General features: G+C 41.3%; 1 protein-coding gene and 1 long non-coding RNA gene across 3 annotated transcripts; one reads left to right on the forward strand and one right to left on the reverse strand.

The window, feature by feature from the left end:
* Nucleotides 1-1,507: 1,507 nt before the first annotated feature.
* LOC131420123 (uncharacterized) lies at nt 1,508-12,955 on the reverse strand. Its single transcript, XR_009223466.1, has 5 exons — nt 12,597-12,955; nt 6,339-6,500; nt 5,435-5,557; nt 3,743-3,781; nt 1,508-1,906 (listed from the first exon to the last, which is right to left on the reverse strand). It is a non-coding gene; the product is annotated as an uncharacterized LOC131420123 (long non-coding RNA).
* A 131-nt stretch (nt 12,956-13,086) lies between these two features.
* Nucleotides 13,087-54,557, forward strand: MTAP (methylthioadenosine phosphorylase). 2 transcript variants are annotated; one of them, XM_058565899.1, is made up of 8 exons: nt 13,089-13,213; nt 21,908-21,994; nt 23,519-23,577; nt 27,166-27,333; nt 42,461-42,563; nt 46,556-46,795; nt 50,595-50,717; nt 53,617-54,557. In XM_058565899.1, exons 1-8 carry the CDS (start codon nt 13,181-13,183, stop codon nt 53,653-53,655), a joined length of 852 nt encoding a protein of 283 aa, XP_058421882.1. In that variant the 5' UTR covers nt 13,089-13,180; the 3' UTR covers nt 53,656-54,557. The 2 variants fall into 2 exon arrangements, with proteins under 2 accessions (XP_058421883.1, XP_058421882.1); XM_058565900.1 differs by lacking the exon at nt 27,166-27,333 and having other exon boundaries at nt 13,087-13,213.
* The last annotated feature ends 17,532 nt before the right edge of the window (nt 54,558-72,089 follow it).

Consider the following 72,089-nt stretch of genomic DNA (forward strand, 5'->3'; position numbering starts at 1 on the left):
GGCATTTTAAAACATATCAGTTATCACTTTGCTTCAGAGTGAACAATGTACTTGTGGTTAAAAGTCTGCCTTCCTATCATCAAGGTATTTGAGACTTAGAAGGCTTAACCCCCGATTTAATATTGATTTTACTTCTGCAGTATTTTTAAATAAAGATTTCATGCCCTATATATGCTTTATTTTTTCCCAAAAATCTTGTTCTATATTGCTGACCCATGAAAAGTGCTACCATCTGCTGCACATCATCAATGTATAATTCTTTTTGTGTGTGTGTGTGTGAGGAAGATCAGCTCTGAGCTAATATCCATGCCAATCCTCCTCTTTTTGCTGAGGAAGACCGGCTCTGAGATAACATGTATTGCCAATCCTCCTCCTTTTTTCTTTTTTCCCCAAAGCCCCAGTAGATAGTTGCATGTCATAGCTGCACATCCTTCTAGTTGCTGTATGTGGGACGCAGCCTTAGCATGGCCGGAGAAGCGGTGCATCGGTGCGCGCCCGGGATCCGAACCCGGGCTGCCAGTAGCGGAGCGCACACACTTAACCGCTAAGCCACGGGGCCGGCCCATCAGTGTATAATTCTATATGAACAGTTTGGGATCCTTGAGGAAAGAACTGTGAAAAACCACATGCATTGTTCTAGAAGCAACTGAAGTAAATTACAGTAGAATACACTTGCCACTTGAGAATTGAACTTTAAATTATCACACCCCTCTCTCCTCTTCTTTGTCTCTTTTTCCTTTTCTTTCTCACATGAAGTCAACATGACTCAAGCTTTTGACAATGTTGACTTGTAGATTAAAAAAAAAAAAAAAAGCAAACATTTGCTGCTGCCTGCTGTTCAAGTTCCTTGGCACTTCTGAGCTTTCATTGTCTCTTTTGCTGAAACTAAATACATAATTAATTAATGTGTTTGTCCTTCCATTCATTCATTCATATAGTCGTTCACTCAGTTATTCATTCAATGAATGAATATAACCCATACCTATGAACCATGCTCTATGCAACACAACTGGGACACAAAACTGACCACTGTGACAAGGAAAGAAAAACAAGGAATTTCAAGGCAAGATTATACGAAAATCATTTTAAAATGTCCCTAGAATCCATCAATTCAGTTGTACCAAATCTGTGATGCCTGGGTTTAACAGCAGTCTGAGGAAGTGAGAGAGAGAGAGAATGGAAGGGGTGGACAGGCAAGAAAAGGGAAGGGGAGGTCGAGAGAATGGGCAGGCACAGAGAACAGGATGTAATCCAGGCATGACAGCACAGAGATGACAATTTGTTGTTTCCTCTCTATTTTAAGTCCATTATAAGCATAAAACTTTTTAATAAAGAGCTAGATGAGTTTAACATGAGTATGTTCTTTTTGGAGCAAGATTTGTGGCTTATGTTTTAACTTAATACTGGCAATCCCCCCATTGTCAGATTGTAACTGGATCAAATGTGTGTCCCCTTCTTGGTGAGTTAAATCAAACTGCACCAGAAGTAGTTGTCTCACAAAGCAGAAATTTTATTTGCAGCATGCAGAAACGAATACAGAGACCATAGGGAATAATTTCACAAAGTTATGGCTCCCTGAGCACGGGGAGGTGGGTATCTTTATTTGGGGTAGAGAATGAATATTCAAAGGGGAAGTTTCATTTTCACATGTAGAGGTGGGGATAAGCTTGCACAGGTATGGTTTCAAATCATGCTTTTACAGACATTGCATGATCTAAAAATGGCTGCTTTGCCCCTCCCAGAGGAGAAGAATTTACAATGTTAATGAAGGCAAGTTACTTTAGTACAACTCTCTGCCTATCTGCGCAGGTGTTATTCTTGTGGTTGTGGTCTGGGCCAGTCTGGGCCAGTTCAGAGCTGCTGGCTCCAGGATGGTTGTTGCTTAGAGCTTCTTCCTGCAATATAGCTGAAACCACATAAGGTCAAGACCTCAAAGTCGTTAGAGAAAGGAACATCTGCACCTTTCAACAAGACTAGCAAATTAGGTCAAACACAAAAGGTTAGACTTTTAGACAAGACAAGAGGAGCAGGATAGAGTCCATGGCTGGTAACAAGATGGTCTAGAATAAAATTTTGCATCTGGTACAAGATCTCTGGGGAGGCCTATGAAACTCTCATCAACACCATGCTTCTTTTCTCTTACCTCGGCTCCATTTGGCCAGTAAGAGATATTCTTACAGTTTGATCAGAAGCATACTCTTCACTTCAGCCACTTGGTGCCAATATCACAGAGGTGCCATATCTCCATGAAATACTATCCCTTGGCTTGAACCTTGGCACTTACCTCCCCCTCCCTTCCTCTTTCTCTCCCTCCCCCCTTGACCTAGCTAACTAGAGACTGTCTTTCAGGATCCTCATCATATAGCCCCATAGAAGGTTTTCCTGATTCTTCCCAAGCTACCAAGCTGATTAGGAACTCCCTTCTTCCATTTCCCCTCAGCACTTTATAAATACACTTTCCACTACATTCTGTGAAATGATTGTTTAATTATTAATAAGCTCCTCTACAACCTCAGCCTCCTTCCAGATTACTCTTTCTACCTCTTTGCCTTGACTAAACCTAGTCAACCATTTCCCTCCACAGCTCTCTTGTGGGGAGGTTGATATACCTCCTTATATGCCATGGGACTGTGATGAAGGGGGGCATTCTCCTGGTTCCTCACTGACAATTCCAGATGGTTTGTTTCCATGACCTCTATAAAACTATCATGATTGTGAGGTCTCTGCCATCTTTGTGGCATCTCTGGCCATCCATGTTGGCTTTGATTTGCCAGCCCCTCCAGCAATTGAATCCTGGCTCACTGTCTTCCTCTTATCCCAAGCCCTGTCATAGTCCCAGGAGATGCAGTATGAATGCAGACAACACACACAAAACACACCTTCTATACTATCTGATTATCTGATTCAGTTGTTCACTTCCTGGATCTTGCCACAACCTGGGGTTACTATTCTTCTAAAACATTGAGCTTCAGTATCTCCCTCCAGGACCTTCCTTCCCGCTATCTTTCACACCCCTTCACCCTACCATCACTGCTTTTAGACTTCTTTGAGGCTTCTAGTTCCTTGATCCTCTACTTTCACCCATCATCCAGGTCCTTCTTGGCCTCTTTGTTCCCTACAAGGTTGGATGCCCATGGTTGATAATATGAACTCACCTCCCTAACACCCTCCATTCCTTGAGGTCTTATCTAATTAGTCAGTAGGGGCCTATCACAGAAAACTGTACACCCTTGCAGATTGGTACCATTTCAAATTCATGGTCCCTAATCTGACACGGTCTCACAACCATGCCAAAAATTTGCCATCTATCCTCAAAACCATATGCAACCCCCATCTCCTACTTTGTTGAAAAAATTAGGCCATCAGGAGTGATCTCCTGTAGGTTCACAATATCTGCTCTTAAATTTACCTAGAGCCCCATTCTTATCTCCTTTCTTGCAGACCCATGTCTCTGTCCTCTGATACAGGACTACACTCCCTGCCAGTACTTCGGATCCTATCCTCTGGGATTCTCTGGGATCCTGCCCCATTAGCCAGCCTTCTCCATTAGTATCTTCCATTTTTTCTTCAGTGTGAACTTCTTCCCCTCTTCTTGCAAACATATTCAAAGCTCTTCCATCATTAAATGGAAGGAAAAAGAAAACAACCATTGACTCCCTGTCTTTTTCTTATCATGTCCCAATGTCTCTTCCCTTTTCATCCAAACTTCATGAAGGAGGTATCTGTAGTCTCTTTTTCTCACCTCCAGACTGTTCCTCACGCTCTTCAATCTGGCCAGTTTCTGTTCGTGGTGGAATAATCAATGTGAGTTTTTTGCTTTTATGTTTAATATTCTGGAGTTGAGGGCTCTGTATGTATAAGCAGTGTTTAAAAGCTATTTGGTTTTAAAATTAATATTCAATTTATTAAGGTCACCAAATCGAAAACAAGTCTTTCTTAAGTAGTTATGTTCAACTTACAAAGTTCGTTATTCTATTTCTAAATTGGGTACAATGAGAAATATCATCACTTTTTCATTGATTATTAGATTAACATTTCTATATTGAATAGAATAATTTCCCTCAGTCCTCTTTTGTAATTATATTCAATTAAAAATTTTAAATGTTTTTCAAAAATTTAACACATTTTATTTCATTTTTAAACATTTCAAATTCCTTACAGAACAAATTTACAAAGCCTATAAGCAAAATATGTCCAAGAACTCAAATATTTTTTGAAATACAATTATTTATATGCTTATAAAATTATCTATATTACTCAGAAATATAGCAAATCAAATAAAAATATCTTTTTTTTGCTTTTTTTACCCACAGTTTACCATTGTCAGACCAGAAAGGAAATGCAAGGACTTCGATAACAGTGGAGGCTTTTACACCCAGATATTTCCTAACTCTATGTATCCATCCTGTCCTAAAAATTATTACTTTTGCACCATGAATAGTTGCAAGAACCATTGAACTATCTCAATTTATAACCAGCTAATCACAAAAGCTCATATGGCATTCTTTAAGTTTGTCCAAAACAGAATATAGATAATTGATAATCCTACTTGAGATTATTTCCTAGGAAATCTGATTGTCTGATAAATGTCAAAAATAGTATAGTCACCACTGAAAAGTCAGGGCACTCAACCAATTTAGTGCAACGGCCCCAGGGTGGTGCCAACACAAAAGGCAGTCAACTCTCATGATAGAAAACCAAATATTTATGTAAATCATTCTGTAAATGTTTTATGAAAACTGTGGAGTCTTGCCATTTGAATTGTAAATTACCATATCTAACGTAAAGTGATCAAGGGAACCAGTGATTAGTTTATTGCTTAGATCTGGGCATCTTCAATCTACAAAAACCTTCTTCCTTTTGAAGCCAATGACACGAAGATAGACTCAGGAATACATATGGCACCGGTTTCTTCTGATCATGACTCCTCAAGCCCTACTTGTCCAACTCCCCATCCCTGCATTGTAAATCTACTCTCTCTACATAAATATACTATATAACCTGTGGAAAGTAACTTGACATTCCTTAATCCTAAATTTTCTTCCTTGTAAAATAGGAAGAATAATTCCATTTTTTACATTTGTTTTGGAGATTAAATCAATAATTGTAATCAGCATGTAACTGTAATGTAATTGACATGGTAGATATTATTTCAATAAATGTCCTTTCAGATAGTGAGTTTTCTTTCTAGTTCAAGTTAGAAAGTATAGCTGACTATTTCTGTAGAATTAGGATTTAAAATTGGGGTTTAGAAGGAAAGTATTTATACATCTATTCATCTATTTAATGTGTTTTCAACTTAGGATATGGATCAAGTCAAAACACTGAAAAATGAATGGCCAAAACAATATAAGAAAAAGCTCAAACATACAAGTAGTCAAATAATGCAAATTAACCACAAAATAGATTGTATATTTATAAATATAATACTTACTATTGATGAGTATATAGGAAATTGAAAATTTCATTTTCTTCCCAGGTAGTGCAAGATGATAGAAGCTCTCTATAATTTGACTCAATACAAAATGCTATTCCTTTTGACTCCCTATCTCCACTTCTGGAAAATTATTCATAGGAAAAAATTTATATTTAAACAAATATCTATATAAGACAATTAGAAATGACATGAACAACCAATAAAAAGGAATATCGAGTGACTAAACGACTGTACAAAATATACAGTCTGATATTGTATAAAACTTATAGTCAAATTATCTTTGCCATTTGGCTTAAAATCAAACTTAAAATCAACTTAGATTTTAATTAGAATTACAAGGATAATCTGTGAAATTTTATGCATTTTTATATACTTTACAAAGTTTAAATAAGAAATACAGAGCTTTACCCTAAACTTAACACAAAGATATTAATACTATGTTTGCTTTATTTCATTTCTATATTTAATCTGAAACTTTTCTAAGGTTGTAAGGCACTCACCTAGGGTTACCATAAAATGTATTTTCTCAACTGGGACACTTTTAAGAGGTAAAGTGGGAACATTAACAATAATTAAAATGTCTTAATTGATTTATATCAGGGATATCAGGATTATTTAGGCAAACCAGGTTACCCCATACTTAACCAAGCACAGGCAGTAATTTACAATAGGGGTGATCAGAATTTGCTGGGTCAAGTGTCCATGACCACAATATGATTACATAGGTTAGAGATTTCAGACCAGGTCACAGGACCTGAGAATTATCTGCTTCCTGGGTGATTTCTTCTGTGCTACAGGTAGACCTTCGAGGTCTTTTGACAATTGCTGCATCAACCAGGGACTTCAAGTTTATATCCTTCATAGTGATTTTGTGATTTATACCTCCTGAGTTCTTACTTACTTCTTTCTTTCTCCCTTTCATTGCCTGATTTGGGTAGATTGAGTTCTCCACCTCCACCAACATGGATTCCTTTTAACGCTTCTGACCAGCCACAGCTCTAAAAAGTCATTTTAATATTATCTCATTGGCTTTGGTATTTTCTTCATATTTTTTTTTCTGGCTCTGAAATGATAAATTTTTGTTCATGCTAAGGATAAAGGTCACCAACAACGTCCTAATAATCAAATCCAATCAATCATTTTTATTCCTAATTTTAATGGTCTACAGGGTGGTCAATTATCCGAACTACTCTCTCCAGCTATGTCAGTTTCCTTCATACATATTCTCTCTCTCTCTCTCTCTCTCTCTCTCTCACGCACACACACCTGCTCACCTCCCTAATTTCTTGGCTCATCCCTTTAGACTCAGATCAGATATTACTTTCTCCAGGAAGACCAGGAAATGCGCCCTGTTCTGTGCTTTCACAGCCCTGAGTGGCAGTCTCTAACCTCACCCTTACCACATTTTCATAATATCTGACTTTTCTTTCTGACTCCTCTCACCAGACTGGGAGCTCCGTAAGGGCTGAGAATGTATAAGTCATACATCTTTCTCTCGTCAGCACTTAGCGTAAGGCCCAGCACATAGTGGGAAGAATATGTAGTAATTAAGAGTTCAGACTCTGTAGTTAAGACAGATTTAGGACTGAATCCCAATTACCTTAGTTATATAAGTTTGAAAAGACTTCTTAAACGTGCTGAGCCTCCTATGGTAATAGTGATAATAACACCTACCCGCGTGCTTTCTCAAACATCACATCCACCTAGAGTTTTATTATCTTAGTTTGTTCTCATCTCTGTGAAATTCACAGACCCCTGGGAGAGGTTAACATGTAAGCTGCTATTGGACATTTACAATTTAACAGGAATGATAGGTTTGATTGACATTTTGATGAGGAAGAGAGAGGAAAGACTGGAAGGCCCCGAAAGACAAGGAAGTTTTTGAAGGGAGCAACTAAGCAAAAAAGAGAGGTGAGGATGATACAGTCTCTCTCTGTCCCCTCATCAGTAAAATGGGGATTATAACAGCAGCCAGGTTAAAAGGTGGCTGTAAGGACTAAATGAAGAACATGCGTTTTCGATGCATGTTAGCTATTTTTGTTGTTGCTCTTGAAAATGCTCAGAAGAGAACCATGACCCCATTCCCAATTTATTTTTAAGACTTTATCTCCAGATAACACATGGATTTAGCAAGGAAAGAAAGAAACGCTCTTAGAGTTATTTCTTATATTTAATTTTTCTCCACTGCCCACAAGAGTGCCTTAAGTTCTAAAAGTAGAATGAAGAGCGGAAGCCACTCAAGGGCCCATCTTATGAGTCTCTCATCGTCTTAGTGAGTTTGGGCTGTTGTAACAAAAATACCATAGACCATGTGGCTTAACAACACACATTTATTCCTCACAGTTCTGGAGGCTGGGAAGTCCAAGATCAAGGTCCTGGCTGATTCAGTGTCTGGTGAAGGCCTGCTTCCTGGGTCATAGACAGTGGTCCCTGCATCTTCACGTGGCAGAAGGGGTAAGGGAACTCTGTGGGACTCTTTTGTAACAGCACGAATCCCACTTATGAGGGTTCCACCTTCAGGACCTAATCACCTCCCAAAGGCCCCACCTCCTAATACCATCACACTGGGGACTAGGGTTTCAACATATGAATGTTGGAGGGACACAAAGATTCCGTCCGTAATACTCATCATAGCTCAGATCCTGACATACTGAGCAGAGCAGACTATGTCTCAACTGTAAAATTAAAACAAATCTGAGCATCTATAACTTCATGGTCCCTTTCTATATAGAGGACAGAAAGTGAGACCCATGTCTCTTTAGAGCAAGATTTGAACATCCTCCCTTCACCAAGGGAGGTGTGTAGGGTTAGGGGCTTCATCTTATAGTTTGCTCGTCCTATAACAGAAATAATAAAATCTATTTCATAGGTTGTGAGGGTTCCAGGATTCCAGGAAAGATGGCCATTCTGTCAACTAGAATATGTTCATAATGTGCAGCATTGTTCTAGGGACAGTGGAAAACTGGACAAGATTTTTCTTCAATAAATCCCAATTATATTCAACTTAAGTCATCTTCAGTAGGGTCTCCAGAATGAAAGGATAGATACAATCGGAAGTGAACACTGAAGAAGAAACAAGATGACTTGAAATGAAAGCTATTCCTGGCTATTTCTATGGTCAAATGGACTTAGAATAGAAGGATGGGAGGGAGAAAACTAAAGGAGTGGAACTTGATCGCATTGCAATAAGACAATTAAATAGTCAGGGAATGTCTGACTATTTAAGCACACCACGTTCAAAACAGACGGTCAAAATTGACCCTGCTTATCTCATTTCAAAGCATGTGCTTCTTCCCTCAACCAAAAATACAGATGCCAAGTTATATTTTATTGTTGGACACTCCACTTCTTTTGTATGTGTGTGTGTGTGTGAGGAAGATCAGCCCTGAGCTAACATCCATGCCAATCCTCCTCTTTTTTGCTGAGGAAGACTGGCCCTGGGCTAACATCTGTGCCTATCTTCCTCCACTTTACAGGGGACGCCACCACAGCATGGCCTGACAAGCAGTGTAACCGTGCGCGCCGGGGATCCAAACCCAGGCCGCCAGCAGCAGAGCGTGCACATAACCGCTATGCCACGGGGCCGGCCCCTGGACACTCCACTTTTATTAAAGGTCGTTATAAGGAATTGCCACCTAAAATTTGCTGTAAATATTTTTTGAGGAAGTTAACTTCTAATTCCCTCTATAAAGTACCCTGCAATAAATGTATTGCAAAAATTAGAGTTAAATAATATTTTCTTTGATTATGACACATTACCACGGGTCTTTACTCCAATAATGGGAGATTGGAGCATTTTTCTTATTTTCTTAAAATTTTAGTCTAAGTAATAATTACTTACTGACCTATAAGACAAGTCTAACAAATTTAGGAAGGTCCAATTAATTAGGCTTTCTGTGACAAAATAATTCCAAGTCTTTAGTTATAAAAATGGTAAAGTTAAATGATATTAGGCCTACACTGTATAGTGCCAGAAAAAAGACACATAGCTGTATTTTTAAAAACTAATAAAATAATTTAATTCATTCAGTTATTTACTGTAATCAAGAGAGTTAAAGAACTTAGACTGTAGATAAATCTTTTATTTATTTACCAAATAATATTAATTTTTTTTTTACAGAGGCTGGCCTGGTACATATTTGTATATCTTTCACTCCTTATCCTAATAAACACAAGCCACTGTTCCCTTTTAAGCCCATTTTTTTCGCCTTGTGATAGGGGAAAGAGAAGTTAATTATTTTGAGAACTGCCTCTAGAAAAATTTCTCTGAACACAATTTTGTTAAGGTTCATTGTGTCAATTTGGGATTAATTTTTTTTCTATTGACCACACCGTGTGCAATGATGACATTGAGCTTTTTGAACCTGAATTTACACCAATTCAGACGTCTCTGGGGTCTTTATGCCTGCCTGGGCTTGCCTGGCTAGGAATTTGAAGGGGCAAATATTTTTTAAATTTCTTCTTCTTATTATTATTAATTTTTTATTGTCCTCTTAAGATATTTTGTTGACAGTGTTCTGCTATATCCAGAGTGGCTACTTGCTAATAGAACTTTAAGCTTTTTCCCTTAGCTTCCAATGCTAGACTCTAATCCACTAATAAAGTAGTGGCCAAAATGTCCCTACCCATTGTATCTCCTGTAATACAAGAGTATTGTAACAAGACCTGAGTCACATGGAATTGAGGATCTGCAAGGACACTCTCAGGTTGTTTAGAATTTTTATTTTGGCCCAAATTTCTACAAGGTAGTGGGGAGTTGTGTGAGTTAATTCGGCCATGACAACTTGAGAGCTTTAACATGCCTAGCTGAGGAGGGGTTACCAACCAGCTTGGGTCTATTTTGAAGCATCCATCCCACACTGACACATTTAGGAGCAGAGATGGGACCACTCAGTGGGAAAGCTGAGATGGTTGACTGAGATGATACATTTCACACCTTTGGATGAATATTTGCTCTTGAATATTTGATGATCCTGGAATTATTTGGAGAAGTCTTCAAAATTAGCATGTAATTTAGTCACGTTTAAAGTCATAAATTATTGTAGGTTCTCCCCTACAAGGGAACTGTGGGACACTGAGGATCATTGCTTGAGACCTGATACGGACAGCTATTGGCAACGGGATCTCAGTAGCTTATTGGCTAGGAGCTGGAAGTTAGGGAGGTATGTATGATGGATTATCTGAAAAAAGAAGAAGCCACTGAAATATCCATACAGTTTCATAATTAGAATTGTTGCAAGGTGGCCTGGGTCCTTCTTTAGAATTGCCTGGAGAAAAACAAGGGTACAGGTGAACAGAGGGAATTTATAGAACAGAAGAGAACAGAAGGGGAGGGCAAGATGCTACTTTCACAGAGAGACCCTGGAAGACTCCTGTTGTCTTGTTGAGGAATCCTCATACCAATCAAAAAGGGAGACCACCACTATTAGAAATTTTGTCTTCCTTTTATTCTAGGGCTTGCTAAAGAAAAAAATTATCCAAAACTTGGAAATAAGCCAAAAAGATTACTGTTTGTCTTTTCAAAGACACATTAAAGCATTGTCCAACAAGTCTGCCCAAGGGCCATCGGCTTCTGGAAGGAGAGTGGCAAACAGTGGCCCGTGTCCTCAGCCAAACCAGCTCTCCACCTGTTTCGCATAGCTTCCACCTCAGAATGGTTTTTAGAATCTTAAGTGGTTGGGAAAAAATCTAAAGAAGAATAACATTTTGTCACATGTGAAATTCAAGTTTTAGTGTCCATAAAGCTGTAAAGAAACACAGCTACGCTCCTTCAGTTGATATTGTCTACGTTTCCAAGCTTCACATACTCCTCAATGTCTGCCTCTTAGTAGGCAAGGTTTGCCGACCCCTTACCTAAGGGCTGTAACTTTTATTGTTTCTCATTGATGAGGATTCTGACTCTTGTGTCAGATATCTTGTTTGATAAGTTGCAAATTTTTTTCTATGTTAAAGATGCAAATAGTATCTGTTCATAGAAAAGATAACCCCAAAGGCTACAGTTTACTGCCTTGTAAAACAAAAATCAGTTTGGTATCTAATTTTTTAATCTTATTCTAACATTCTTTTTTCTGCTATTTCAGCTTCTTATATCCTTTGAACGAGCTTTGTCATCCTGCTAGTTCCTTTTCTAATGAGTTAAATACATCTCTGACACGGGCTGACTATATATTTGTTTGAATATTATGTTTTTAACTTTCTGAAATCTTATTTTGACATATACTTCTAAAATGGATTCTTTTATTAAGAGAACCCTGTAGCGGCTGTTATGAGTTCAAATCACTTACAGTTGGCCAGTCCCATGCATCTAAGCATTTGTATGGGTTTTTTTTCATAATGCATAATGATGAAAACTGTGAGAGTCCCCTTGGAGGTGGGTCAATTGGTCTTGAATGCATGCCCCATACAAATTAGTGCCTGATCTCTCAGAAGAGGTTAGAAAATTGCTTAAATTTTATCTAGAAATGCTAATTTCTTCCCAGAAATGGCTTGTGAATTACATCACTCAACAAAACCAAACTAGACTTGGGACAATTTTCCCTTCGCAGACATCACATATTCAAGAGCAAGTGCTTGATCTCTGACCTGCAAGTTAGCAAAGCTTATCTCCAAGTTTTTGTTCTAGGGAAGATTTTTAACTTCTTCGTTCTCCGTTTCACTTCCACAGCCATCCTCCCACCCCCAGAGAAATTTGCAGCATTTCTGTATCTCAGAACATCACTGTCACCCATTCAGTTTAGGAGACCTTAATCCATCAAGCGAGGTTAAATTGGATTATCCCAGTAGAGAAAGGTTGGTGATTTTGAGAGTAAGGGATTATCCTAGTGGAGGGCTGCTGTCCTGTGTGTGTTTGGGACAACGGGCCGGGGCGGCATGGTGGTGAGCAGCCAGTGTTGAATGATGAAGACGTGTCTGGACTCAGAACGTAGGTGTATGGGACTCTGCGGGGGGTGGGAGAGGTTCAAGATAGCCAGGGTGGGAGTTAGGCAGTGTTTCATCCCCTTTACAAGTCTCCCCTCAAATTGAAGATGAGTAAGCCATAGTTTGTAAATCAGAAAGTTTATCCAGCAGCATGTTACTCTGTTTCCTTTTCATCATCCCTGAGTCTCGAGTCAACCCCATTCCTGCTCTGTCCCCCAGGAATTAAGGAAAAGGAGCAAACCTCTGGTCGGGTCACTGCGTTAGGAAGAGCAAACCGCACTCCGCCCCGGGTTAGCAGCCAGAGGAAATCTTTGGAAACAGCCTGTTCCTTCCTCTGGGGGATTCTCCTTTCCGCGAAAACTTCTGGAATGCAGACGGGCCTGATTTTACAGATGAGCCTTGGACGCAGCTAACGCTGGGCAGAGCCAGGAGTGCTGCTCCCCCTGTAGGGTTCTTGTGAAAGTTAAAGGGCTGATTCAAGTGCAAAGCACCGAGTCTGGAACGACAGTGTGCTCAATAAACCGTCTCCATTATCATCATCATCCTGAATCCGTTATAACTGACCATGGTAAAAAGACAACCAAGAACCGGAAAAGTCTGTACAAGGGGCAGGAGGCGGGAACCTCGAATTGAGGAGGGGGGTGGCGGGGGCGATCCCACACAAGCAGCCAATCCAGCTGTCCCCGGGAGGAAGAGGAGGAGCCAGGGCCGCCCCCGGACTCTGCTCGGCTCTGTCCGGCGCTGCGCCCTTGAACCCGCTGCGCTCTCGGCCCCGCGCACCCGCCACCGCAGCCTGCTCCCCGCGCCTGCCCTCCTCGAGCAGACATGGCCTCAGGTGCCATCCCCGCGGCCGTGAAGGTGAGATTGGCGGTGTCGGCGGCTGCGGTCCGCCCTGCCCTGTGCTCTCTCGCTCCCGCCCCAGGGGACTGCGCCTCCGGACCATGCGCCCTGCCTGCGCGCCCCCGCCGCGGCGGGGAGGGTCTGGGGCACGGCATCCGGGCCGGTTCTCCCAGGGGCGGGAAGCAGGGGGCCAGGGAAGGCTTGCAAACTCGGCCTCCCACCTTTCGTCTCAGCTGCCTCCGCACCAGGCAGGGCGTGGGCAAGCCCTTTGGAGTGGGGTGGTAGGGGGTGCTGCGTCCGGCCCCCAACCCATCCCAAGCGCCATTCCTTCCCAGGGAGATGCATCTGTCTGGGGCTAGTGGGTGTGCCAGGTGAGGGGTGCCTGCAGCTGGTGAGACCCTCTCCTTGAGCCCTGCCTGATTCACGCTTCCGCTCTCGCTCTGCTCACTGCCCTGCGGCCCACGTGGGAGAACTGCGTGCTTGCTCTTTTGCAAGCTTCCGGCTTGGTTTTTTCTTCCAAAAGTAGGCCTTCTGTTCTGAAGTTTTCCCCTGCAGCGCAATGCTTTGGGGATTCTGAGATTTCTTTCCAACACCGAAATGGAGTCCAGTACAGGGCCGCTCCCTGTTTGGGGGACTCTGGCTTTAAACTGCTTTGTTTGCAACCTTGAAAGTTAGAGATCAGTTTTCTTGTGCACTCGGACCTCAGAGGTTTCCGTACAAAGGATCATTGTGCGGTGGGAGCTTTGACCAGAGGAGAGCACGAGTTCTGAAGGGTGCAGCGAGCTTCCCTGGGGCTTTAAACACTTCTTTAAGTGATGGTTGGTGCCTCGCGGGAGAGAGTGTGGAATTGCAGTGCATGAGGAAAAATTGGTGATCAATTTTCAGATCTCTTCTAGGCTGTTTATGATTGGCTAAACCCACTTAACTTGTTTGACTTGAGAAATTCTTGGCCAGTTGGATAGGAAGGTCCACCGCTTCTCCAGGTTATCTCTTGTAATTCCCGGCTTTGTGTTCAGTTCTCCCGGGAGAAGGCAATTCTCTTTGGTCAGCGTTTAATCAGCCAGAGGGATTCGTTGATTCGTTTATTAGGTCCTTGCAGCTCTTAATGAGACACTTACGATGGCGGTTGCCGGGGGGGGGGGGGGGGGGGGGGGGGGGGGGGGGGGTGTCACAGTCACACTTAGATTTGAAACTCCTTTGGCCATTTGGAAAAGAATCTTGCATTCATCAGATATTGGTAGAACGCCTCTCCCTTACCAGTCACGGAGAACAAGGCAGAAAGAGTTTTTGTGAAGCTCATTTGCAAAGTTAGGTGCCCATCTATAAAGTGGGGGTTTTACTGCAGGGTTTGCTGGGACATTTAGAATTGTGTTGTCGGCCCAGCACGTGGTTGAAACTTATTAAATGGTAGTGCTTCTTAGTAGGGGAGGTGAGGTTAATTTTGAATATCTTTTCTCCAACAATTAAATTATTACGATAGGTATCATTAGCCCCTGGCCATCAGTGGACAGGCAGGACACTGTCACCTGTCCCTTACAGGAATACACTTACAGTGATACTGAGAGCAGAGAGGGATGGTGTTTATAACTGTGTCACTTTAATCTGGTTCCTCATTCTCCCTGCACCCAGTTGCCCTGTAGTATTGGTGCAGGGCACTAAGTGCCGAGTGGGCACTGTGATGTAAATATCGAATGATGTATATTTTTGGTCTTGGTGAGTGGCTGGATATAAAATTAAGAGGTACAAATAGTGCTGGGCCTGCCTGCTGATTTCTGTCTTTGAGGTTGGAAAGGTGACAGCTTTGCTCTTGAGAATCTGTGATGCCAACACCAAATCCCCCACACCGCTGAGACAACGTCCCATATAGAAAATACGAGGTGCTAGTGTCCAGAGCAAAATGGGCTTATAAAAACCACATCCTATTCCCAGATCATAGGATGCAGAGCTGGAATGTTCCTTAAGACCACAGAGCCACACAAACCCCTTTTTGTGGACATAAAGCTGAGCTCCAGAAAGGTCAACTAAGGTGTCTAGTTACACAGTTGGACCTAGATAGTGATAGAATTGGGCCTAGAGCCTGGCGTCTGACCAACTAGACGTTGTGAGGCATTTCTGAAATCTGACATGTGGTCTCTGTGCCCTGTTTCATTGTGTAAGTAAGGAGATCCTGCAGCTTTAAGGCAGAGGGAGTGTGGAGTGAGAGCATAAAGCAGGCTGCCTCCTTGTGCCCACTAGATGCTCTCCCGTAGTATTGATAACAGCCATTGTCTGGGAGGACCTCAGGTAGATGTCCTCATCGCCATGGGCGGGTGGTATGCAGAGGGCTGAACCAACCAGGAACGGCATCCTGGAGCGCTCCTTCAATGAGCTATCGCTCCCCCAGGCAGCAGCCCAGGCTTTTGCTCTGAAGGATTAAAAATAAGTAAATTGTTAATCATGGTTGCTATAGCAAGGAGGAGATATGGTCCCATCATAGGTGGGTAGTGGGCTTTTAACAAAATGGTATTAAGGGGGACAGGCAAGTCGTGGAGTCTAAACTGTGGAGAATGGGCCTTATAAGCTCTTTTTTTGGCTGATTGTGGCCAGCAAAGACCTTCAGACTGAAAGGCCTTGAGTGACCCTCAGAACCTTGGGGACAACTCACAGGCCCCAAATGGAAACCAAATGACCAACAAGCCTTCAATCTTTTGCCTAGGGACACAGTTGCAGTTAGAGCAGGACAAGTCCTTCTTTTGTAGGACTGTCCTGAGCCTTGCAGGACGTATAGTGCATCCTTGGCCCCTCTCCACAAAATGCTAGTACCACTCCCCCCAGACATTGTGGCAGCCAGAAATGTCCCCGTAAGTTTCCGGACACCCCCAGGAGAGCCAATTCACACGTGATTCAGGGACCCTGGGCTAAATCCTCGAGACAGAGACAGCCTGGTGAGGAGATATCAGAGCAGCCAGATTTATGCCCTGACCAGCAAAGAAAAACAAAATCTTGTTGCTTTGAGGAAGTCTGTTTTGGTTTTGGTTTTGCTGGAGGTAGGAGGGTGTACAGAAACAGTGACAGATAGTAATGCATTATTTTATTTGATTCTCATAATTCTCCATATTAAGGAAGAATCTTACGCTTATAGGCACAGATGAGGAAACAGGTGATATAAATTTTTGTGTAAATTGGACCCTAGATCCTTAACTGGGATTATAATCATGGTAGTCTGGTCTGTGCCTCAGAAGCATCTAAAGCAGTGGTTCTCAAGGCCCACTTGGGAATTTGTTAGAAATGCAAATTCTTGGGCCCCACCCCAGCCTGGCTGAGTCAGGAACTCTGGGGGTTGAGGCCCAGCAATGTGGCTTGTAAAGAGCCTCACTGAATTCAGATGCCCACGAAAGTGTGATAGCCACTGACCAGGGAGCTTTCAAAAGGCTGGGCATCTGCATTTTTCACCAGCTCCTCAGGTGAGTCCTCGTGTACTAGTTTCCTACGGCTCCTGTAACAAGTCCCGCAGACTGGATGGCTTGAGACAGCACAAATGTCTTCTCTTACAGTTCTGGAGGTCAGAAGTCCAGAATGAGTCCCACGGGGCTACAATCAGGGTGTCAGTAGGGCGGGTCCTCTTGGAGGATCTAAGGAGACTCCGTTTCCTTGCCTTTTCCAGCTTCTAGAGGTCACCAGCTTCCCTTGGTTCATGGCCCACATCACATCACCTTACATCCCTTTGCTTCGACCATCACATCGCTTTCTTCCTCTTTGACCTTCTTATAAGGACTCGTGATTACATTAGGGGCCCACCCAGATAATCCAGGATAGTCTCTCCATCTCTAGATCCTTAACTTAGTCATGTAAGGTAACGTTCACAGGTTCTGGGGATTAGGACGCAGATAGGATCCTTTTCAGGGGCTGTTATTCAGCCTGTGACACACAGCTAGTCCAGATTTTGAAAATTTATGGCCTGGGCCCTGGAGCAGGGGTGCTCAATTCTGGCTGCGCATTAGAACCACCTGAGGAACCTGAAGAACACAAACTCTGCCTTGCCCGATTAATCAGCATCGCTGGTGTCTGGGCCCTGGGCTTCGGTATTGACAGCTCCCCGGGGGATTGTAGTGTCCAGCAGCTGACCCCGGAGGAGCACCCAGAAGAATCCTGCTGCTGTTCCGCAAGCGAAGGGGAGCTCTACAGAGTACAGTAAGCGTGGAGGGAAATCCTCCTCAAAACAATTGGCCATTTCAGGAGGTGAACTGTACCTTCAAGAGACACTCTCTTGAGTGTCTTGAGTGTCAAGACACTCTCTTGAGTACCCGTTCGAATAATATCTTGACTTTGCAAGAGGATGTTGTTTAAATAAAAAACAGATGTCCTGAGCCCTCAGACTGACTGAAATACAGTCATGTGTCACTTAACAACAGGGATGCGTTCTGAGAAGTGCATCATTAGGCGATTTGGCCGTTGTGCAAACATCATAGAGTGTACTTACACAAAGTTAGATGGTACAGCCCACTAGACACCTAGGCTATATGGTGTTAGTCTTATGGGGCCACCGTCGTATATGTTGACCAAAATGTCATTATGTGGTGCGTGACTGTGTAGCGTTACTGTGTTAGTTTGCTAGGGCCGCCATAACAAAGTACCACAGACTGGGTAGCTTAGGCGACAGAAATTCATTCCTTGTAGTTCTGGATGTTGGAAGTCCAAGATCAAGGTGTCAGTAGGGTTGGTTTCTTTTGAGGCCTCTCTCCTTGGCTTCAGATGGCCATCTTCTTCCTGTGTCTTCACACGGTCTCCCCTATTTGCATGTCTGTGTCCTAATCTCTTTTCACAGGGACACCAGTCATATGGGATTAGGGCCTGCCCATGACCTCATTTAACTGTAATTACCTCTTCAAAGACCCTATTTCCAAATATGGTCTCATTCTGAGGTATTGGGGGTTAGGACTTCAACATATAGATTTGGGGGGGAAACAATTCAACCCATAAGCATCACCTACCAGGGTGGTTTACAGAGAGAGGTGTCTTGTCAGAGATGGAGCCACCCGTTATCTCCATGGGCCATATTGTTGGTTTTGAATGGGCCTCTCCAACTGCGACATTTGGCCACTCTCTCCCCGTACAGCTGGACTTCCCGGATTTTGCAACGGCCTAGGTGGCCTCAAAGCCAGGTCGGCCCAATAAGAAGGGCTTTTGTCTGCTGTGCTTGCCAAACTTGTCACTGGCAGCCAGGGCTGAAGGACTGAGATGCTCAGATCATGGATTGCCGCCAGCTCGAGCTCTGGCTCCCTTGCCTCATCATGAGCTCAAGGCCCTCAGGGGCAGCCATCTCCGTGGCAGGAGCTAATCTCCACTGCTTGGGGGTATGGGGTTTTGAGAATGCCATCACTGAGTGCTAGGTTCCTTGAGGTAGCGTGTCCAGGCCCCAAAGTGATGGTGAGTGGTTCCTGAAACCAGGTGAGGTGTGTGACATCTTCTGGGTCCAGGTACCAGGGGAAATAGATGCAGGGTAGGGGTTAGTAGGGGCCCTTTTAGCATTGCTGGAAGTAAGCATTCTGGTCAGGTAAGCCAACTTTTAGATGAAATGCTTTCACAGTCTCAGAGAAGAAGTCAAACCCTCTCCTCTTTTTATGCGTATTGACTTGGTGCTCTGTCAGTGGAAAAGTGTGGGATGAACCACTAATTGTCAGAATTTGGCAATGACCTTGATTGACCGAGGGGTCCCGGTTTCAGAACTTGATCTTGTGTAATGAAGGAGTCCTGGCTGCACAGAATTGGCCCAGAAATTTCATCTCCATCCTGGAACACATTTTCTAGGCAGCCTAGGATTGCCTGGATTGAGGGCTGATGCTTCTGGCCCAGGAGCCTGGTAAGGTCTTGTCATTGCTTCCTGAGTGTGGATGACATCTCTGATGGAGACCCCCCTCCCCTCCAAGTTCACTTAGACACACAGAGCCATCGTTTCTGTGCTCTGTGACCTTGGTCCAGAACTTGACCTCTCTGAGCATCAGTTTCCTCAATAGATGGAGACAGTAACTGAGCATCAGTTTCCTTAATACATGGAGACAGTAAAACTTTTCTAATAGGGTGTGATGTTATAAAAGGACTCCAGGGCATTTGAGGAGGTAGCATATCGTCATGGTTGAGTGTGAAAGACCTGGGTTCCTATTCCAGCTTTGCTTCTTATGATTTGCTCTTGGACAAGTTTCTTAATTTTTATGCTTCTCCTTTCTCTTGTGTAAAATGAGTATAATACTGTAGGGCCTATCTTATAGGGTGGTTGTGAAGATCAAATGAGGTAAGGCGGCTGAAGCAGCACAGTGCCTGTGACATGTAAGTGCTCAGACACAGTTACTTTGTTACCAAGGCAGGTACTGAGTTGATTGTCGAATTTGGAGGCTCAGGGGTGGACAGACATAGGCCATCAGGCTTGCGAGTTTCATCCTCGTTGTACTTTGCCATGGGGCCAGCAGGTGGCACCATTGCCACATCTTGGCACTGCTGGCCTCCATCTGCAGCAGGAAAATGGTTAGAGGTTGCTTGTGTGGGGTGGCAGTGCTCAGTCACTGCACTTGTCCTGTACCCATGGCAAGATATGGTTTTCCGTAAACAGCTAGAGCTTGTTGGGTGACCGGGTGCGCTCGCCTGCAGATAACTCCGGTGCCAGAGACCCCATGCTGGCCTTCCTGGTGAGCAGCAGCCGCTCTTATTCTCGTGGCCAGTACTACATGTTCCTCGCTGAGGGCTGAGTTACCAGCTACTAGTGCAGAAAAGGTGTAGCCAGGGTGGTGTGGACTGAAGCTGGGGGCTGCTGAGGGTGGGCTCCAGGGCACTGAACGTCAGCAGGACCCCTAGTCAGCGTTTCTTACCCACTGCTGCAATGCTGGCTAAACTGAGAGGATGGTTTCAGAACAAAGTGCAGGTTTCATTGTGTATATATGAGTCTGAGAGGCCAGTGTTGAATCTAGAATGGGAGATGCCATGGCCCAGGGAACATCTAGAAGTGACCAAGTCAAAGTGGACATAAGTAAAAAACAAAACAAAAAACTGGAAGTTTTCATGAACAGCAGAATCCCGAAGACTAGGCTGAGAATAATTTTAGAGTCAGCAACTCAGTTCTGTGGTCTGGGTGATGACACAGGCTGGACAGTTTATTAGGCCCCCCGTGATTTGTGGTGCTTCAGAGGTATGTGGAATGAAGGAGAAAATGGAGAAGCCAGCTAGAGGAAGGGTTAGCATTGCATAAAACTGTGATTTTTTTTTTTAATTTCTACTGAATTGGCATGATTTAAATGTACTGACTTAAGTGAACACTTTTGTTGATTTGAAAACTGTAATATTGGTTAGTTTTTACCTATGATGTTAAGTTGTAACAAGGTAGGAGAGAAATGTGGGGTTGGCATAGAACATGTCACCTGCTGTGGTTTCAACAATGTACCACAAGGTGGCACCAACTTCAAAAACTGGTTTAGCCGCGTAAGGAAGCCGTGGGGACACTTTTGAAATTCTAAATCATGTAACTGGCTGTTCTTCAGTAAAATCTTACTAAATTGCCCTTACTTTCTTGTTCTGTAGTTTTGTTTTTTTTTTTCAGGAAACTGAGGGCCATAGAGGTAACCATTTTCCCACATATTAATATAAGGCCACTTTTGGAACCTGATCTGAAAATTATTTTATTCAGATGTTCAGTTAATTCTTAACTCTGGAATTTTTTCTCAAGAAGCTACTTTTTTTCATTTGGTAGAAATTTTACTCAAGTGACAATAGATTTAAAGCTTTTCATTGAAAAAAAGATGCTCAGGTCCCTTTCCATTAGATTTGTACTACAGTGTCATCTCTATAGCCTGTTTAAATTTAAACGGGACAATTTAATTACTATTTCTCCTTTAGGAACTATCAGCCCTAATAAACCTTCCTAATGATTTCAGTTATTTAGTTTTTAGTTAACAGTTTAGTTAATATTTAGTTATCTTTGTAATTGTTCTTGTTTGTGTTTCTTAGTCATCAAATTAGATTACTCTAGAGGGTGGTACCAAGTTTCTTTAACTCCAATTAATCCCTGAAGACAGGGAATGTTAAATTAATCTCTGGAAAATGCAATACAGCACTTGAACTGAAAAAAATATGGAACTACCTTTGAATTACTTACTTAGATTTACATATGTATATAAATGACAGTTGGATTTCATAAGTATACATGAGGCTAACGTTTCATGCTATTCCAGGCTCCTCTATCTCTGATCCCTTACAGCTCTGCGATTTTAGTGGCATAGGACAGAAAAATCTCTCTTTCTTTATCAAATGGGGTAATGAGGAGAAATCATTACCAAATGAGTATACTGAATATTTTCTATCCTAGCAGTCTTTTGAACATTCTTTATTCCGTAGCCCATTTAGTAAAGAAAATAAAATTGGTTAGAAAGTACTTTCCACAACCACATTTGTCTGTTTTTAGGTTTGGTTTTCTAAGCTAGTTAAATTACCATTCTCTGCTAATTTGTTATTCAAATATGTTGAGCCCAATAGACCCATGCTTTGGTTATTTCTAGACTATAGAAGGCCTTCAAATGTTTGTTGAATAAATGATTGCTTTTCAGTAATGTTCAGATTTTTTAAAAAAATAGGGCTTAGCAAGAATGGAGAAGAGCATTTGAGTATGAATAAATGAATTTGCTTAAAATAATGATTTTGTTTCTAATGAAAAAATGATCAAATATGGTATCTTTTTCTTGTCTCCCTTAGATTGGAATAATTGGTGGAACAGGCCTGGATGATCCAGAAATCTTAGAAGGAAGAACTGAAAAATATGTGGATACTCCATTTGGCAAGGTTAATATTCAGTTAGTGGAGACATACTAGCTTTTTCCTTTCTCCTTGCTAGCTTGATTTTTAAGTTTAAAAATTTAAAAAAAAATTTTAATTGCTTTTGTCTTGGCAGCCCAGGGCTGCGTGCCCCTGACTGAGAGGGGCCAGGAGTCCCGTCATCGGGTTCCAGTGGCTGAGACAGTGTCCCTAGGGATGCCTTGAGCATACAGTAGAGAACATGGCTTTTGAACATGTGTAATAACTTCTCAATTTCTGTCCCTAGAAGCCAGCTACTCATTTCAGCCATAGCAACTGTACTTTTCAGATCTCTGCATTCAAATCAGCTTCTAATTTGGGGCCTATAGGTCATACCACACTAATTTAGGAGACTGATTGCAGATGGGAGAAAATGTCATTGCCAATGGCCTTTTCGTACTAAGCCCTGGCCCAAAGGGGGATTTCTTGGGGATCTAGAACGTGATTGCATAACTGAACTGGAAATAACTTTTCTATTAAACTTTCCTGTTAAAAGGAGCCTGTTTGTTCTCCAGCCACATGTCATCCAGCTGGCGTGAGGGTGTCTGCCTTCTCCTGATTCCGTAGTGCTCTTTCCAAACATCAGAGTTCCTCTCATCCTCCTGTGAAGATCCCTGTGTCTGGCAGTCTCAACTAAACTCTCTCCTTTTCAGCCAAGTCCTAAGATGGGCCTCATGTCCTGCAAGTCCTGCGGTCAGCTTGGCTCACTTCTTACCCTCATGTTTTCTTTCTTTCTTTCTTTCTTTTTTTTTTTTTTGGTGAGGAAGATTAGCCCTGAACTAACATCCATTGCCAATCTTCCTCTTTTTGCTGAGGAAGATTGGTTCTGTGCTAACATCCGTGCCCATCTTCCTTTACTTTATAAGTGGGATGCTGTCACAGCATGGCTTGATGAGCGGTGCAGAGGTCTGTGCCCCAGGATGTGAACCTGTGAACCCCAGGCCGCCGAAGTGGAACACGCAAACTTAACCACTACACCACCGAGCTGGCCCCTACCCTCATGTTTTCTCAACCCCCTCAGTTCTCAGGACCTTTCCCTCTGTTACCTCAGGTCACCCCATGGCCATCTTAGACCTGGTTAGCACAGCAAACAGGTCCAGTGCTGAGTTCTTAAATTCCATGGCAGTGGCCCCCTCTGTTTCTGTTTCACTCTCACACCTGTTCTTGAACCTGCCAGATACCCTTGACACATCTGTAGTTGACTGGGCTATTGTCAGAGTCCCCTGGGGTGCTTGCTACAAATAGATCTCACTAAATGGTACCTACCCACGTGCCCAGGGCAATCTTCTGAGTCCTGTGAATCTCTGTGCTTATAGAGGGCTCAGTTGAGATTGATTGAGTGATTAAGTTGATCAATCAAATCTAGACTTTTTTACTTCTTTAAAGTGTATCTTCAAGCTCCCAAGTTTCCATGAATCCTATTGTGGTTGAACAGTTGAAATGGTAGCTTTTTAATTGTTTTTATATATGTTTTCAAGTCACTGCATTGTAACCATTTTTCATTGTGTGCAGCCTTCTGATGCCTTAATTCTGGGGAAGATAAAGAATGTTGATTGCATCCTCCTTGCAAGGTAAGGTATTTTAAAGCATTTTGATTGTTACTAAAGGAGAATTTAAATTTAACTTACATTCTAGAAAGAGTAATGATGCTGGCATGAGTTTTTCTGTGTTGGTGGAGCCAGAGTATCTTAGTCACCGTGATTTACTGCTTAGGATTTTGGACGTTATATTGACTTTTGAGATCAACCCCCCTTCCCCAGCCACTCAGGCTGAGAAAGTGGTTAGAGTAATCCATTGAGTGATAAGATGAGTTTGACTAAAATTGAAGCTCTGGTTTCAGTTCTAGCTACAAGAAGAAATGTTTTCTTGGTTGTGTTTTTTTTTTTTTCCCTCTTCTTTTTTTAATTAACAAGATAAAGCAAAACTGCTTCGTTCATGACCCCTTGTGTAGTAATAGTTCTAAATTTTCGGGGAGTGGGTTTCCAGTCCCTGAAATGGGTTCCCTGTGGTATCCACACCTTTGTTTTCTTGACAAGGCTAGTGCTGTTCCATATTATAGAGGAGGCAAATTATTTTTATCACACAGTTGGAAATTAGTCAAACTACTTGTATTAGCTTTCCATTGCTGCATAACAAATTCCCACAAATTTAGCAGCTTAAAATAGCACACATTATCGCACAGTTTCCTGGGGAACAGGAGTGTGGGCACAACTTAGCTGCGTCCTCTCTTTAGGGTCACACAAGGTCACTCCAGGGCTTATTCTCATCTGGAGCTCCAGGTCCTCGTTCACTGGCAGAATTCAGTTCCCGTGATTATAGGACTGAGGCCTTCAGCTCCTAGAGGCTGTCCACGTTCCCTGCCATGTGGACCTCTCCATGGCCAGTTCATGTGATAACAGCTTGCTCCTTCAAGGCCGGTAGAAGAGTCTCTAGTGTGTGCTGGCAAGATGGAGCCTGATCATGGGAGGGACTCCCAGCACCTTTGCTGTATTCTGTTGGTTGGAAGCAAGTCTTGGGTCCCCCTTCAGTCAAGGAGGAGGGAATTATTCAGAGCATGAAAATGGGGACCACCCTAGGATCTGTCTGCCACACTGCATTTTTGAAACAGAAATGGCTTAGCTGATTCTGCAAGGCAAAGGAAACCATGAACAAAATGAAAAGACAACCCACCAACTGAGAGAAAATATTTGCAAATCATATATCTGACAAGGGGTAATATCCAAAATATGTAAAGAACTCATACAACTCAACAATGAAAAAACAAACAACCTGATCAAAAAATGAGCAAAGGATATGAACAGACATTTTTCCAAAGAAGATATACAGATGGCCAAGAGGTACATGAAAAGATGTTTAACATCACTAATTATTAGGGAAATGCAAATCAAAACTATAATGAAACATCACCTCGCACCCATCAGAATAGCTATAATGAACAAGACAAGAAGTAGGAAAAGTTGGAGAGGATGTGGAGAAAAGGGAACCTTCATACACTGCTAGTGGGAATGCAAACTGGTGCAGCCACTATGGAAAACAGTAGAGAGATTTCTGGAAAAATACCTTATGATCCAGCTATCCCACTACTGGGTATTTATCCAAAGAACATGCAATCAACAATTCAAAGAGATTTATGCACCCCTATGTTCATCGCAGCATTATTCACAATAGCCAAAACATGGAAGCAACCCAAGTGCCCAACTACAAATGAATGAATAAAGAAGAAGTGGTGTATATATATACGGTGAAATACTACTCAACCATAAAAAAAGACAAAATCATGCCATTTGTGACAACATGGGTGGACCTTGAGGGTATTACGTTAAGCGAAATAAGCCAGACAGAGAAAGACAAACACCATATGATTTCACTCTTATGTAGAAGATAAACAAACACATGGAGAAGGAGAACGGATTAGTGGTTACCAGAGGGGGAAGAGGTGGGGAGTCGGAGAAAGGGATAAAGGGGCACATATGTATAGTGACGGATAAAAAGTAGACTTTTGGTGGTAAACATGATTCATTCTATACAGAAACTGATATATATAATGTACACCTGAAATTTATACAATGTTATAAGCCAGTATGACCTCAATTAAAAAATAAATAAATAAAAGTTTAGCTGAATCCAGTAAAACTAAATTTCACTTTTAGATGGTCACATGGGGTCAATTTCAGGCAACCTTCTTTGTTGGGCTGTGGTCATTGCTTGAGAATCACTTAATTTTTTCCAGGTTCTAGGTGAAAACAGTTGGTGGTGTGGCCCTGTGATGAGAGTTTTATACTTGTACCAACAGAACTGAAATGTGTTGCACTGTGAACTATTTGAGCCTCTAATGCAGTGGTTCTTAATTACTTTCGATTTTTTAATTTCTTTGGAAAGTCTAATCCGAGTTTTGGAGACCAGCCTTAGGAAAATGCATATACTTTCTGGACATTCATGGGCCTCTACCTTTTGAGAGGTCATCTGTGAATTCAGGGTAAAAATCGAGATATGTTATGCTTATCTGAAATTATGTACAAATTATTGTTTTTTTATTTTTTTTTATTTATTTATTTATTTATTTATTTATTTATTTATTTATTTATTTTGAGGAAGATTAGCCCTGAGCTAACATCCGTTACCAGTCCTCTTTTTGCTGAGGACAGTTGGCCCTGGGCTAACATCCGTGCCCATCTTTCTCTACTTTATATGGGACGCCGCCACAGCATGGCTTGACAAGCAGTACGCGCCAGGGATCTGGGCCTGCGAACCCCGGGCCGCCGAAGCAGATCGTGTGAACTTAACCACTGTGCCGCTGGGCCAGCCCCAATGTACAAATTATTTTAATGTTTTTAATAATTCTGTTGTCAGTGACCAGAAAAGACATTAAAATTTTTTTTTAAATATGTCTATGGGATGATACAAGGGATATTTAATGATAACCCTGTGGTGGAGATATTTTTATTATGCATTTTACAGATGAAAAGAAATTGAGCCAAGAGAGCTCAGTGACTTTGATAAGGTCACATGGCTAGTAAGTGGCAGAGCTAGGGTAACTTAATTACCTCCTTAAAGACCCTCTCTCCAAATACAGTCACATTCTGACATCCTGGGGTTTAGGACTTCAACATGAATTTGGGGGGGGACACAATTCAGCCCATAACAGTGGTCATGCGTGAGGTGATCAGTTCTTGGACAAAACCTTCATAAACTGGGAACTCTATTTTAAATGTTTGATTAATTTATTTAGGTGATCAGACAGAAGGGAATGGAGAGAGTCAGCTGGAAATTGAAGTTTCTATTTTGTGTCTTTCTTCATTCGCACCTCTAGTTTTCTGTGTTGTGTCTCATGTGAGGCCAGATGCCTCAGATTCTGGGGCGTTTGGTGCCCCCCAGGATAGACACAGTACACCTTCCTGGAGAGTGAATTCTAATTAAGTTATTACCTCCTCTTGACAGGAAGATGAATACATAGAATGTAAAGCTGGCCTGCACTTTAAGACTGAATAGTTTCTGCTTACAGTAGGCTAGTTATTGCCAGACCTCTTCTAATTCTTCCTCTGCCAAGGAAAGTGCATTGGTGGAAAGAGCGTGAAGGCACTGCTGTAAATCCTTTTTCTTTTCTAACAGTATTAAAATACCCTGCTCACTCCCTACCATATTTCCTCTCCTTCCTGCAGGCACGGGAGGCAGCATACCATCATGCCCTCGAAAGTCAACTACCAGGCAAACATCTGGGCCCTGAAGGAGGAGGGTTGCACACACATTGTAGTGACCACTGCTTGTGGGTCTTTGAGGGAAGAGATTCAGCCCGGCGATATTATCATTATCGATCAGTTCATTGACAGGTGAGCGGTCATCTAAGAGGCTTGAGGCTCTTGTAAGAGCATCCCCAGCTCAAAGGGACAGTGTGTGGAGACCTGGGGGATGAGGGGAATAGGCCCACAGACTTGCTTTAAGCTTTTTATTGTGGGAGTTTTTAAACATATATAAAATAAGAGTCATAAACTCTCAAGTTCCTAATTCTCAGCTTTAACATTTATGAATTCACTGTAGTTTGTAACTTTAAAAGATAGACTCTTCAAAAATAAGCAAATTATGTAATATTTCCTTAGTATTAGATATTTAGGCAGCTCTCTCCTTTTCCCTGTTGTCTCACAGACTTGTTTTTTTTTTGCAGTTGGTTTGTTCAAATACGAGTCCAGAGGAGGTCCACTCGTTACACATGTGAGCTTATTAATAAGACTTTTCGAAAAGTCTGGAGGTTTCCACTTCTCTTTTTCCTTTTTGTCCTGTAGAGTCCTCACATTCTGGATTTTACTGACTGCCTCCTTCATTGTCATTTTGTGTCTTTCCCTGTCCCCAGTGTTTGCTGTAAACCTGTGGTTAGCTCTGGAGGCCTGATCAGAACCAGGTTTGAATTCTTGGCAGGCATCCTCACTTCTGCATCGTATCAGGAGACATGGAATGTTTGATTGTCTTTTCGTGATGTTAAGGTCCATCAGTAGATTTAGGAGCAAGGGATGTTTTTGTTAATTAGTTGCACAGGTAATATGTTAATGTTCCTTTACCAAAAAATTCAACAATAATAGACTGCCAAGATCCTGGGCTTTTTCTGTACTTAGAAGTTGTTGAAGAAATCACAAGGTAACGTGGTGGTCTCCTAGGGATTCCTGCCCTGCTACCCCCACCTCTCAGCCCCCTAGTTCGTGGTGGAGGTAACCACCTCCCAGGGTGCTCTGGATGGGGACAGATGACTGCACTCTGTGCCTTGAGTCAAACTGGTAGGGAGAAGTACCACAGAGTGTAAACCATTTGGTGGCTCCTACTGAAGTCCCCCATCTGGTCACCCAGATCATCACCTTAGTCCATCACTTCCTCTGAGCTTACCACACCCCAGGGCCTCTCCTACCTCTTCTGCTATGGGGGAAGGTTTATTCAGTCCAGTTCTGTGTGTCTTCTGCTTTGTAGAGATTCATTATAATTTCTAATTCATCAGAAGTGTCCTTGATTGTTGCCCAATGGAATAAAACTATGAGGTTGAACCATGTGAAATTGCCCATTCTGTATGTCAAGAAGTGGATGAATATCAGCAATTTTGTGTGGTCGAACCTAATAAATAATGAAGGTAAACTAAAATCATTACATGCCCCTCACCTATCATTTTTCCTATTATTTTTTAGCACTGGACACTATATATAGTATCCATTTTCCCCTCGAGAATATAAACCACATGGAGGCAAAGGCCATTGCTATCCTGTTCTCCACTTTGTCCCTAACACCCACAATAGGGCCTGGCCTGTGCTTGCTCAGTCAGTATTTTTTGAGTGATTGAATGAACATGATCTTTCAGAGGGGAAGAGAGGCTGGAGTTCTTGATAAAATCTCTGTGGCTGTCAAAGTCCATGTGTTTGGAGGTAATGACTTAAGAAAATGGTGTTTTGTGCTTTTTTAAAAAAACGTTTTCTTTCTTTCTTTTTTTTTTTTTTCCTCTGAGGAAAATTTCACCCTGAGCTAACATCTGTTGCCAATCTTCCTCTTTTTGTATGTGAGTCACTGCCACAGCATGGCTGCTGACAGATGAGTGGTATAGGTCTGCACCTGGGAAACAAACCTGGGCTGCTGAAACAGAGTGCACTGAACCTAACCACTGGCCCACCGGGGCTGGCCTAAGAAAATGATTTTAAGGGCCGGCCCCGTGGCTTAGCGGTTAAGTGCACACACTCCGCTGCTGGCGGCCCGGGTTCGGAACCCCGGGCTCGCACCAATGGACCGCTTCTCCCGCCATGCTGAGGCCGCGTTCCACATACAGCAACTAGAAGGATGTGCAGTTATGACATAGAACTATCTACTGGGGCTTTGGGGGGGTGGGGAAGAAAATGGTTTTAATATGGTTGTTTAATAAAGCAGAGTATAAAACTCCAAATTCAGAATGATCCAGATTTATAAAGTATTATGGATGATACTGGAAAGAAAATCTGACTTGGGTACTGAGCCTGGGATTAATTTGTTACTTACGTGGTATAACTGTATACTGTTGCATTTCCCAAATCTTTTTCTCACGTGTAGTAAATGTAGACGGTTCACATACTGGCTCTTTCAAGAAAAGCAGTTGGGGCAGAAAGATTTTGAATAGAAGGAGCACAGATGTTGCCCTCAGATCTGGTTTGATTCTGTCTTGGCACTTCTTAGCTGTGTAACCTTCAAACCTTCAAATCTTCTGGTTTCTGTTTTCTTTTATGTGCTGTGTAGATAACCTGCCTCTTTCGTCTTGCCTGGGGAATTCAGAGTCTCTAGCAAGTGCCTTTTGTGGGATCTAGCGTATGTTACCTGCTGATAAATGAGTGCCATTGTTGTGAGTGTGGGCATGTTGGCCGGAGGGGTCCAGTAGTTAACATCATTTGGTAACTTCTTAGAAGAAAAGATCTGTTAAAAGGAAGATCCCTAAGGGAATATCATTTAGAATGAAATCTCAAATTTTATACTGATTACATATTGCAGTGATAACATTTTGGATGTATTAGGTTAGATGAGCTATTAAAGCTAATTTTACCTGTTTCTCTTCCTTTTTTAATGTGGCCGCTAGAAAATTTAAAATAACGTATGTGGCTTATGGTTCTATTGCTATTGGACAGCGTCTTCTAAATGAGACTGCTGCTGGTTGAGCCGCGTGGTTTGCAGTTAACCAGGCTGGGGCACGTGCGTGATTCACCGTGAGTATGTCTGAACGTCTCGGGAGAGAAGAATCAGAACTTTTTGCCTTATGAGTAATGCCCTACATGCGTTGTACTGATGGCGCGTTTTTGAACAGTCAGTCTTGGTCTGTGGAGGTGGGCGCCTGATCCCTGCCCTTGGTGTTGTCATCAGGCCTGGAATGGTGAGCTCCAGAGGCTGAGCCATTTGTAGCCTGAGGACCCCAGAGCCATACCCACAGCTTCAGCTTGTTGGATGGAATTGCAACAGTGCGCCAAGCTGCCCAGTGGGTTATGGGGGCGGGGGTGGGGGCACTGGATCCAGAGGTTTTATCTTGGCCTTGTTTGGCCCCAGGCAGGTCACTTTACCAATGTGGGCCTCAGTCCCCTCTTCAGAGTCAGGATTTGAACTCCACCGTCTCTCAGACTCCTCTTCTCTACACTACCCATGGATTCTTCTCCAGTGACTGATCTGGAAACACACACATTTGCCTATCACTATAACTGCCAGCACAGCATCTTAGAAAAAATATCCTCGTCCTAACATGGTCTTCAAAGGCTAGAGGGGTTTTTTTAATCTCCCTAATCTGAATTTGTGATCAAGAAAGAATTGGAATGGAATAATATGGCTATTCTTATTTAATAGATAGCAGAACTAAAGCACGTCACTTTCTCTGCCCCCAGTGTCCAGCGTAGGGGAAAAAATACACCAACCGGACGTATCATCTGCGCCGAGCATACCTTAGAGGTCATTACGATTTAAGAGTGACAGGTGGCTCTGATTTTTTGGTTGTTTTTAAAAACATGAGATTTCTACTCTAAAAATGAAACATACCCTTGAAGGAGTCTGACGGGCTGGAAAGCTCTTTTAAGAAAATGAAGTCGTTCTCTTCTGAACATCATTTTTTTCTCTCATGCTACTTTCTGTCCTGTGAAAAGTTGAAAGCTGGGCGTGAGAAAAGGGGGATCCTGGGTGTGACTGACCTGAGAAAGCAGGATAGCAGACGGGTGGGGTGGGCGGTGGTACCAGGTGTTTTTGGGTGTGTGCAGTCAGTCCTGGCGTCTGTTTCTCAGACATGCAAGGAAATGCCTTAGCTAATATTTACGGTGAAAGTAGTCTTTCATTTGTGATTAGGGCCGCTGTGGAAAGCAAAATGGACCTTGATCTAGAATTTAAATGCCAAAAGAATGTGCTGTTTTTGTCGTTTTCCCATTCTCAGACAGTGACCGGTTCTTTGACTTGCCTCGTCCTGGGTCCTGGGCTCCATGTGCGGTGTTGTTCACAAACCAGAAATTAAAAACAGCAATTCATACCAAGGACGTGTAGGAGGCTGGTCCGCAGTTTCTTCAGTGCCGTACGCCTCCTGCTCTATTGGGTTCCATTAATCCATTTCTTCTACCTTGGGATGCCCCCATTGTCCCCTTCCTGCTATATTGTGTTCGATTAGTCCATTTCTTCTACCAAGGGGACGTCCCCATTGTCAGAGCCACAAGTCATTTGGCAACTGATGATAAAACAGCTAAGAATGGGACTTGTTCTGCTTCTTGTCATTCAATGGTCCATTTGAACTGGGGAAAGAATTTGACCTTTTGTCTGTCCTAAAAGAAAGTTGTGAGGCTATTTATACATTAAAAGGATCTCATGGGCTGGCCCCGTGGCTTAGCGGTTAAGTGCTCGCGCTCTGCTACTGGCGGCCCAGGTTCGGATCCCGGGCGCGCACCGACGCACCACTTCTCCGGCCATGCTGAGGCCGCATCCCACATACAGCAACTAGAAGAATGTGCAACTGTGACATACAACTATCCACTGGGGCTTTGGGGGAAAAAAAGGAGGAGGATTGGCAATAGATGTTAGCTCAGAGCCGGTCTTCCTCAGCAAAAAGAGGAGGATTAGCATGGATGTTAGCTCAGGGCTTATCTTCCTCACAAAAAAAAGGATCTCATATGGGAGACACTCCAAGATTCCTAATTTGGGGGTTCTTCTCCTGTGGTACAAACCCTGTGTGTGCAGGGTACACCTGGCTCTCACAGTGTCTTCTATGGGGAACAGAAGCAGATCGTGAGTGGGAGAGAAAGACAGACATCATAAGGGAGTCAAAGTCAGTTTCCCTCCCCAGCATCTGGCTTTGCCACGTGAAACGGAGGCAGCATCCTGAAAGCTCACCCGCTCTCGGGGTTCCGGTAAGACTTTGTAGATTGTTTTTCTGTTGGGTCTTATACCTGCTTCCATCTTGGCGCCTTCTGATCTTCCATGTCTATTTGCCGCTGTCCAGGGAGAGCTGGGAGAGCCACCTGTTCTTGCTGGTTGGTTCTGCCGTTACTGCCTCTCCTGGTGATGACTCTTCTTTCTACAAAGTGCTCTGAGGAAGCACGTCCCTGCCTGTGGCATGGTGAGGGCCCCGTGGAAGCCTAACCAAATTCTGAGGCAAGACTTAGAGAAATGTAGAAGCATGACTGTGCATTCACTTGGCTTTTGTTTTTGCTTTTCAGCCTTGCAGCTGGAAGGCATGACCATCTCTCGCATCGCATACCCACCTACTTTTAAAGCTTGACTGTCATGGTCAAGTGGGGTGTAGAAGTGATTTCTAATGAGATTTTTGCCATTGGAGCAAGGCAAGACTGTTTCCCCACTAGCTGCTTTTTTCAAAGCGTGAGGCACGTTCTTGTCTCTTCCTTACGTGCACCCTGCATTGTCGAACCCAGTTATTGTTAGATACTTATACAGATACTCATTTAGTTAGATACTCATTTGTCTTTGTGGGAGGACTGATTATATGGCCTTTCTTTCACCCCAAACCACTAACTGTCCGTGCCATGCAAGGTGCATATGGGCAGGGGATTCCAGCAATTTCCACACGTGAACTTTCTTCTCTTCACCATCACTCCTGGTGATTATCATTGAAAGGAATTCAATTCACCATATTTATTATGCATGTAGTAAAAGGAACAACTAGATCTGTGAACTGGAAAGAAGCCCATATTATATTAAGTTTAAAAAAATGATGGGGCCTAGTGAGATCTCTCAAACAGCTTCTGTCACTATCAGAAATATCTCAAGATGAGGCTAGCTAACATCTGTAACAATAAGAATGAGATTCTTACTTTTTTTGTGTGAGGAAAACCAGCCCTGAGCTAACATCCAATGCCAATCCTCCTCTTTTTTTTTTTTTTTGCTGAGGAAGACAGACCCTGGGCTAACGTCCGTGTCCATCTTCCTCTACTTTATATGGGACGCCGCCACAGCATGGCTTAACAAGCGGTGCGTCGGTGCACGCCCGGGATCCGAAATGGCCAACCCCGGGCCGCCGCGGCGGAGCGCTCGCACTTAACCACTTGCGCCACCGGGCCGCCCCGAGATTCTTACTTTTTAATAGTGGCCTGTATCAGGAATGTTTTGCAGATAAAGGTTTTGTGGGTTTTTTTACAATGAGAAAAATATGACCAAAAAATTAAGATTAAGAAAAACGGTATAATTCCTAATGCCAAGTGTTTTTTGCAAAAAGCCATTGACGTGTTGGCCTGGTGTGCCTGAGGCCCCGGTTAGGTTCTCCTTGAAGAATGCAGTGGAGAAAGCCCCTGCTTAGAAGTGAGGCCCTCCACAATTGTTTCCTGGCTCTGCCCCCAAATTCCTTTGTCACTTAGTATCTCATCTGCTAAATGAGGGTGTTGGATTGATTCCTAAGAGTTCTGATGTCCGCCCTCTTGAGAGAATTATTTTCTCACTCGACTTGGGAGAGGCTGGGGGTTGGGGTGAGCTTTGGCTGCTGATGCATGCTTACTCACAGGAAAGTCCCGCTGTAAACACAGTGGTAAGGGATTATGTCAGTTTTTTCCCCCTCCCAAAGGCACAGCACTGCCCTGGGCTTCCCCCTCATTGTCATAGTGCAAAGTTCCTCTCACCCACCCCGTGAGGTGTGTTCTGATGTCCGTTGCATCATCAGTCTTTTAAAGTCTTGGGCAGGAGGTGGATTCTTATCATAGAAGTGGAGGTTTAGGGTAAAGAATTACACAGGAAGCCTTTGCTGAGCTCTTTCTCCCATTCCTGTCAGCAGCTATTTTAAAACCTTACTGTTCTCTCACAGCTTCCTGCCCATCTCCTTCACTCTGAGTTGAGTATGTTGCCTCTTGACAAAAAAAAATACACCATTAGGCATGAACTCACTGTCTTCCTTCACCATCCCTTTGACCAGTCACATGCAACCTAGTTCTGTTGTTACCTCCTCACCTCATAGCCTTACTGTTATTAAAAATGCTAGGTGCCACGAGTCAGTCAGTCCCGTTTACAGCCTCAAGGATGGTTTTTCCAGTTTATAGTTGAGGAAACTTAAGCACAGAAATATTGATCGTTTGCTAGTAAGTGGGCCCTGTGAGGTTTGAATTCGGGTTAGTCTGTGACCTCAGCCACCCCTCACACATAGACTTCCAGCTCCTCACGGCCCTCGAGACCCACACTGGCTATGAGATACAGGACAAGGTCCCAAAGCTACATCACACTTTATATTCAGGATTAAATTATCCTCCTTAGTTGTCTTCTAACCTCCCTCCCTGGAGCTCCCCCTCCTCTACTTGGTAAATTACGCAGTTGGTAATTCTCTGGCATTGCTGTGCACCCAGTGGTCATTGCTGTGGGTCCGTGTCACCCCTATCTCCTGTCAGTCTCCGAGTCGTGCCTTGAATCACCCTCTCTTCTCTGTCACCACTGCCCTTATCCGTGTCACTTCTTCACTTACCATTCCTCCTCTGCACCCTGAGTCCCCTCAAAGCAGGTTTCCATCCTGCTCCCTGAAAATAGAACAGAAACAACAGAAACGAAGATACAGTCACAAGAGTGCTGGAAACCAAGCATTCGCTGCTACCCGCTGGGAGGGCTTATATCCTCAGGTTATATCTGAGCAGTAATTAGCATCAACTTGTACCCAGACTTCGGAATTAGCAGCACAGTCCAGGGAGAAGGGTTGTCCTAACATGCTCTCTGTGCAGAGGACCTCAGCTCTTCCTGGAATTGGACGTAATGTTTTCCTAGTTCCTTTTGTCATTGATGCTGATGGTCTTTGACATGTACTTAAAAATATCTCGTCACCTTTGTGGTGGTTTCTTCCATTGCTTTTGTACTTAGTATCCCTGCTCATTTCCCTCTCCCCAGGGAAATGCTAATGTTTATTATCTGGCCACTTCTGGTCTACTGAACGTGAAGTCAAGTTATTTCTGGATAATTCTGAAGTGAAAGAGAATATTGAGCTCTTCTCACATGTCAGATGCTGTTAGGCCCTGGATAATTAACATTCACATACCTATTTCTGGTGGAGATGGTTAGAACCCCCTTTGTTAGGCAATCTGACACACTACTGAAGTTTAAAATATGCATGCCTTTCCAACCAGCCTTCCCCTTTTGCAGTTTGGAATCCTGAGAATAAAAGCATCAAACGGTGGATTTTTCTAGACACATGTACCAGGATGTGTGCATAGTGTTTCCTGGGTGAGCAGCCTAAGGCAGCGGTTGAACAAGCATCCTGTGGGATGCCATGAAGCTGTAACAGGATTTGTTAAAGCTATGTACGTTGACCTGGGGCAATGTTCATGATACTTAACAGTGGAAACAAGGCTGCTCAGTAATAACACTAGTAAATGCTTTTATAGTCCTTTATCACAGCACAGGAGGCATCCCATACATACTTTATTATCCCCTTTTACTGATGAGAAAGCTGAGACCCAAAGGTTACTCACCACCTGTGTCAGAGCTGGGATTTTTGTTCTTGTACAACTGCTCTTCATGGTCTGTTGAGTAAGACCTCATGGAAAAGAATAGAAAATACGAAGGGAACGCTATGTTACCTGTTTATTGACCAATGTCGCCTTGTTGTGATATCAACATCAATTAGGGGTACTCATTAGATAAGAGCAGTCAGTGGGAGGATCCTAATGATCTTGTAACCTTTGAAGCCTTCTGGTTAGTAGAAAAGGCTCATTCCATTTCTTAATTTGCTGCTGTTCACATCAAAACTTCCTCTACTTCTCCCCTCCATAGTTTTAAACTCTCTCTCTTCCTTTCCCTGGCTAAGTGCGCACCTTGCTCCTCTAGATGAGAGCCCTTCGTACCTGACTCCGTGACCCGGATCTTCCAGGATTTGACATTTCGTTTATAAACGTCCTCACGACAGCACTGTCCATAAATACGTGTGTGTGGGTGTGTGTGTACACCCTCACCCATACACCTAGGAATTTAGGAAGCTCATTCTAATCCCATTAACCTTGAAACTATGCACATTGTCTAGGGTATGAATATCCTTTTGATCTAACCAATTGGTGATTTGGCCTTAAATTTTATTTGCCATCGCCACCCATTTGTATACTTTTTAAAAATTTTCTTTGGTGTTCTAATGTGTGCTAAAACTAACATCTATCCAACATGCATATCTGTGCTTTAAAGTGTTTAAACAGTAATATGTGTTTGTAATAAAATGTAAATCATTCAGAGGGTTTATGGTGAAAAGCAAAGCCCTCCTATGTTTTGAGGGGGTGTGGGCTGCAGGCCTTTAAGGGGCAATTTGGTGAAATCTATCTATCAGATTTTAAAATGTGGCTGTCCATTGACCCAAACAGTTCCTTTTCTTGGTTTATTGAAAAACCCATGCACAAGGGAGCTCATGCAGAGATACTGGTGGTAGCATTTTTAATTACCCATTCATTGTATACTAACTAAATACACCATGGCTTTCTGTGCAGCACTTCAAACAAATGGAGTAGATCGATATCTGCCGATATAGAAAACTCGCCAAGGTATGTCATTAACGGAATCAAGCACCTCATGACACAGTCCATATTGTGTACTATTTATATATTTTTTAACACAAAGAAAATCTGTGTTTGTGTGACTATATATGAATTCTAGAAAAAGAACCATTTGTCTTTTTATTCTATACTAGTTTACAACTTGTCTTCCCTTTTAACCATCTCTCTTAGCTTTCCACACCTGTGGTCAGACCCCACCGTGTTCTTGCTGGCACCTCCGTACTGTTCTGTTGTTGGGTATGAGATTTATTTTAGCAGCCTTCCAAGTGGGAAATTTGGTTGTTTTCGGTTTCCTGTTTGTATTCACCATACTTCAGTTAGCATCTGTGTGCCCTGTGATCTGTGTGTGTGTGAACATCCCTGTAGGATGCAGCAGTGGAACTAACGGTGTCAAGGTGGCTGTGACACACTTGTTCCTTGGAGCCCCTCCACGTCCCCTCAGTGCTCAGGCTTTGAGGAAAAGGCGGGATGGGAGAGTTTTTTGTTTTATTTTTGTTTCCAAAATTGTCTCTGTCCATGCACATTACTGTCTGGATAGCTTTTAAGTGATGTGAGTAGAATCAGTTCCCCTAAACCACGCTCCTTCGGAGCAGCCGTTGGGCCTGCTCTGCCAGTCAACTGACTCACGTTCCTGCACGCTGGGGCTTGTGGACGTGTGCTGGGCTCTTCAGAGGTGAGTGGCTGTATTTGCTTCTCCTGAGGGACAGGTGTTTTCCCTCAGTTTCTTTGCAACTCAACATTTCCTCAAAGGGAAAATATTCATAAATGACTGTTTTTGAGCCAATTCGGCAGTCTTGATCCAGAAACACCCACCAGTCTTTCTTTCTTTGGGCTACCTTCCCCGTCTGTGTCTGAAAGGCCCAGTGTTCTCTCCTTGACTGTCTTGACCTCATTTCTCTTGGCATGATTTTATCTCCTTCACTCTTCCTTGGGCAGTTTCTTGTTGGTTTGTACGCTATCTTTTCTTAGCACATATTCCTGGTGGACAGCCTCGTGCAGTTTTTGGAGTCCCCTTGAGGCACACACATGGGTCCTGCTCTGGGGTTGGCAGGTGAAGTACAGGAGCAGATTTTCCATGAACGGTAGTTACTGGTGGAGGGCACTTGCTGCACATGTTCTCCTTCAGTCTTTTTGTTGACCCTATGAGGCAGGTGGGATTATTCCCCATTTTAAATAGGAGAAAACTGGCATAACTAAGGTGCAGAGAGTTCAGGGTCTGACTTTTCCAGAAGCACACAGCTAGTGAGTCAGTGGTAAAACCGGCCTGATCAGTCAGTCCCTGAAGTCTGTTTTCCAGTGGGTGTCCCAGGCTAACGCGGAAGTGAAATTAGCAGTCCCCTGGCCGAGCTGGGAGGATTTGCTGATTGAAGCAAGAGTTGGGCAGGCCTTTGGCATCAGTTCTTTACTACTGCAGAAACCGTGAGTGGGTTAACTGTGGGTTAACTATGTCTTAAACCATGTAAGCACTGTGTATATTAGTTTCCTATGGCTGCATGGCAAATGACCACAAACTTAGTGGCTTAAACAACACAAATGTATTATCTAGTTCTGTGGGTTAGCAGTCTAACATGGGTCTCAGTGGACTAAAATCAAGCTGTCAGCAGAGGCTCAGGGAGGAGTCCCTTTCCTTGCTCTTTGCCACCTACATTCTTTGGCTCATGGCCCCCTTCCATCTTCAAAGCCAGCAGTGGTGGGTCGAGTCCTTCTCACATCTCATCTCTCGGACACTGACTCTTCTGCCTCCCTCTTCCACATGTAAGGATTCCTGTGATGACATTGGGCACACACGGTTAATCAAGGATAATCTTTCTATTTTAAGGTCCACTGGTTAGCAACCTTAATTCCATCTGCAGCCTTAGTTTCCTTTGCATATAAGGCAACATAGTCACAGGTTCTAGGCATTAGGGTGCAGATATCCTTGGCAGGGTGGGGGAGGGTGCCTGCTACCACATGCCACGTTATTCTGCCTGCCACCACATGCCTCTTTCACAACTCAGTAGGAGAGAGCCCCCACTCCTAAACTCTCGTCCTCGGTCTAGGTTGCATCCGGGAGGTGTGTGTTCCTTCCCGTTCTTCTCAGCCACAAGCTAGAACACAGCTTGCCATCAGGTCCGGCCAGTTTGACATCATCTGAGACTAATTTTATCCTATGCCCAGGAATAGATTTAAGTTCCATCTCTCGATGGAAGGAAGAACTGATTCCATTAAGGGCCGCCTTTATCAGGGAAAGGTGCTCACTTGGGCACTGGTACCGCCCTAGTCTCTTCCCTCGAGAAACTATCTGCAGGTGTCTTCCATTGACCTAGTCCAGATACTTGCTTCTATTGCACCTGCGTCCATCTACAAGGTGATTTTAATGAATGCTGTGTGCCAGATGCTGAGTCTATTATCTCATCGATCCTCAAAACAATAGTAGTAGTAGCACTTTGTGACAATTATTATTCATACCCAAACTCACACATTTGACACGTAAAATGGAGATGTTATTGCATCAAAGTCTATTGGGAGGTAGCTGCTAGAGGTTTTTGCAACCCTGTTTTCATTTTTAAACAAGGGTATAAAGTGTGGATGTTGCTAATGCTTGCCGTATAAAGGAAGAACTCAGGGAGGTTAAGTAATTTGCTTACAACCACACAAAAATTCAGTAACAAGGTTCAAATCCAGGTATAAAACTACATTTCCTATATTTTCTCCATATCAGCCTGAGGGTGAACTACTGTTCTGTTTACAGACGAGCTGTGTTGGCTGGAAATTGGAAGTGCTGGTAGGTCCCCTCTCATACAGGCTCAGTTGGGTGACAGTCCCCGCTGTACCTGGCAGGTTTATTCCTGCCTTCTTGCTGAGTTGTAAAAGCTCTCACATCTGCAATAAAAACCCGCAGAGGGAGGATAGGAGCTCTTAAAATTACACACATTTTCATTCTAGAATTTCCCTTGGGTGATATCCTCCACTCACCTCACCTGTGATTGTAAACCCCGTCGCTCTTGGTCTGAATTTCATTCAGCATTAACAATGCCTCATCATTTTATGCTGTACAGAAGTATTGCTGTTTATAGTGATTTAAGTTTAGATCATTCAACGTTTCATTGAATGTGTTGACACTTAGTTATGCGGAACACCACAAATAGGTGGGCAGGCTCTGAGGAGGTGTTTCTCATCTGCACCTTCCTTTCCAGGATCTTGACAGTGTAGCCCCGAAACCATTAGAAACATTGGCTTTACAGTCCTCATTTCTTCCCTGGGGCTACGCTCTTCACTCGCCCCTTACGAGGTTGAGTGCCCAGAGCCCCCATCCTCAGCCACAGCATCTCTTAGTGCTGACTCCCAGCTCTGTCCCTAACCAGATCTCACTTCTGAGCTGCTGTGGGATATGTGGACGTCATGGTTGACTTAATCCTCATAATGCCCTTATCGATGGGTCGGTGAACACTACATTTTATAATTGGAAAATGGAGAATTGAAAAGATACGGCAATTTGCTCTACGACGTATAGCTGGTAGTTAGGGAGCTTTGTTTAAGATTTTTATTTATTTATTTTTCCCCCCCAAAGCCCCAGTAGATAGTTGTATGTCATAGCTGCACATCCTTCTAGGTGCTGTATGTGGGACGCGGCCTCAGCATGGCCGGAGAAGCGGTGCGTCGGTGCGCGCCTGGGATCCGAACCCGGGCCGCCAGCAGCGGAGCGCGCGCACTTAACCACTAAGCCACGGGGCCGGCCCTAGGGAGCTTTGTTTAAAGAGTAAAATGTTCCACTTGAGAGGGAATTAAAACTGTCGTCAATAAGTATCACGTGTATAGCATAATATAAAGCATAACTAATACATGTTATGTCTTAAGGTAAAAGTTCAGACAGAGAGGAGTGATGAGGCGAAGAAGGGATGGAGAGAGAAGAGAGAGGGACAGAGATCGCTAAGATGGGGATGTTCTTGCGTGGACGTCTGTTGGGGTATAGCCGCTGGATGTTTTTGTGGTCCTCTTTTCATATTTAATCACGGGCGTAAATGGGGATTTTACTAACACTTGACTCATTGAAGGCTGAAACCACACCAGAGCCTGGAGTACGTGGCACCCTTTTATTGGTCAGTTGTACAAAAAGAGAAAAGCCTCTGTCTACCCAGGCTGGAACAGTTTGACCTGTTCTTAACCCCATCTGGAACTGCTTTGGGGTTAATTAGCATTTCCCTTAAGACACATATGAAAAGGATTGGGAGGAGCCTGGACTGGGTTTTCATTCCTGCAGAGCACGGAGGCTTCATTTCTGAGTGAGGTGGCTTTGGTGCCAGCTTGTGTCACTGATTAGTATGTGGAGTGGAAGTAACAGGTTAATTTTGGTAGGTGGCCATGCCAGCTGTGTAAACTGAATGAGCATATTTCTCCACGTTGTTCCCTACCCTTCTACTTCCGGAGGTAGACGTTAAATGATCTACCTTCCCCTGTCTTCTCTCACCCTGGCCCTCCCATGCTCTTCTTTCTGTAGGAAAGAAGAGGACTCTCTTTGCTGTGTTACTCATGAGTTTAAGTTTAGAACAATATAATGGACATAGAAAGTGGCTTATTCTGAAAACTTCTGGAGAGAAATTGCTGGGTGGCTTGGCACTCAGTTAACTGTAGCCTCTCTTGTGGGTTCAAAAATGTTTTATCAAAAATATTGAACTGAGAGACTTTAGAACTAATTATGGTAGACAGAGAAACAAGCTAAACGAGGCAACAAAGAGACAGATTCCCAAATGTGGAATCTTTCTTTCTTTAATGGATTGAAGGCATGGAAAAATAAGATGGGGCTGGAGGGTAGGAATTACTCTCAATTTGGAGACGTGACAGTCAAATGCAAGGTAAGGACCTTGTTTGGACCTGAAACTAACAAAGCAACTGTTTAAAAAAAAAAAATTTTTTTGAGACCATCAGGGAAATTTGCATAGAGCCTTTGCATTAGGTGACGCTGAGGAATTAATATGTTATTTCTATCAGATGTGATAATGACATTGTGGTGGAAAATAGTCCACATATTTTGGTCCATCTGAAGTAGGGGTGAAATGACAAAGTTTGCAATCCTGGAAGAGCTAACAGATGAAGCAAGTTGGACAAAATTTTGGAAATTGTTGAATCTAGGTGATGGATATATACAGAGTTCACTATACAAGCCTCTGCATCTACGATGGTTGAAAATTTCGTATTGACTGCTTAAGTGTTTTACCTGCCCTCCTGAGCCCACAGATGAATTGTCCCTACAGTCCAGTGTGGTGATCCTATCACAGCCATCAGACCACAGACACTTTAATTCCTGTTGGAAAGCGTGTTGCCACCAAGCCAGAGCCAGAAAAGCTGAATACCATCCCAGAGCTGGTTTTTTTTACAGTTGTCTTCAACTTGTTCAGAGCTGTTGATTCTGGAGTGAGGACCAAGAGGTTGACCCATATACAGTTGATTCCTCAGCCCCTAGAGGATGGAGAGATGGCTTGAAAAGAAAAAAGAAACCTTTCACTTTATTTTGTAGGACCACCAAGAGACCTCAGACTTTCTATGATGGAAGTTCCTCCTGTGCCAGAGGAGTGTGCCATATTCCAGCAGCTGAGCCATTCTGCCCCAAGACGAGAGAGGTGCGTAGACTTTCTGGAAGGTGCACTAAAGTAAATCGTAAAGGCTTGGGGTAGCATCTAGTTTAGATTAGTTGGCTAAGCACGTGGTCCCTCTTCCCTCTAACGTTTGTGTCTCATGCCAGGTTTAATGAAGAGTTGTTTCTCTTTGCTAATAGTTAATAGTGCCTCCTCTACTCTCAGTCATTTGTGAGCTGAATCCCTCAAAGTGGCAACCTACTTTTTTTTTTATAAATTTAGATTTTGCTGTCAGGATACTTTCTAAATAGTTTAGTATAGGGTAGCATATTAGTGAAGAGTATACAGTCTGGAACCAGATTACCTGAGATCACATCTCTGCATTTCAGCTTCATGGCTGTGTGTCGTTGGACGAGTTACTTAATACCTCTGGGCTTCACTTTCCTCATTTGTAAAATGAAGGTAATGATAACATGTACCTCAAAGGACTGTGTGAGAGATCCAAGAGTTAATACTTAACAAAATGCTTTGACCATTTTCTGTCAGTTATGAGAGGTGTTTACTACTTTTATGAATTAAATTATTATCGATAATCTATAAATTGTCAGATTGGCATCATTTTTGCCTTTGAGCTGAGTTTGGCCATTATCGTCCAACCTCCTCTCCAGGATTATAGTAAAATCTCAGAACTAAGAGGGCAGCCCCACAAAGGCCAATGGTGGTAGAAGGTGAGGAATCACAGCCTCAGCTCTCAGAGGGTGAAAATAGCTACCACTCAGAATCCGTCACTTGGTTACAAATAGTACTTGTCTTATAATCCCAGGTTACAAGGCAGGTGGGACCCAACAGATCCGAAGTATTGTCAGAGGCAACTGCCTAGTGAAATCTGCTTTATAAATTAACTTAGAGAATATAAATACCTAAACATTTCCATCATTCAGATGATTCTAACACCTGCATATAGAAAGTAGAAGGTTTGTTTTAGCTTTTCTGTTTAGCCCTGCATAATCCTGTAAAACTAGTTTCCTTGTAGTTAACAGCAGGGCACCTCACTCTGGTCTCCAACAAAAATCTAGAATCCAAAGCCAGGGGTTGGGGGGGATAGCCGTTTCAGATAGACCACTGCATGTTGATTCTCTCTGACTTCTGTGAAAGTACATTCTTTACTTGTTTGGGAAAAAACGGCAGGTTAAGTTTGTATGAATGTATGTATTTAAATGTATATGTTTCTGAGCAGTTATCAGCAGAATATATCAGGATGCTGCTGCTGGCTTTACCTCTGAAACACTGATCTGTCCACATCATAAATTTGCTTTCCAGGCGAAACTAGATGTGTATAAAATTCTTGTCCATTTCAAAATGGGGGCAGCTTGGTAAGAAATAGACTAGGGAGAGAAAATGCACGTTAGTATGAAATCGGAGATCTTACCCCAGGCAGAAAACAGTGATCGATGTAACTCCGAGTAGAGGTGGCAGGGAAATGAGTATGCAGAGAATGTAAATGTGTGGCTGGTGAGAGTTTCCAGTAATACAGTTTGGCCTCCCTTGAGACCGAATTAATTCAGCTATTATGAATCTAGCCAAGCCAAGGACCCCCACACAAAGACTAAAGAGTGCTGGGGCAGGCAGTTTAAGACAACAGGAAAAATAAGCCTTCAGATTATTACTTTATTCTTAGCTACTCTAAAAGAGATTTTTAAATATTGTCCAAAAATGTGAAGTGTAGATGGTGCTGCCGTTGGTAATTATCACCTTAACTGTCAACATTCACGTGGTCTTTCATGTACTGAGGAGGAAGGATTGTCAGTTGAATTGTCAAGTGGCAGGCAAGGTGCACAACGGTTGTACGATACCTCCCATTTGTGTGAAATATGTCTATACATAAAGAGGTTAATAGGAAAATAGTTGCGTGTAAATAAAGTATTTCTGGAAAGTTGACGGAAAAACTGGTAAGAGTGGTTCCCCTTGGGGAGGTGAACTGGGTTGCCAGGACACGGGTGGAAGAAATACTTGTCACGGCATGATGTCCTTTTGTACTGTTTATGTTTTGGGCCAAGTACAGATATTACCTCTTCCCAGAATAGTGTCACTTCTAGTCACTTTAGAAAGGTATCTGAAACAGACTCTGAAAATTCTGACACATTAAATATATTTACTGGTGATCTAATATTGCTAATAGTGCATTTGTGAGGACGGTCATAGAGTCAGAAGTTCCACTATGATTACTCAAGACGTGGAAGTGAGAGCAGCTTAGCCGCCAGCCCAGAGATCTCTCAGCCTGTGGTTTGTATTTCTGGTCCCTTACGACGGCGTTAGCTGTTCTCGTGGGGGTGCAAAGTACTGGTTCAGGTGGCGCAGCCCCGGGGTCTGTCACTGTGGCCGATCCACATCCATAAGCCTCCTATCGCTGCTTCTTCCCATCATGGTACCCACCTCCCAGGGTGATGGTGCAGACTTACGTGCCACGGGCCAGCAGCACGCGGTAGTTGGGATCTTCCTTCACGCCTCTCTGGAAACACTCTGAAGTTTTGCCGAGACATATAGCTCAGTTATTCAAGATTTTTAAAGACATTTAATGAAGACAGGACTCTGGTTATATCTTATTTTTGAAAAAAAAGAAGAAGGTAGGGGGAGCAGGGGAGGAAGGAGTGGTTTAGGCCTTGAGTTTATGACCTGTACTCTTTAGGGAAAAGTTTTGACTAAGCATAATCTTATTATCAGCATGTATAGGGTAAATCAACATGATGTAGCATCAACAACTATTCATTGTCTGTGACTTGGCATGGTTCTAAATTTGGAGTTGCCAAGACTCTTGTTAAAATTCTTTCTCCCAATGCCATAGCACAGTATAAGTTATTTTTAAGGAACTAGGTTAATTCACTTATATGGTTCAGACATGTGGAGGCAAGACTTTGGCCTAGACTGGAGCCTTCTATTGACTTTGAGTCACTCCATTTTATATATATATGTGTATATATATATAGTATTTCAGGAACCTTTACCAGTTATTTGGCAAATGTGTAGAAGCTGCCGGTATTAATAATTGTTAGAAGACCAGTTTAGCATTTATGTAGTGTTTACAATGTGCCTGACACAATTCTATGCTGTATATTCCTTAGCTTATTTAATTTTCACAATATCTCTGAGTTATACAATATCATTCCCATTTTACAGATGAGAAAACTAAGTCCTACAAAGGTTAAGTGAATTTTCAGCAGTATTAAGTAGGTTAACAGTTAAGTTTAAAAGACTAATTTTTTTTGTTAAAAAAGAATGTTGAAGCACAGGCTAAGGAAAAAAATGAAGTTAATTAATAACTTGAAGATTAGATGTGCATTATTAATTAGACACTGGAAAAAGTGATTAAACTTTTAAATAATGTTTCTAAAACCCGTGCATGACCTTGCCACTAAAGGGATGCCAAGATAAGTTTATCCCTTGGACAGGAACAAATGAGCACAGCCCTGTTCTGTTTTTACCGTAAGTCCCTGGAGAGGCAACAGACCAAAGAGGTTATGAAGAAATCACTTTTTAACCCAAAAAAAGCTTTTACAAAAGTCTTCAGATTTTGTATGAAAGAGCAATGAGCATGAATTTCTCAGGAGCTTGGAAACAGTTCTCAGCACATCTCTTTGAGGAGATGGGAATGAGAAGTGCACCTTAGCTTAGCCTTGGAGATTAAGAGCTCAGATCCAAGTTCATATACACAACCCAGCTTAGTCTCTTAAAGCTGTTAAGAAGTAAATGAGATTCACGTATGTCTGCAAATGCCTGGTGGGTAGAAAAAGCTCACTGTTTGCTCTCGTAGCTGTGAGCAGTATGCAAGGGGCTGGGGAACAGGATTATGTAAGTGGGTGAGGGTCTGGGAAACACGCCTCTGCGGTTTCCCAGTTTCTCTCTGAGGAGCTGCAAGTACTAGGCATTTACAGTACAAGTCTTTAGTTAAGTAATTAACTTGTTAAACATCAGGGAAAAAATAAAATAGTAAGCTATACATATGTTTGTATGTTTTGAGTTGGTGGTTCTTTCTTTTCTAGGTCCTCATAGAGACTGCTAAGAGGCTAGGACTCCGGTGCCACTCAAAAGGAACAATGGTCACAATCGAGGGACCTCGTTTTAGCTCCCGGGCAGAAAGCTTCATGTTCCGCGCCTGGGGTGCAGATGTGATCAACATGACCACAGTTCCAGAGGTGGTTCTTGCTAAGGAGGCTGGAATTTGCTATGCCAGCATCGCCTTGGCAACAGATTATGATTGTTGGAAGGAGCATGAGGAAGCGGTAGGTGAAATTCTCTTCGGAACCTGTATGGCCTGGGTTTCCAGGTGCCGTGAGAGCCGTTAAGAGAGTGTCTTAACTGTTTGTTTCTATTGCATTAGTTCCAGAAAGTGTCTTTCTACCAGGTTTTAAAGTCAGCTTTTTACACATTACCAGATATTTTCTTTAGTTCCCATTGGAAGATAAGAACAAAGATCTTCATAAGGAAGAAAAAGACACTTTTATCTAAGGATCAACAGTGAACAATACATTGTAGGGATGTAGCCATGTTGGGGATCATATTGAGACTTGCGACTTATTTTAAGGATCAAGGTGTCTTTTGGTTATAATTTCCTTATGCTGTGCTGCTGTTTATTATGTTTGTTTTCAAAGGGAAAAAACCCGTTACCTCTTTGTGGTAAGGAGACTCTATAATCATACTTGTCTGTTTAACTTACCATGAGTGGATACCATGCTTGGTGTAGGAATATGACAGCAAACAGACAAGTCCATAAGGGGCCAACATTTTGGGTTTTTGTGGGGAGGGTGTGTATAGGTTAAGCAAAGCAATGTGAGAAAGCTCCAAGTTATAAAGAAATAGTGTGATGAGATACAGGAGTACGTGTCCAATTGATCCACCAAATATTTGAAGTCTGGGAAGCCGTTCTGGTTTAAGTGTGATAGGAAAGATAGGCATGCTTGAGAGGAGTGGAGAGGAGGGGGTGACAGGGAGGCAGGGCCATGTAGACCATGTAAGGATTTCAGATGGGAGGTCAATGAAGGGTTTTAGGCAGGAAAGATGGCAAGGTCCAGCTTGCATTTAAGGACACAGAACCCCAGAGGTCAGGCTTCCAAAACATATTTTCATCATGAAAAACTTCAAATCTCTGCAAAAGTAGAGAGTCTAGTATAATGAAACCCGAGTTACCCATCACCCAGCTTTCCTCAACCATGGCCAATCCTGTGTCACATATTCACCCCTGCCCACTTCTCTCTCCTCCTGCCCTTATTATTTTGAAGTAAATATTTTTCTAAAGGGCCTCTTTTTAAAAATAAAGTAAAATAGTAATAATAATAAATAACCACAACACCAGTATTGTACCAAAAAATATTGATATTAATTTTTTAATATAATCAAATATCCAGACTGTTCACATTTTCCCTCTTGTCTCAGTTTTTCACCATTCAAATCAGGGTCGCTTATAATCCACATGTTACACTTGAATAGTATCTCTTAAGTCTCTTTTAATCTCATATTCCCCTCCCCGTCTTTTCATTCCTTACATTTTACTTGAAGAAACCAGATCATTGTCTCGTCATTTATCTTATTTTAAAATAGAGGTAGGGACAAAACTGCTCTCAAGGAGTTTTGCAGTAAGGAAGAAGTGTAGTGGTGGCTGTTCTGAGCTCGTTTAGGAGAGGTGACATCTTCTCCAAGGGGCGTCTTAATCACCAGCTCAGAGCTGCTTGTTTCACCATCCAATTCCACGTAAAACAGGGTAAGAGATTCCTGCTGTCTGTCCCTCCATGTATATGGAGTTTGGGTCTTAGAGGAGCACAGGTTCTTTGTTTTGCATGGATGCCTTATCCTGACTCCTCACTGTAATACACTATTGCTAGCTACTAGGATGGTTTTATGTAAGAGATTTGCAAATCCTGGCCCAATGTCATCTCTGACTTGGCAGCTTTGGTCACCTAAGGGACAGCTCAGCCTCATGGTGTTAAGAAGCTGCTTCCAATTAATAGGAGGGTCCAGCCCCTGCCCCACCCCGAGAGCAGATTGCTTCCTGCCTGTGGCTTTCTGCTCAGCCCAGTAGCGTTTGTCTCCTCCTCTGCAGAGCTAGCGGTGCTTTCCTTTAGTAGGCCACAGGCGGTTTGGAAAGCAGTCAGTTGGAGCTACTTCAGTTAAAACAGAGAAACTAAACTCTGTGTAAGTGGTAAGGTATGGAGGCAAATAATGTTACGTGCTACAAGGACAGCATAGACAAAGATGGCATCATCTCAGCCAGCCGTGTATGTCACTGTGCTTCAAACGAGACTTGCAGCCTGGCATGGTAGGAAGGTTTTAGAGTTGCCTAAACCCATCTTCAGATTCCTGTTGCTCTGTTTACTTGGGGCACTGAACACAATATTTAACCTATTACTCTTCTCTAGGGCGGAGCCAGGCCTTGGGGTTGAAGGGTGTGAGTTATTTAGTTGTGATTCTGATCTTGCAGGATGACTCGGAGAATTAAACCAAATGATATATGTAGCACAACTGGAATAGTGCTGTCTTCTAGGAGGGTGGTCATCGGATGGTGGCTGTGATGGAGTTGGGGGTGGGGAAACCAAAAAAGAGTTCGTGAAGGAGGAAATTTTTGAAATGTGAGCTGGACCTTGAACAGAGGACTAGATTTGATTGTGAGGAGGTTAGTAGAAAGGGCATTTTGGGTGGAGCCCAAGAGTAGGAACAAAGAAGAGGAAAGAGAGGTCAGAGTCTGTATAGAAATATCAGTCACAGGAAAAGAATAAATATCAGGTAAATCTCTTGGATGCTTTATGACCCTGCATTCAAAAACTCCACTTAAGGCATGCCTATCCATGTAGCTGGCAGGTACCCAGCTGGTCACTGCTTTGTGTTCCCACAGTAATGGGACCTCCCCTCTGCTATGGTGCTCATCATTTTTTTCTAAACACATTTTGGTGTTTGTGGGAGGGGTCTGGATGTTATACTCCAGGAAATAGAAAGGTGCCATCATGGTGCCCCTAAATCTCAGATTTCCTCTGAGCATAGTGAAGTGTAACAAGTTCTCTACCTCTGATTGTCCATTTTATAATCACAACTTTTTCCAACTTTTTGAAGCAGTTTTAGTCATATACAAAAGTAGGCAATAGTATGAGCTTCCATGCATCCAGAATCCAGCTTCGACCGTTATCATACCAACTTACAGCCAATTGTATTTCATCTACACTCTCATCCATAATTTAATCCATAAACATGTCAGGAGATATCTAAATGTAACAACATTATTGTTATCACATTCCAGCAATAATTCCTTAATATATCCAGGCAAAGTTCAAGTTTCTAGTTATCTCAAAAATCATAAATGATTTTTTATCTTCCAAGTTTTCTAAAAAGAAATCAGGTTATTTTTCCCATAGAGTTTCCCACAGTCTGAATGCTGAAATCATCTCCTTAGGGTAGTTTGGCAGGTTTCTCTGTCCTCTGTTATTTTTTGTAAATTGGCAGCTAGATCTAGAGATTTGACCAGATTCAGGTACCATAAGTAGTGATTTATTTTTCCATCAGGAAACACATTGAAGTGGGTTGTTTGTTTGGTTTTAGGTTTTTTGTTTTGTGAGGTTAGCCGCTCATTCATTATTCATTGAGAGCTGTAAAATGAAAAATGGTGATATGTTGATTCCATCATTTTTCTTTATTAGAAGACTTTATTGGAAGACTTCTCTAAAGGGAAAGTGCTGATCTTCTGCTTCTGATTGGTTATCTAGTGCAGCAACAGTTTTATGACTGGAGTTCATTCTATGGACATGGGGAGAATGGCCACAGCTTTCTAGAGCATGCTAACACATTATACATCTGAGGTAGTTCCTCAGGCACCATATTAAAAACCAATGGTGCTTTTCAGAAATATCATTGAGCTTCTCCAAGACCTCCCCCCGCAGTGGGACCAAGACCATCTTGATAAATGCACAGCTTGCAGGGCTCCAGATTGAAACTGGAGTAAACTGACTTCACAGGTCAGGTAGGAACTCAGGAAAATGGTCCATAAAAAGCAGTGGAATTTTTAATTGCTGGTAACATCCTGTGCTGTTGTTTCTCTAGGTTTCGGTGGACCGGATTTTAAAGACCCTGAAAGAAAATGCCAATAAAGCCAAAAGTTTACTCCTCACTACCATACCCCAGATAGGGTCCATGGAATGGTCGGAAACTCTTCATACTCTGAAGGTTAGTATCCTTGGCCATCTGCAAGCAGATGCTTCCAGAGACACTGAGCTGCCTTTTTCTCTTATTTGAATTTCAACCTTGATCCATCTACTCATGTATTTTATACTAGCCTAGATGTTTTCTACAAATTTGTGTGCCATATGCTACTGTACTAATCATTTGTGAAATTGAGTAGTCATATATGCTGGCTAGTAATGCAAGACCATTGGAGGTTCAGATGAGGAGAGTTTTATCATTTAGTCCACCAGGTTCTTGACATTGTCCAGCTTTTCAGTGTGTCTCTAAGTCTTCAGAAGGTTGATAGTGCCTGCTCTGCACATGGCTTACATTGCTGACAGAGGTGTTTTCTCTTTGGCAGATCCATGCAAAGTGTCGGCTGTCTTTAAAGCTAAAACGCTGACATAGCAATACCAAAATGGTGCCAGGGAATGTCTACTTATGGTTAATGTTGCATCAAACGAAGACAGTAATTAACGATATACATCAGATGGGTTGCAGATTGGTAGCTTTTCAACTCTAGTATAGTCATGTGCTGCATAATGACATTTTGGTCAACAATCCACTGCATATATGACAGTGGTCCTGTAAGATTAGTAACACATAGCCTAGGTGTGTAGTGTGTAGTAGGCTATACTATCTAGGTTTGTATAAGTACACTCTGTGATGTTCACACAACAAAATTGCCTAACGATGCTTTTCTCAGAACATATCCCTGTTGTTAAGCGAAACATGATTGTATTAATTCCCAGAATATAATTCAAACTGACTACCAAGCTCAGAGATGCATGATTTTTATTTGGACATTTTATAACTCTCTTGATTAACCACATTAGATAAGGAGTTGCCTCAAATTGATCAGATATTACGTTGATCCAGCATCCAGAGAGGGTAGCCAGCATATCCTGAGGTCTTCTAGAACACGCCTGTTCTCTTGGTTCTTATGGCAATAGTTGAAAGAGGATTTGAAAAGGTTGATGTAAGCTCTTCCTACCCTACTGAATTACCATTGAGGAGCCCTGCAATGAGAGCCACAGTTTTAGTCTGGTGACATGATAGGTAGTAAATGATTGACAACCGATGGGCATGGAGAAGCCATGATTTATAGTGTTTGCCGATTTACATGGTGTAAATTCTCTAGCACAGCTGGTTTCAAGCTATCAACATGAAGCCACTGATAAGCTGGGAAGTGATAGACATAGTCAGTTCTTAGAAGCTGGTACAAGCATTCTCCTGCACACCGCTGTAACTAAGGTGCCTCTCAGCCTTTAGGACTGCAAAGTCAGGGATACTGGAGTTTGTAATCTGTCTTCCCTAGTAGACTTCAAGTCCATAAGGAACAGGAAACACATCTGTAGGTTTCAACCTGTATACCCAGGAGATAAATGTTCCTTAGTGAATATTAATGAATAAATGATAGCCCCTTTCCCCCGTGAAGTGTTTCATCATAACTGAAATACAGGAAACCCTTATAATTATGAAGAAAAAGGAAACAGAAAATAAATTCTAGGAATTGGAGAATGTCAGTTTAAACTAGAAACAGTTGCATTCAAATGAGTATAATGCCACAGAGCAGCCTGACTTGAGCATATCTAAATAAGCACACTATTGATTGGTGGGAAATGTGACTCATGCTTTGTGCTGCTGAGGCTAATTTTACCTGTAAGATGTGGTGGGTGTTTTTTCTTTTCTTTTTTTTAAGTTTCTCAACTGACCCCATTTTGACCATAGTCTCTTGAGCTTGAAGATAATTTCTCAAGCAATAAATTTATTACTTCAGCTTCATTTTTAAGTAAAAATGCTTGGATGGTACAAATCAGTGTTCTCTTTTCCTTCTCTTAAGGAAGCAGAGAAGGAACACTTCTGAAAGTGTGTGTAAAATTCTGTGGTTTGGGATATATGCATTTTTAAAGAGAGTTAGTTTTCATCACATTCTCAAAGGGATATATGACCTAAAGAGAGAAAAGGAAGAATGGCTGCTCTAGACAAAATTGAGAATCACGGCCTCCATTCTATAGCATTAAGGAACACCATACTAATCCCTTATCCTGGGGTAGGATTTTTTGTCCTCTCAGCATGGAAATGTGTATCATTCATTCACTCACTAATTTATTTCAAAAACACTTAGCGAGCACCCACTATAAGTGCAACTATAGTTTGCAAAGATACATGAGACTTGCAGTGATGAAGAAAATCCTGTTCTGTTTGGAGATATCTAACATATTAAAATTTCAGTAATTTTTTTTTTCAGCAGGATAAGGTAAAAGATGGAGGTTGCATAAACAGTAATCCAGGCTGAGGGTTGGTGTATAAAATGTGTCCTAGTGGTTGTGAAAGGAGATGGAGATAAGTAAGGATCAGAACAATCCTCTGAGATAAGCATAATGGACCTTACTTTACAGGAAGAGAGAGTTAAGGACTAAGAGTTAGGAGCGATACCGGAAGTCCCACATCTGCTTAGTGATTTTTAAACTTTGGCAAACATGAGAATTTTCTGGAGAGTTTATTAAAGGTGTATGTCTCATGAGTTCTCACTCTGTAAAATCAAAATCTGGGTTTGGCCGGCCCAGTGGTGTATGGTTAAGATCGTGCACTCTGCTTCAGGGGCCCAGGATTCGCAGGTTCAGACCTACACACAGCTTATCAAGCCATGCTGTGGCAGGCATCCCACAGGTAAAGTAGAGGAAGATGGGCACTGATGTCAGCCCCAGGCCAGTCTTCCTCAGCAAAAAGAGGATTGACAACAGTTGTTAGCTCAGGCTAATCTTCCTCACCAAAAAAAAAAACAAACCTGGTTTTTAATGAGCACTCCAGGTGATTATCATGCTCACACATGTATAAAACCACTGCCTTCGGTAAGTGCTTGGCTGATTGTAATCTGTGCCTACTTTCTTCCTTTCAGGATATGGCCCAGTTTTCTGTTTTAGTACCAAAACATTAAAATAGCCTGGCTGCCCAGAAGACAAGAAGACTTTCTAATTCTACACATTTGGGGAATTCCTGCTTAACTTTAAAAGACATGCAGCTTTCATGCCCTTGCCTGCTAAGGAAGAACATATAAGACAAGACATTGCATGAATCAGAGATGCCTTCTAACAGACTTGGACTGCTTCAGAAAATGGAAAGAAAGCAAATGACTAGTAAACATGTGGAAAATTATACTTTATAAAAAAGACAAGAAGATATCATTCACCTCCCCCCATTAAATTTGTAACAATAAAGCGTGGGAGATAACATCCAATTTCCTATGTTGGCAAGAAATACGAAGAAGAAATGGGACTCTTAGGCCATTTATTGGTGTGACTGTAAATTGGTACAATCTTTTTGGAGGGCAGTTTGGTAAAATGTATCAAAAGTCTTAAAAAATACACCCTTTGTGCTGGTTACTCCTAAGAATTTATCTTTAAAAAATTATTGGAGATACATACAAAGAATTAGGTATAAAGAAGGATGTCTAATATAGTGTTAGTTATAATAGCATATATTCAAAACAATCTGAATATCCAACAATTGGAGGCCAATTATAATTTAGCTCTAATTACATTAGATTATGAAGGAGCCAACTGAAAATCATGGTTTCACATAATACTTAATGTCCTAAAGAAGTGGTGTCTCTATAGTATGAAATGAAAAAAGGATATGTAAGCATTTTACAGTGCTGATTTTGTTTTAAAATTCTACTTAAATATACAAAAAGACTAGAAAGATATATATAACCTTTTGTTACTGTATTTGGGGGAGGGATACTGGAAAGTTTCAATTTTCTTTATATTTTTCTGTCTCTTCACACTTTTTTACAATGAATATAATCAAATAAAAATAGACCTGTTTTAAAAATAAAAATGGACTTAGATCCAGTTCTTGAAAAAACACTTTCTGGTAATGAAGCCAAATTTAAGATGGTAATACTAAGAGGAGTTCTGTTTGAGTTCCATCTTTATTTTGTTAAAAAAGAAGATCATTAATGACTATAGAGTCAGAATGATATTTAAGTTTGCAACAAGCTGAGAGAAGCTGGGTGTTTAATACTGAGTCTTAAAGGTAAACTATTTAAGAAACTATATACACACATTATAGTGTGTGAGATATTTTTAAAATTAATATTTGACTTTTCGGGAAGTGATGTCAGCATCATGGTGGAGTGAGTTTTTCCCTTTGTCTCTGCCCTCTAAGTTACAACTAAATGGACATTCATTAATCAACAGAGGATTCACTACACAGCACAACAGGACATCTAAGAGATCCACACAGCCATGCACATGAAGGCAGGTAGACTGGATCCCCAGGAGGCAATAGAATTAGGTGAGCAGCACACCCCTCCGCCTCCCTGGTGGCAGCGAGCCAGGTCACAGATCCTCACACAGTGGCTGGCACAACTGTAAGAGGAGGCAGGGGCAGCTCAGCTGTGCAAATGCTTTCAGAGTTGTAGCCTGGCCTGTGGAGCGCCCACCATGCCACGGCAGCCCCTCCCATGGGAACTCTCTACACCAAGTGGCAGCGACTCAGCCCCCATGAAGGCATCTGCCCACCAAGCACAGCTCAGGTGAGAAGGTGCCCTGACTGCTCAGAAGATACCCCGCTCACGGAGCACAGCAACCCACAGGACCCACTGAGTGGCAGCTCAGGCCCCATGTAGGCTCCCCTCCCTCCTAGTGCAGTAGCTCAGCTAGTCCCCTGCCGAGAGCAGCAGCCCTGCCCACACAAGAGTGACCTGCCCACTGGGCACAAAGCCCCCACCTACAGTGTCTGACCCTCCTGCCCAGTACAGAGGCCCTGCCATGAGTGCAACCTGCAGAGTAGCTGCAGCCAGCCCATGCAAATGCAGAGCAGCCCTACCCGCACAACTTCCAGCAGATGGGAGGAATCAGAAAACACAGCTCCTGCTCCCCCACAGCAGTGGTAGGTGGAATCCGTGACCTGATACTACCACAAATGTGCCAGCAAAGGATTAGTTCATTAAACACCATGAAGAACTACAGTAACACTTCAGAGCAGAAGGAAGATGACAAGTCTTCAGAAGCTAATCTTGAAGTCTCAGAAATTTACAATCTAAATGACAGAGAATTCATAATAGTTGTCATAAATTCAATGAGTTACAAGAAAACTCAGTTCAATGGGCTCAGGAATAAAATTAATGAGCAGAAGGAATACTTCACCAAAGAGATTGAAACTTAAAAAAAAGAAAAAAACAGAAATTCTGGATATGAAGAACATAATGAGATAAAAAATAATCTAGAAACCATAAAAAAACAGAGCTGATATTATAGATGACAGAATTAGTGAATTAGAGGACAAATATAGAAATGCTTCAGGTAGAAGAGGAGAGAGAACTAAGATTTTTAAAAAATGAATACATTATTTGAGAAATATCCAACTCAGTTAGGAAAGGCAATATAAGAATTATAGGTATTCCAGAGGGAAAAGGGAGGGAGAAAAGAGCAGAGATCTTGTTCAAAGAAATAATAGCTGAGAACTTCCAAACCTGGGGAAGGCACTGAACTTACAAGTACATGAAGCCAATAGAACTCCTAATTACATCAATGCAAAAAGCCCTTCTCCAAGGCATATAGTATTAAAACTAGCAAAAGTCAATGACAAAAAATATAAAGGGCAGCAAGGCAGAAAAAATTAACCTACAAAGGAACCCCTATCAGGCTTTCAGTGGATTTCTCAGCAGAAATCTTATAGGCTAGGAGAGAATGGAATGATATATTCAAAATACTGAAAGACAAATCTTCCAGCCAAGAATACTGTATCCAGTGAAACTATCCTTTAGATACAATGGAGAAATAAAAGCTTTCCCTGATAAACAAAAGCTGAGGGAGTTTATCGCCACTAGACGTCCAGTACAAGAAATGATGAAGGAAGCCATCCTACCTGTAACAAAAAGGCAAAGATGTACAGAGCCTTGAACAATGAGATGAACAGACAAAATCAGAAAATTGCAGCTCTCTGTCAGAATAGGTTAGCAAACATTTAATTATAACATAAAAGATAAAGGGAAGGAACACATCAAAAATAAGTATAAACACTTCAATTTAGTCACAAACTCACAACACAAAAAAAGAACAATTTGTGACAGCAATAACTCAGAAGGGAAAGAGGAAAGGGAAGGAAGCTGCTTAGGCTAATGGAGATAAGAGGCTATCAGAAAATGGACTATCTCATCTAGGAGATCTTGTATACAAACCTCATGGTAACCACTAAACAAAAAATAAAAGCAGAGCCACAAATCATAAAGGGAATACTGTGAGAAAACCACCAAACTGAAATGGCAGTCAGAAATATAAGAGAAAAGAAACAATGGAAATATAGAATACTTGGAAAACAAGAGATAAAATGGAAGTATTAAGTTCTCATATATCAACAATCACTCTAAATGTAAATGAATTGAATTCTCCAATCAAAAGACTGAGTGGCTGGATGGATTAAAAAACAAGACCCAACAACGTGCTGCCTCCAGGAAACACATCTCAGCTCTAAGGACAAACATAGACTCAGAGGAAAGGGATGAAAGACAATACTCCAAGCAAATGGCAAGCAAAAGAAAGCAGGTTTTGCAATACTTATATCAGACAAAGCAGACTTCAAGATGAAAAAGACAATGAGAGACAAAGAAAGGTGGTATATAACGATAAAAGGGACACTCCACCATGACGAAATAATACTTAAGAATATATATGAACCTAACACAGGAGCACCAAAGTACATAAATAAAGCAACTAATAACAGACCTAAAGGGAGAAATTGACAGCAACACAATAATAGCAGAGAACTTCAACACCCCACTTACATCAAAGGATAGATCATCCAGACAGAAAGTCAACAAGGAAGCAGTGGCTTTAACTGAAACACTAGGCCAGATGGACTTAATAGATATATATGCAGAACATTCCATCCAAAAATGAAATACTAGACCAAATGGACTTAATAGATATACATGTAGAACATTCCATCCAAAAACAGAATACACGTTCTTCTCAAGTGCACATGGAACATTCTCAACGATAGAACATATCTTGGGAAACAAGGCACGCCTCAATAAATTTAAGAAGATTGAAATCATATCAAGCATCTTTTCTGACCACAATGCTATGAAACTAGAAATCAACTACAAGAAAAATGCGGGGGGGCCAGCCCGATGGCCTAGTGGTTAAAGTTCCATGTGGTTCGGCGGCCTGGGCTCGCAGGTTCAGATCCCAGGCACGGACCTACACCACTTGTCAGCCATGCTGTGGTGCCAACCCACATACAAAATAGAGAAAGATTGGCACAGATATGAGCTCAGAGATAATCTTTTCAGGCAAAAAAGAGGAAGATTAGCAGTGGATGTTAGCTTAGGGTGAATCTTCCTCAGGAAAAAAAAAAGCTGGGAAAGGCACAAATAGATGAAGATTAAACAATATACTATGGAATAACCATTGGATCAATGAATAAATCAAAGGAGAAGTCAAAAAATACCTGGAGACAAATGAAAATGAAAACACAACATACCAAGTCTTATGGGATGCAGCAAAAGTGGTGCTAAGGGGAAATTTATAGCAATGTAGTTTAAGATTAAACTACACCTAAAGGAACTAGAAAAAGAAGAACAAACAAAGCCCAAAGTCAGCAGGAGGGAAATAATAATAATTAGAGCAGAAATAAATGAAATAGAGACTAAGAATACAATAGAAAGGATCAAAGAAACTAAGAACTGCTTCTTTGAGAAAATAAACAAAATTGACAAAACATTAGCCAGATTCACAAAAGAGAAAGCTCAAATAAATAAAAATGAAAGAGGAGTAATTACAACAGATACCACTGAAATACAAAGGATTATAAGAGAATACTATGAAAAACTGTATGCCAACAAGTTGGATAACCTAGAAGAAATGGATAAATTCTTAGACTCATACAACCTCCCAAAACTGAATCAAGAAGAAATAGAGGATCTGAATAGACCAATCACAAGTAAAGAGGTAGAAACAGCAATCAAAAGTCTCCCAAAAAACAAAAGTCCAGGACCAGATGGCTTCTCTGCAGAATTCTACCAAACATTCAAAGAAGCGTTAATACCTATCCTTCTCAAACTATTCCAAAAAATTGAAGAAGACGGAATGCTTCTTAACTCCTTCTATGAGGTCTATATCACCCTGATACAAAAACCAGACAAGAACAACACAGAGAAGGAAGATTACAGGCCAATAGTGCTGATGAACATAGATGCAAAAATCCTCAACAAAAAGTTGGCAAACCAAATACAGCAATAAATTAAAAGGATCATACACCACGATCAAGTGGGATTCATACCAGGGATGCAGGGATGGTTCAACATCCCCAAGTCAATCCATGTGATACACCACATTAACAAAATGAGGAATAAAAATCAAATGGTCATTTCAATAGATGCAGAGAAAGCATTTGACAAGATCCAACATCCACTTACGATAAAAACTCCCAGTAAAATGGGCAAAGAAGGAAAATATCTCAACATAGTAAAGGCCATATATGACAAACCCACAGCCAACATCATACCTAATGGTGGAAAACTGAAAGCCATCCGTCTGAGAACAGGAACAAAACAAGGGTGCCTACTCTCACCACTCCTATTCAACATAGCACTGGAGGTTTGGGCCAGAGCAATTAGGCAAGAAAAAGAAATAAAACGTATCCAGATTGGAAAGGAAGAAGTAAAACTCTCACTGTTTGTGTATGACATTATTCTATATATAGAAAACCTTAAAGAATCCACCAGAAAACTATTAGAAATAATCAACAGCTACAGCAAAGTTGCAGGGTACAAAATCAACCTACAAAAATAAGTTGAATTTCTATACACTAAAGATGAACTAGCAGAAAGAGAAGTCAAGAATACAATCCCATTTACAATCACAACAAAAAGAATAAAATATCTAGGAATAAATTTAACCAAGGAGGTGAAAGATCTATACACTGAAAACTATAAGACATTATTGAAAGAAATCAAATAAGCCATAAAGAAATGGAAAGATATTAGATATTCCATGCTCATGGATTGGAAAAATAAACATAGTTAAAATGTCCATATTACCTAAAGCAATCTACAGATTCAATGAAATCCCAATCAGAGTCCCAAAAACATTCTTCACAGAAATAGAGCAAAGTATCCTAAAATTTATATGGAACAAGAAAGGACCCCGCATAGCCAAAGCAATCCTGACAAAAAAGAACAAAGCTGGAGGCATCCACAATCCCTGATTTCAAAATAAACAACAAAGCTAAAGTAATCAAAAAAGCATGGTACTGGCACAAAAACACACATACAGATCAATGGAACAGAATTGAAAGCCCAAAAATAAAACCACACATCTACGGACAGCTAATCTTTGACAAAGGAGCCAAGAACATACAATGGAGAAAGGAAAGTCTCTTCAATAAGCAGTGCTGGGAAAACTGGAGGGCCACACGCAAAAGTAGACCATTATCTTACACCATGCACAAAAATTAACTCAAAATAGATTAAAAACTTGAATGTAAAACCTGAAACCATAAAACTCCTAAAGGAAAACATTGGCAGTACACTCTTTGACATTGGTCTTAGCAGCATCTTTTTGAATACCATGTCTACTCAGGGAAGGGAAACAAAAGAAAAAAATAAACAAATGAGACTATATCAGACTAAAAAGCTTCTGCAAGGCAAAGGAAACCATGAACAAAATGAAAAGACAGCTTACCAACTGGGATAAAATATTTGCAAATCATATATCTGACAAGGGGTTAATATCCAAAATATATAAAGAACTCATACAATGAAAAAACAAACTACCTGATCAAAAAATGGGCAGAAGATAAGAACAGATATTTTTCCAAAGAAGATATACAGAAAGCCAATGGGAACATGAAAAGATGTTCAACATCACTAATTACTAGGGAAATGCAAATCAAAACTACAATGAAATATCACCTCACACCCATCAGAATGGCTATAATTAACAAGATGAGAAATAACAAGTGTTGGGGAAGGTATGGGGAAAAGGTAACCCTCATACACTACTGGCGGGAATGCAAACTGGTGCAGCCACTATGGAAAACAGTGTGGAGATTTCTCAAAAAATTAAAACTAGAAATACCATATAATCCAGCTATCCCACTACTGGGTATTTATCCAAAGAACATGAAATCAACAATACAAAAAATCTGTGCACCCCTATGTTCATTGCAGCATTATTCACAATAGCCAAGATGTGGAAACAACCCATGTGCCCATCAACTGATGAATGGATAAAGAAGATGTGGTGTATATATATATACACACACACAATGGAATACTACTCAGCTATAAAAAAAGACAAAATGGTCCCATTTGCAACAAATGGATGGACCTTGAGGGTATTATGTTAAGCAAAATAAGCCAGACAGAGAATAACAAATACCATATGATTTCACTCATATGTGGAAGATAGACAAACACATAGATAAAGAGAACAGATTAGTGGTCACCAGAGGGGAAGGGGTTGGGTGAAAGGGGTAAAGGGTCACATATGTGTGGTGACAGATAAAAACTAGACTGCATCGTCTAGTCTAGTCTAGATGCAGTCTATACAGAAACCTGGAATTATACAATGTTATAAACAGTTATGACCTGATATATTACTCTTTTTGTATTGTTAATTTTTTAGGAATGTATTTTGTTTGTTTTCTATCACAGGGAGATCTTTTTTCCTCAGATAAATTATTACTTTTCATTGTGGCCTGCTACTGGATCCTTTAGTGATGTATCTCTTGACTGTTTAAAGAGTCTGTAAAGTCAATGTGTTTGTGTCTAGGAAGTCGTCTTCAAGATAACAAGGTGCTAATTGTAAACAATGAAATAAACCAGTTACCCTCCAGCATTAATATTGAGCTGCTTAGGTTCCATGTGGTGATGACTCTTGGATTCTCTGATGTAGTGGTTTCAGCTCTCGCTGCACATTAGAGATCCATGGAGGCCCAAATGGATCTGAACCCACAGGTCTGGCTCTGTAACCCATGGTTGGTTTCACTGTGCTGTGATAGATACTATACCTTACTTTCCCTTTCTCAGTAGATGTCTGAGGATGTCAAGGCAAAACCATGTGGGCATTTTTCTTGCTGCCTTCAGAAAGCACAGATCTCCCCAGCCTATAGAGGTACTTTTCTTGATCTAGTAGCCTTTTCTTAACAACCTCATTTTCAGACATCTTGAATGGAGTACACTCCTGTTTTCTTTGTTACCCATCATTCACTCCTTATACAAAGCTGATATAATTTTCCTCATACCTCATTCTTGAGGACCTTGCTGACCATTTCTTCCTGGAACACTTCTCACTTCTGTCATACTTCACTACAGGTACTTTTTTTTTTAAGCTACAAAATTAAGTGACTACCGTGATAAGTTTTGAGCGTTTTAAAGTTTCCCCAGTGGACTATGGGCATAATGGAAAAGCTCTAGCTTAGTGAGTTAGCCCCTTGGAAGAGCGCCAAGATATTGATTAGTGGATTTGCATCTACTTAGAAATTTTTATTGGCATTATAAGCTGCTTATTTTTGTTTTCCATTGTTTTTCTTGATTTTGAGGATGACACAACCAGAAGGGTTCATATGCAGAGTGTTAACCAAAAAAGAGTGGAGAAGAGTGGAAGAGTAGGGCCACATTTGAGACTTGAAAATATTTTACAATTAATATTGTAAATATTAATTTGTAAATATTGTAAAATATTTTTTATTTTAATATTAATTAAAATATTAAAAATAATATTGTAAATATTGTAAAATATTGTAAATATTTTACAACTCAGTGCATCCTGGAGTTGTTTATAATGGGCAAAAGATTACGAATGGCTCAAATTTTCAGTAGTGGGGGGATATCTACATAAAGTGCATCAATTCAAATAAATAATGAATATCTTTATGCACCGGTGGATAAAGTGGAACAGTGTCTGTGATAAAAGTAGAAATCAGAAAAAAATGTACAGTAAAATAATGAAGTTCGTATGGGCGTGTAGATAGCATCTTTATGCTTTATGTTCATAGACAGTTTCTGGAAAGATGGTTAGTGATAACCTGTGAGGTGTGTCTCGAGACCTACTGTCTACTTCATACCTTTCTGTACTGTTTCAATTTTTTATCATAAGCATCTACTCATTTAATTTATACACTTTAAGGTGTGGAGACTGGAAGAAATCTGGCTTTGTAGCAGTTCATGTAAAATGATAAAATAATCTCTTTCTTAATTTGACATTGAATTCTGTTAGGTCATGTCTGGGACCCTGTATCCAGTTCTGGGCACAACGCTTTCAGGAGAACATTGACCATCTAAAAAGCAACAATAGAAAGATGTGCAGGCTGGGAAGACCATGCCACGTAAGTAATGGTTAAAGGAATTGAGTATGTCTAACCAAGTAAGAGAAAACCTTGAGTGAGAATTTCAAATATTTAAAGGGCTATCATTCAGTTTATGGACTTATCAATCTCCCTCACCATTCGATAAGCCTCCATAAAAGCAAGAACCATGTCTTTTTCACTTATCAGTGTGGGATCCTCTGTTCCTTGTACTTAGCACAAGTTCAGCGAATATATATGTAAGTGAAAATCTGGCCACATCTTTCCTACATAAAACCCTTCATCAGCTCTTCAAACATCTCCTCCATCTTCACTTTCAGCAGATGACTTCAGTTCCTTCTTCACTGACAAAATTGAAGCATCTGCAGAGAACTTCCCAGGATACCCTCACATAGCCCTCCCCTAAACTCTGTTGTCATTTTTGGCAATGCACATTAGCATCACCTGGACGACTTGTTAAAACAGATTGCATGGCCCCACCCGAGTTTCGGGTGTTTTTTAGAAGTCATCAGTCTGGGGCATCTTAATCTGGGGTTCATGGCCATCTTGAAATTCTGTACATGTTTCTGTACTAGTGTCTCAGCCTCCCTTTCTATGTCTTTGCCTCTGTTCCAGCCTCTGTTGAGCTTGTTGATTACTGCTCCCAATATAACCCATTCCACTGGTGGACAGAGGGAATTCTTAGGCAATCTTCTTTTTTTTAATTTTGAATTAAAGTTAATCTTTCTGTAACTTTCATTTGTCCCTCTCTGGTCTCCCGGAACTACCATCTAATCTCATTTCTACACAACATGATTCTAATATTTGATGGCAGCCTATCTGTCCCCCCAAGAGACCTTTTGCCTGAACATGTTGAGCTTTTTTTCCCCAGTTTTATTGAGATATAATTGACATGCAACACAGTAAGTTTAAGGTGTACAGCATAATGACTTGACATACATATATATTGCAAAATGATTACAAGTTTAAACATCCATCACTTCATATAGTTACAGAAAAAATTGTTTTGCCTTGTGATGAGAACTTTTAGGATCTCCTCTTTTAGCAACTTTCGAATATACCATACAGCATTGTTAATGTGAGTCACCATGCTGTACATTACTTCCTCACTACTTATTTCTCTTATGACTGGAAATTCGCACATTTGACCACCTTCACCCAATTCCCCTACCCTCCACCCCCTGCCTCTGGGAACCACAAATCTGATCTCTGTTTCTATGGGGTTACTTTTTTTTTTTTTTTAGATTCCACATATAAGTGGGAGTATTTGTCTTTCTCTGTCTGACTTATTTCACTTAGCATAATGTACAGAAGGTCCATCCACGTTGTCACAAATGGCAGGATTTTCTTTTTACGGCCAAATATTATTCTGTTGTGTATATATACTACAACTTCCTTATCCATTCATCTGCCAGTGGTCACTTAGGTTGTTTCTGTGTCTTGGCTATTGTAAATAGTGCTGCAGTGAACATAGGGGTGCAGATATCTCTTTGACATAGTGATTTTGTTTCCTTTGGATACACACCCAGAAGTGGAATTGCTGGATCATTTTGGTAGTTCTCTTTTTAAATTTTGGAGGATCCTCCGTACTGTTTTCCATAGTAACTGTACCAATTTACATTCCCACCAACAGTGCATGAGGGTTCACTTTTCCCCATATTCATGCCAGCATTTGTTATCTGTTTTCTTTTTGATAACAACAATTCTAAGAGGCCTGAGGTGATATCTCACTGTGGTTTTGATTTCCATTTCCCTGATGATTAGCAATGTTGAGCACTTTTTCATGTACCTGTTGGCCATTTGAGTATCTTCTTTGGAAAAATGTCTATTCAGGTCCTTTGCCCATTTTTTAATTGGATTATTTGGTTTTTTTCCTATTGAGCTTTGTGAGTTCTTTGCAACCTCTTCAGATAGATGATTTACAAATATTTTCTCCCATTCCGTAGGCTGCCTTTTCATTTTGTTGATCGTTTCTTTTGCAATACAGAAGCCTTTTTTTGTGTGTGTGTGTGAGGAAGATCAGCCCTGAGCTAACATCCGTGCTAATCCTCCTCTTTTTGCTGAGGAAGACCAGCTCTGAGCTAACATCTATTGCCAATCCTCCTCCTTTTTTTTCCCCAAAGCTCCAGCAGATAGTTGTATGTCATAGTTGCACATCCTTCTAGTTGCTGTATGTGGGACGCAGCCTCAGCATGGCGGGAGAAGCGGTGCCTCAGTGCGCGCCCGGGATCCGAACCTGGGCCACCAGTAGCGGAGTGTGCGCACTTAACCACTAAGCCACAGGGCCAGCCTGTACAGAAGCTTTTAAGTTTCATATAGTCCACTTGTTTATTTTTTATTTTGTTGCTTGTGCTTTTGGTGTCATATCAAAAAATCATTGCCAAGACCTATGTCAAGAAGCTTTTTCCCTATGTTTTCTTCTAGAAGTTTTCTGGGTTCAGGTCTTACATTTAAGTCTTTAATCCATTTCGAGTTAATTTCTGTGAGTGGTGTAGGTGGAAGATAGGGTTTCAGAGTTTCTGATTCAGGAGGTCTGGGATAGGGCCTGATCATTTACATTTCTAATAAGTTCCAGGTGGTGCTAGAACCACACTTTTAAAACTGCTGTCATAGATGTTTCTCCCTGCTCATCCACTTAGCACTGGATCCCATATCTCTCACCTAGGCAAAGACATCACTCTAGCAGCTGCCCTTCTCTCCATAATCAAATCTTCCCTCGTTATTGGATCATTTCTCTCCGTGCACAAATATGCTGTTATTTCTCCCACTAAAAAATATTTCTTGACCACAATTTTGTGTGCTATTTGTCTTATTGCTTTGCCTTTCATTGGAATATAACCCCTATGCTCACTGCCTCCAATTCCTCTTAATTTTTCTTCAGCCCACTCCAATTTAGATTTTGCCAACACCCCACTTCCAACACCACCAAAATTGTTCTCAGGGTGACCTCTCTACTAACTCTACTGGTCAATTCTCAGACTTCATCCTCCTTTCCTGTCAGCAGCATTTGATACTTATCATCCCTCCCTCCTCTTTGATAAACTTTCTTCACGTGGCTTCCAAAGACACCGCACTCCATGTTCCTTCTCCCTCAGTGGTTGCTGCTCTGTCTCCTTTGCTGGTTCCTCCTCTTCTCCCCGATCTTTTAATGTTACCTGCACCAGGGCTCAATCCTTGGACTTCTCTATCTTCACTCATTCCTTGATGACCATTTCTCATCTTCTGCCCGAATCTGCCCCCCAGCACTCTCCCATCTCAGTTGTTGGCAGTTCTATCCTTCTAGTTCCTCAGGCCAAAAACATGGAGTCATCCTTGACTCTTCAAAACCCACATTCACACCAGGAAATCTTTATTCACTCTATCATCAAAATATATCCAGAAACTGACTATTCCTCACGGCCTCTACTCTGGTCTGAGCTGCTGTCATCTCTCACCTGGATACTGCAATAACCTTCTACCTGGGCTTCCTGTTTTACTCTTATACCTTACCCAGGAGCCAGAATGACAGTCATTCCTTCGCTCAAAACTTGATTTCCCTCAGAATAAGAGCCCAAATCCTCACAACAGCCCATGAATCCCCATGGGATCTGCACTTGTCCCTTATCTCTCTGACTTCCTACGGTCCCTCTAACTCACTCTGCTCCATACCACCTACCTTCTTGCCTTTCCTACAACACACCAGACCCTCTCCTGCATTTAACGCTAGAGTATTTGCTTTGTGTTCCTTCTCCTGGAAAACTCTTCCCCTAGATAATCATGTGGCTCATTCTATCACCTCCTTCAAATCTCTGCTCAAAAATAACCATAGTGGGAGATAGCCCTGATAGCCTAGTGGTTAAAGGTCAGCACGCTTCCCTTCAGTGGCCCAGGTTCAGTTCCCAGCCACGGAACCACACCGCTCATCTGTCAGTAGCCATGCTGTGGCGGCAGCTCATATAGAAGAAACAGAAGAACATATGACTAGAATATACAACTGTGTACTGGGGCTTTGAGGGGAGGAAAGAAGAAAAAAAGAAAAGGAGGAGGATTGGCCACAGATGTTAGTTTCGGGTGAATCTTCTCCTGCCCAAACAAAATCATCTCAGTGGGTCAACCCCAACTATCCTATTTTAATGGAAGGCAATGATCTTCACTCCTCACTCCTGCTGGCTTTTACCTGGCTCAACTTTCTTTTTTTCCCATAGCTCTTAACACCTCCCAACATACTCTAGTATTTATTTGCTTGTTTGTTTCTTTGTTTATTGTGTGTGTTTGTTGAGCCCCCTGCTCCCTCTGAAATGTAAACTCTGTGAGGGCAGGAATCTTGTCATTTCCTGATATGTATCCCAAGTGGCCAGAATAGTGCCTGGCACTTGGTAGGCTTTCAGCCAGTACCATTTTGAACGTACAGGTTCCCAGTCATCACAGCTTGCAAAGCCCTGCATGTTCTGACATGTTCTGGCTTATTCTAGCCTCTTCTCTCACCTCCCACACCTCACGGCACCCTAGACCAGCACCATCCAATAGAAATAAAATGCTACCCACTGTGTAATTTTAAATCCTCTAGGAGTCACATTTAAAAAGTAAAAAAAAACAGGTGAAATTCATTGTAACAATATATTTTACTTGATATATTCAAAATATTCTGTCAACATGAAATCAATATTAAAAGGTTATAAAATTTTACACATTCTTTTTCAAATACTAAATCTTTGGGATCACATGTGTATCTTACACTAAGAGCGCATTTCAATTCGGATGCTACATTTTCATCAGAAATATTTGATCCATATTTAAATTTCATAAAATTTGCTTTGAAAAAGTAGACTCAAGTGTATTGAAACAGATATCTACTTTTAAGTTAATTAAAATTAAATTAAATTATAATACATTCAGTTTCTCGGTCGCATTAGCTACATTCCAAGTGTTCAACAGCCACGTGTGACTAATGGCTACTGTGTTGGACAGAGCAGCTCTCAGACGTCAGCTCCAAGGAGGCCGGGCTCCCTCTTGCCTCTGGCCCTTTGTAACTGTCTCTCCACCTGGAAGACTGTCCTTTTTGCTCCACTACCCGCCTTTATCTGTCTGTCCTTCTGTGTTCTGCAAACACCCTATTCTGTTATAGTACTTGTCACACTGGATTATAATTGCCTTAGCAGAATAACTGACACATAAGAGTTACTATATGTATTTCTTAAATAAATGTATAAACCCATGACATTTCTGCCTATTGAAATTTCAGTCATCCTTCCATTTCCAGTTCAAATCACTTCTCCCTAGGAAACTTGCCAGGCCAGCCCACAGTAAATATTCCCTCCTTTGTACTCCCGAACCACTTGAAGTCCATATTATTCTTCTTGGCCATTTATTATAATGATTTTACTTATGTACAAACTCTACCTCCCCAACTAGATAACGAACACTGCAAGAGCAGGAATTCTGGAAAAGAAAATTACTTACGTGTCAGGTGCTCAATAAAAATCTGATAAATTATTAAATGTATTGCCTGGTTTGCATCTTGTATCTGGTGATTGCTTTTCCCTTGATAATCCAATGAAACATTTTTTTCCTGTTTTAACTATGATGTTAAAACCTACTTTCTCTCAATCTTTTGATTGGATTTTAAAACGAATATTTCACAAAAAGGGAAAACTGCTTTCTGAATGACTCCATCTGCCTGAGTCCATATGTAGTCAATCATTCATCAAAACGTCATTTATATCCCAAACTTCTTCATTTCATTCACCTCTGACAAGCTGAATCCCCTCTTCCTAGGAACTGGTCAGGCCTGATTCATTGTGTTTTATCGGCACAGGGAACGTGTCCACCTCTCTGAAGATATACAAAATCAACCACTCACCAAAGTGTGGTTATATACCAACCTTATTCATCCTTTTTTATCACTGATAAGCTAGATCCTAAGTAATCATTTAAAAACAAAACGTTTTTTCCCTTTTGCAAAGGAGTATCCTTCAATAGTCAAGCTAAAGGGGAAAAGAGCAAAACTGAACTATAAACCTGCTGTCAAGGTCTGTTCTTTGTAATTTAGAGCAAGAATTAAAAATTCTTTCTCCATATTATGCTAAGTGAAATAAGCTAGACAGAGAAAGACAAACCCCATATGCTGTCACTTCTCTGTGGAAGATAAATTAGTGGATACCAAAGTGGGAAGGAGTGGGAGGAGGGAGAAAGGGGTAAATGGGCACGTCTGTAAGGTGATGGATAAAAACTAGACTATTGGTAGTGAACACAAGGCAGTCTGTTCAGAAACTGAAATATAATAATGTACACCTGAAATTTACACAGTGTTATAAGCCAATATGACCCCAATAAAATAATTTTTAAACAAAGAATATCATAGCATAAATGGAAAACTTATTTAAAAGAGTTAGAACTGGGGTCAGTAAACTATGGCCTGTGAGAAGAAACAAAACAAAACAAAAAACACTTTCTCTGTCTCTCTACCAGATTGGAGGAAAGAAGAGAGATGAGTGAGTACAGTTATTGTAGATAGATCAGAGCTTCTCAGCCTCTCACATGTTTTATGAACGTAGTCCTAATGATAACCCCAGAGGCAAAGTGGGACCTGCCTGTGGGTGGATGTGAGCCTGGAGTCTGGCTCCCTGTAACAGTTCAATTCACAATGAGGATTCTTGTGTCCTGGCATGGCAGAAACCAAAAGTCCATGTTTTCCAAGAAGGGAATGAATGCATTTACAGATATTATGTTGTTGCCTTAAGTAATGTTACTTGAGCCCTGTTCCCATCCTCTCCTATTTTCCCAATTCTTGTTATCTTAGCAGGGGTGGGGGTTAATCAGAGTATAATACAGTTGAAAAATACCTAGGATAGAGGAAATTAGGAATTCTGAGTATTGAATTTTGAGTTGGAAAAAAAAATCACATAAAATATCTTCTGTTGCCTTCACAATTATTTACATCTTTCGGTTGTTCATCTTATCATGTAATTTGTCTTCCCAATGAGAATGTAGTTTCTATAAATTGTAGGCTGATTTACGTGTCACTCCCAAGGGCCTGGCACATGCCTTACACGTAATGAGCAACCCATAAAAAGTTGTTGGTTTTACCTCAATCAGTAGTTTAAACTGAACAGACGTGGAAATTCAATGACTGATCATATCAATAAGATCCTGAGGAAATGATTTTTGGAAAAGTACAAACACTGAAGCACCTGTTTCAGGATTCAGCGTATAACTGAAAAAGAGATATACGCCTGATTTATAGGTATTTTGTTGCAGAGTACATTTTTTCAGAATAAAAAACAAAAGCATTTGATGATTTCATTTAGGGAAGATTAACAGGAAATTGTCAGTATTTTCAAACTATGCCCTCAGTTTTACAGATGATTCAGTCTAAAAGTCTACATATCAGAGTGTGCTGATGCATTCATTATCTGCTTTTTTTGACCCCACTTTAGTTTACAAATTCTCTCCTTGTAAGAATCAAGATTACAAGGCTAAAGCAGTAAGTAATAGGAAAGCCAATTCCAAATATATGCAAAAACACAAAGAACAGTAATGAGCCCTTATTCATCACTCAGCTTCAAAAATTATCATGTCATAGTGCTCTATTTCTTTTATACTCCCACCCACCACCCTCCTTCCCTGTTATTTTGAAGCATTTCAAATATATTATATAATTTCATCTATGAATATTTCAAGGTTACTTCTAAAGGATGAGTATTTTATGAGAGCCACAATACCATTACCACACATAAAAAATGAATAAAAATTTCTTAATATCATCAAATATGCAGTGAATATTCAAATGTTCAAGTATCTCATAAATGCTATTTTTTTACACATTGTTTATTTGAATCAGGATCCAGTTAAATTCCACACATTGCAATTGGTTGATACGTATTTTATGTTTCTTTTAATCTCTATGTTCACTCTCCCTCTCTTGCTACCTCTTTCTCTCTCCCTTTTTCCCCTCTCCCCATCTTTCACGAGCACTCTCTCTCTCTTTACAGTTTATTTGGTGAAGAAACCTAGCTGTTTGTCCTTAAAGTTTCATATAATCCAGATTATTGTAGCTACATCCCCATAGTGTAGTTTAACATAATCTTCTCTATTTCCTCTAAGTTGGTAAGTTGAATCTAGACAAATTTTTTTTCAAGGCTACTTCAGAGGAAGTGGTATGTTCTTCTATCAGGAGGCACATAATATCTCATCTCTCTTGGATGTTAGCAGCCATCAGCTTTTAATGCCTCTATCTGTTAATTTAATATGAATTGCAAAAAAAAATGATATTCTAATTCAAATTTACCTCCATTTAAACATATGAAAAGTAAGGTGACAGCCTCACTGTTTTAACTAATATTTAAAACATCTTAATGTACATAGAAAGAGCATTTCATAAAATTTAATAGTCATTCATGACAAACAAGCTTAGTAAACAAAGAATCAAAATTCCTTAGAATTTAAGAATGGATCAGATAGATACTATGCAATAAGTATTGGATAAATGATTAGCAACCAAAGCTATAGGAAGAGAAAATATAAGAAAACAATGAGAATATCTTAAAATACTACTCATATTTTAAAAAGAACTAAATAGTACTGAAGGAAGTCTAAAGTATAGTCAATAAAATATGGTAAAAAATATAGTCAATAAAATTAGAAACTCAAAAGAGAGTTATTCAGAACATTAGAGAGAGTTGTCACCAAGAGAAAATTGGTGAGCTGGGTTGTGAACTAAAAAAAAAACCCAGGATGTACAGAGAAATAGAGAGATGGAAAATATGATAGAGCACTTAAAACGCAAAGTGTAGCAGAAGTTCTAACATAAATCTTATTAAAGAGAATACATCTTCCAGAAAGAGGAAATAAAGAAAATGGGTGCTGTGACTCTGACTTCCAGGGTGACCACATGAGGAACTCGGTGGACTCGCTCACCAGCAAAACTAGCGAAAATTATTTTAAAACAACCAGTTAAAATCTCTGGATATGATTGAAGGACATACAGCAACTAAAGAAACACACAGTCAAGAAAATTTACTAAACTTTAAGAACAGAGAGAGTTTGTGGTATATGAACTGAGATTCGCTTCCTCCT

Source organism: Diceros bicornis, chromosome 22, assembly GCF_020826845.1.
Source record: "Diceros bicornis minor isolate mBicDic1 chromosome 22, mDicBic1.mat.cur, whole genome shotgun sequence".
NCBI lineage: Eukaryota > Metazoa > Chordata > Mammalia > Perissodactyla > Rhinocerotidae > Diceros > Diceros bicornis.

Bases quoted from the DNA above. Each gene is read 5' to 3' on its own strand.
- MTAP (XM_058565899.1), top strand. From the start codon at position 13,181: ATGGCCTCAGGTGCCATCCCCGCGGCCGTGAAG. The intron at 27,334-42,460 runs GTGAGCGGTCAT...TTTATTTTGTAG, and splicing joins ATCGATCAGTTCATTGACAG to GACCACCAAGAGACCTCAGA. The intron at 42,564-46,555 runs GTGCGTAGACTT...TTTCTTTTCTAG, and splicing joins TCTGCCCCAAGACGAGAGAG to GTCCTCATAGAGACTGCTAA.